Source organism: Platichthys flesus, chromosome 3 (genome assembly GCF_949316205.1).
Source record: "Platichthys flesus chromosome 3, fPlaFle2.1, whole genome shotgun sequence".
NCBI lineage: Eukaryota > Metazoa > Chordata > Actinopteri > Pleuronectiformes > Pleuronectidae > Platichthys > Platichthys flesus.
The window spans coordinates 20,866,090-20,938,178 of NC_084947.1; the positions used below are offsets into that span (position 1 = coordinate 20,866,090).

At 40.7% G+C, this 72,089-nt stretch overlaps 1 protein-coding gene across 1 annotated transcript; it reads left to right on the forward strand.

Annotated features, from left to right (window-relative positions):
• The first annotated feature begins 18,647 nt into the window (after positions 1-18,647).
• On the forward strand, positions 18,648-20,790 carry LOC133942587 (uncharacterized). Its single transcript, XM_062381812.1, has 6 exons — positions 18,648-19,005; positions 19,156-19,505; positions 19,818-19,873; positions 19,957-20,054; positions 20,156-20,274; positions 20,362-20,790. The coding sequence occupies exons 1-6, from the start codon at positions 18,687-18,689 to the stop codon at positions 20,677-20,679; spliced, it is 1,260 nt and encodes a 419-aa protein (XP_062237796.1). The 5' UTR covers positions 18,648-18,686; the 3' UTR covers positions 20,680-20,790.
• The last annotated feature ends 51,299 nt before the right edge of the window (positions 20,791-72,089 follow it).

Genomic DNA, 72,089 nt, shown 5'->3' on the forward strand with positions numbered 1-72,089 from the left:
ATAAGCCTGGCTTCTCAATGTGTTTGTATTAATGGAGCAGGAACTCTCCAGACACCTCCAAATGTTTCCTGATTTATGGCAGAAGCAATTACATCTTGCCAGTGCACTGATGCTTGATGGGCGAATCGGTGCAGGTAATTAGAAAGAATAATGAAACAGGGAGCCGAGGGAATGAATCCCCGCATCAAAAAATCTAATCAAAGATAGATGGACTATCCATATTACCTAGTCATTATGCTGGAAAGAATATTGTTTAAAATCCCTGTGAGTGCCAGCCATGGACTCCTTCTCAAACAAAAGCCATAACTCTGCTGACACCTCCGACTTGTTTGCCGACTGATTGATATTCCATGGCCTGTGAGAATTCCTCCAATTTACGTTTTCAATGTCTGGATGAGACAATGGATATGTTTTTTTCCTACTGAGAAAAACAGCTAATGATGGATATTCAAAACAATACAAAAATGTTATTAAAATGCACCCAAAAACAATACATTTCAGCTCAGACAGAGACACACACACAAACACAAACTGCAGACAATAACACAAAGCTGTGTGTGCTGGTGGAAATCTTGTGAGAATCTCAATACAGTCATCACTTCCAAGCAGAGCAAGCTCTAATTATGTTTGTCCATCCTATACTCTGTTTGCATGTCCGTTTACTCCCAGGTATTCTAAACATCCTTTACACCACTCATCCTTGAGGGTCGCAGGGAGGGCTGAAGCCAATCCCAGCTGACATCAGAGACAAACACACTTACGTCTAAAATGAACCTAAATACAGACTGCATGTCTTTGGACTGTGGGAGGGAGTCGGAGTACCCAGAGAAAACCTGCGCCCAACATCCAGGTCCACACAGTGGGCCCCGGCCAAACCAGGATTTTCAACCAGAAACCTTCTTGCTTAAGCTGTAACTCTACTGGCCACTGTACCACCGCACCGCCACATTTATATAAATCCTCAATATATTTTGAAAAATAAATCTGTAAAATGAGTCTAAGAAATGAGGGTGGCTCAAGATTGGTTGAGCTCCATCCACAGATCACTACTGCACAGACACTAACTCAATATGCAGAAGATGGCAGCGTTTGTATAAAGAGTATATTTTCATTTCTGTATATTGGGAGAGTGGAGAACTCTCATCGATATTTATTTACTGTCTATGAGACATGACACCAGAATAAATACATTGATAGCAAAAAAGTGAAATAAAAATAAATAAATAGTTTTGGATTTAACAATGGAAAGAGTCAGTTAAATTTGGTGAACACAAAGACAGGGAGACAATTAGACAATTAGCCAGGTGCTGCTGGGTGTTACACAGTGACTTTACTGTGGCTATGAGTTAACGTCTGACGTGTATGCTTAGCTAAGATAACCCTATGCAGGCTCAAGCTTACAAACAAGGGAATGGCATACCTCAAGCCAGATACTCAAATCCTGCATGAAACTTAATGGCAAAGAGCCAGGCATTTCTTCAACAATAGCCAAAATAAATAAAAATTTCAAAACTTAAGGAGTAACACTGTCACTAAACTGCAGCATGGTCTGATACATTCTGAAGTGATTCCAGGAGGACATCATAGTCCCATTTCCACAAAATGACTCACATAATAGCTCTAAATGACAGCAGAGATTGCTTCAGCTTTCATTTCTGATATTTTATTTACACAACAAAGTGTCTGCTGGGATGAGTTCAGGTCATCAGGGACAGATTGGCAGGCTGACTCGCTCACTAGGTGGTGGCAGACCTGAGAGTAACAGACTCCGTCCAGTTTCTTGTCCTTTTGTGGCCAAAAGACACAAGCAGCCAACTTCCCGGCCAATGTTTTAATCACAGAGTCACAGGAGCATCACAGACCTTAGACACTAATCAGGCAACACAAACACAAACACACAAGCAAGCCCATGTGCATACAAGCCATTGGCTGGCAACACTGTCTTATTCCCATTTCCTGTGCCAACAGCAGCACATTCCAAAGAAAAAAACTGATTATTTGTGAGTATTTAGCATGAATTTGCTAAATTTCAAAGATGCTAAATTTGATCTAAAAAAGTGTAATGTCTGTATCTAACCTGAGCATAATACAACTGTGAAGAGAGAGTATGCACATTTTAAGTGAAGAGACTCTAAATCTACAGTACAAGTGCACTGCTGCCCACACATACTAATTCCTGTTGTCCGTGTTTCCTCAAAAAGAACAAAGTCATTGTTGGCACTGGGGATCAAAGCGCGCAGATGGCCAGACTGGAGTTTACTTTCAGAGCAGAACAACACACTGGCCATTGTTAAGCTAATGCTACCGTCTGGAAACCAGCACCATGTCCAAGCTTTTTCCAATCTGCTTTTGGACAAAGACACCGTGCTTTTCATCCCATCACTGCAGAACTGACAGAATGTGATGGTGCGTTGTCAGAATAGGGTTGATATGGAAGCATCCTGCCGTTTGCCAGAAAAAAAGGAGCAAAAAGAAAAGTGGAGGGCTATGAGCAGAAAACATCAAAGCAACGTGTCTGGTCCCTCCTGTTAAGGCTCCCTTTTGCTCGATTGTAATTAACGATAGAGGCTCACGGAAGCAGTATGTCTCCCAGAGAAAGTAATGATGTGGCTGTGCCAGTGAAGAGGGCATGTGGGTGGGTGTAGAGAGGAGATGGGGGGGGGGGGGGGGGGGGGGGCTGTTAAACGGCAGTGTGGTGACTGAGGTGAGTGTGTGGAGAGAGGGGAGGCCGAGCCAGAGGGGACTCCAGCGGCTGAGGTCGAAGTGGGTGCAGAGGACTGTGGGTCATTGCTTCTCTTTGCACTGTCCTCCCCTCCTCCAAACACACAAACGCACACACACACACAGACACACACACACACACACGCAGGCACTACTCCCCGATGGCTGATTAGAGGGCAATAGGAAGAGAAAAAAGGTAGAGAGAACCTGAGAGTAGGGGGTTAGGGTATGTGTATAGGGACGTCTTTCGTCAAAGTGTATAGGATGAAATTATGGTCCACTAGAAACGAAACAAATTTTCATCGGGGGGTATTTGAATCGTTGGCATGGCAGCAGAGCCAGCTCAATAATGTAGAATCACATCACTCAATAAGGCTACTCTCATGTGATGGTAGCTTTGATTTGTCATTGACGTTTTCGCAATATCACAACACAGTGGTCCATGACGGTCCACATAATGAGAGATAGTGATCCATGGTAGTTACCAGCTAGCCAGGAGAGCAGGAGGGTGTTCCATCATCCACCCTAGAAATACGAGACACTATAAACACACATGAATAACACAACTGCAACTGTAAAGAATAAGGGCAACTCCATAGCTACAGGATATTCAATGTAATTTTGGATGGAGATATGTGAGATCGTTTATACTTTGATTGTTATACTTTCAGAAAGGTTTATGCGTTCAGTGCACCATTGTTTGACATTTCGGGAAATATGTTTTTTCTTTTTTTTCTTGCAGCTAGATGAGAAGATCAAAACCACTCTTACGTATATAGGGCTACAGCAGCAGGGTAGTTTCGTATCCAGAAACAGCTATCATGTCACTGTCTGAAGGAAATAAAATCTGTTTACCAGCACCTAGAAACTGAATAAATGTCAGAGCAATAACACATTAATTCACTCGAAGAAAGAAATTGGACGCATTTGGTTGCATCACGTTGGTGAACTTTGACCTCCAGATTTCTGCTCTATTGGCTATGATAAGGAGTGTCCTGCTCCAGACTGTAGGCATTTCTTCACTGGACATATATGACAGTGACTTCGTTATTTCAAATTAAGTATTTTTTGCATAACGTCTGGCTTGATTTTTGCCATGAAAATACAGAAAAAGAGTTCGTAGATTTATATGTGCACATCATCCAGAAATGGTTATTAAAAGAGGGCTTAAATAAAAGGAAAAGACAAAGGGAGGATAATGGATCCTCCGAAACAAAATTACAAATTATTTTCATGGGTATTGAATCATTTAATGTGCTGCCCATTGTTATGGAGAATCCTCATGAAATGTCTCTTTGAAAGCCAAATGAAAATCGAACTGCTCTGTTGTTGAGTTTTTCGACCGGCGTGACAGACCATGTTTGAACTACAGATTGCTTGCTTACTCCATTTTTCAGCCGTGGCATCTATTTTATGCGGAAAGGTAAGAAAGTCAATTGAAAGTTAATTCCAATGTGCTTGATTAATGGCCACTGGAGGATGCACTCTTATCTGAGCACTGTTCAGCTAGTCCATTTCAAGCGACACAGACAAGTAATTAATCCCTGCTCTTTCCCGGAGTAAATGTTTTTGTTGCGTCTTCACCTCCACTTACACCTGTTGTCTTGTTTTCAGGCATCCAGGGTGAGTTGCATTCTAGTGTGTTTATACTCAATCATAATGAGAAAATTGGAGCAAACTAATGTATACACATACACTCACAGTGCAGGTGTTGCTCGATCTACAGATGGTGAGTCTGGAAGGCTGACGGAATGTGTGATAGAACAGTCCAACTCAACTAACTTCTATTTTCCCTCATGAGCAATTTGGAATGAATGAATTAATAATGAGCCCAACCCACCACCAACCCGCCCAACAAACCGGAACATCCATCCATCATCCCTTTGAGGGTCAAAAAGCGGGGCTTTAACCTTGCCCTGATGATATTGGATGAGAGGCAGGGTACACATACAGAGACAAGCAACCATTCACACTCACATTTACACCTCTGGACCATTTAGAGTCTCCAATTGACCTGAGCTCAATCTGCATGTCTTTTGACTGCGGTTGGAAGCAAGAGAAACCTGCAGAATACCCTCACAGCCATGGGGAGAACATGAAAACTCCACAAAGACAAGATGCAAACACGACCGTCTTGCAAGGAGGCAACCGTGTGAAACATGGCAGCTCCAACATACTGCTCTGTAATGAATTTTATACCACAGCGTATTTTAACCTAAAATATAAGAAAAGGTTACTGTAATACCAAGATCCATTGTACCATCAGTAATTTCTCAATTACAAAATCGCTGATACACAAAAACAACACCTCAGCAAAATTTGAAGAGACCTGAGGGTGCTACTCTGTCTTGTGGTATTTGTTTCATCACTGGAGGTCATTTCAGATTGATCTTCCAAACGAGGGAAACTGCAAGAGCTCATATATTCTATTGTCTGAAATAAGTGAATCAACCAGGTTAGATGCCTTTGGTGCTTCTATATAAAAGGAATTGTAGGTCATTGGAATTTAGAGGAAAGAAAATATCAAAGTATGATATTATATAAATGAGAGACACTGAAGAAGAAAGTCTCTATATGTAGAGCTGGGGCTGTGCTTGGTGTGAAAATGTGAATCCTATGTTGTCGACGATAGAGTTCAGTTCAGTTCACATCCTCAAGGGTGTCCTGGCTCAGCTCTCCAACGACGCCATGTCTTTTTCACCAGTTTGCTAATCCTGTCTGCATCCCTGCCCTTGATGTTTCCACCCCAGCACTCCACTGAAAACCACAGAGCGCTGGCCAACACAGATTGCTTGAGCACGTTGAGCTATGCATTCGCGAGGAGCTGATGTGGACGACTGCAGCAGCCTGTGGGTCGTACGAGTGAGTGACCTGAATGCTGTTTCATTCAATTCGTCATTTGTCCAAATCTAGTTATAAAATGTGATTTTAAATAATAAAACACATTAGGGGGACTGATCTTTTTTTTATTCATCCATGCCAACTGAACTAATTGAAGTGACTCAATGAAACGATTCCTTGATTTATGCCTCTGAAGTTCAATATGCCCCTGGGGGGGAGGATCAGGTCTGTCTCTCAGAAAATATCTGCCAGTATCTGCTTCATACCACTAACCTTCCTGGCTCTTCCCATTACAGCCTGCCCTTATTGCACAAGGCCTGAGTGGCAGAACAGGGCTTGAACAGAGAACACGAGTATGAATTATTTAATAAACCAGATATAATAAGGTTGACATTTTGCTATGGACATTGTGAGAATTTGGGAGCTTTCCACTAACTCAACCCTGGTAGCCTAAACATCCTCATACTCATATGTCTCCTTTCCTTGATTATTCAACTGTTTATTGTCAAAATCACCTTTATGGTCAAGTGGGAACAGAGAAAATGTAAATGTAACTACAATTTTAAACTTTTCTACAATTATGGCTAAAATATGCTATTTATGATCGTTTTTAATTGCATTTCATTTCAGAGTGTCATTGTGTGACACATTCCCATGCAGGGGTTTCTGACCCCTGGTTTGGGACCCACAGGTCTAAATCATAACGTGACGTCACCTGGTGATTATCTTGCATTATTTCAAACCACTGTATTATCTTAACAAGCGAGTTAGAATAAGTAATTCTGCTTTAAAGTTTTGGTTTTTAACATAGGAAGGAATTGGAATTGCCTCAAGTGGCCACTTATTAAACTGCAAGCTATTTGCAATTCCGCACAGGCTTCATCGCTCAGTCCGGGTTGTTGCCACTCTAAATGTGTTGCCTAAATTTATGTGTTGACAACACACACTCTTTAGTTCAGGACAGAGGACATTTCAAATAAGGTTACTCTTCCACGAATACTGAGATGCAGGCCTGGTACATTAAAGAAGGCAGATTCATCAGTAGTGGGGCATGTATTTCATGGATGTGCAGCATCTTTCCTGTTTTTATTCTACTCTGCACTCACTGAAACAATGTGGAAAACCTCAGATGACCCCCCCTAACATCAAGGAGGAATCGCTGTAACAGGGCTGTTTCCTCTCTGTGGAATAGTGTATGGAGTTTAGAGGGGAGTTCTTTGTAGCAGCACTGTGGGCAAACAGAATATGTTAAAAGCAGCAGCGGTAAATAATGTGGCCTTTCAAAGCCAAAAGTAATGCTTCCTATACTGTGATATTTCCCCCCCTTTTAGCAAATGTAGCATTTATCTCAGTATGTTTGAATTTGATTAGCTTAAAATGTTTCTGTAGAATGAAAGCTGTGCAGCACTCTGGATAAGAGCTTCATGTATCATAGGGACAGAACCACTATTTGGAAATAATTCCATGTTCTCTGGGAACGATTGCTCAAATGAAGAAAAGAAGCAAGAAGAAAATGCACAGCCACTTAATGAACCCAATCTAAAACCAAGAAACACAACATGACCACAAAGAGATGCAAACAACCACATAGAGAATCCAAACGGTGGAAGCTACAAAGTCAAGACAAATTACAATGGATGCGCTTGTAATATTGAGAGCCATACTTCAGTGCAAATTAAAGATGTCAGGACTCACCAGGAGTTGTGCGTTTGCCCCCTGCTCAGACAAGGTCAAACGTGAAATACAAATAACCTATTATATTATCTTTTCCACCTTTAAATAGTATTTTACAATCTTCCATATTTTTGTTTTTTCATACCATGTGATGTAGTATGAACAAAGGGATTTTGATATAAACCCCTCAATTTCTCATTCAATCTATATACAGCTAAATGAGAGCAAGGAAAATTGTAGGGATTGTTTAAAAATTACCCACATGAGGGATGTTCCCTTGTTCTATCAGAACTCTGCAGCCAGTTGGCTCATCACCTAATATTAAACCTCTCCCTTCATTGGACAGTTCATCCTGTCGTCCTTGGGCCTGGAAAATAAAGTGAAACTGTGCAATATCTATCCCCATTTAATTTAAGGTGCTGTATACTATATCTGCTTGTGTTGATGCTGCACCTCCCAGACACACACACACACACACACAGCAGATCTGTCACAAGAGCTTCTCCAAAGAAGAGACACATCTGTCTTTTCTTTGGAGAAGCTCTTGTGACAGATCTGCTCTGAACTGTCGTCTCAATAAGGAAACTGTCAGGATCCTGTAGTGCTGGAATATTTTGATAGGTATTGTAATTGCTGCTAATCCAGTGCACCCACACGGTTCACTGCTGACTGAGATTTACACCAAGCATCAAAGTGAGCCTTGTTAATGCTGGTATTAACTGTATGATATTTCAATAGAAGACGATTATATAAATAATTTGCCACAAGACCACAAATGAACAGATTTTTCTGTACCCATGAAAATGTAACAATATTTTCGCACATAAAATGTGGCACAGTCCAATGTTGAAAATATATCTTTCCATGAACATATTTAGCTTTGCAAACTGCTAGAACACACTCAGGACAAAAATAGTGGTGAATGCAGAACTAAAACAAATTACCCTGCAGCACAAATGTGTTGCAAAATTAGAATAAGCAATAGTGAACCGAGTATCGCTGAAGCAACTGTTTTGAAATCCTTTGTAACAGCACATTTTATGTACATTGAGTTTCCTAAAAAATTACAATGTTAACATTTATATTTCTGGGTTTTGCTGCTTATGTGTTTGACAGTGCAAAATCTCATTATGCATTGCTCTAACACACACAAACTTAAAATAGTGAGAGATGGGGCAAAGGTGAAAATGTTCCTAAAGTGACAATAATCCTGTGATCATAGATTGGTCAGAAAGACAAATGGATATTAGGTATGTTTCAAAGGCAAAGGAAATGCTTGTTTGAAACTATTATACGGAAGACAGAAAGAAAATGACTTGAGCATTTTATCACATTTTATCACATTCCTGGTTAGGGTTAGGGTTTAGGATATAGTGAATGATGAGTCAGCTACCGAACAATGGATATTTACATATCTGGCAGACATGAAGCAACATTAACCTTGATTTGAAGTTGTGTCGGTCCAGACAAGGAGTTCCTAAAATATCTGTTCAACCATCAGCCTGATGCTAGAAACCAGACTGACGGGTGGTGAGTGTGAGCCCAAACAGCACATTCGTGGGCTGGCTGATATCGCTGATCTTTAGCTCTCTGTTATGGATCTCTGCTAGATTTTACACTACAAGCAACCCCCTTCACACAAAGTCCTCCATGCATTGCCATTAATAAAAACAATGACCTGTGTAACGTCAATTAGCTACAATAGCCCCACTAGAAAGTGTGAACACATAAAAGTTACTCAATTACAGTATAATATGGGGAACATGAGATACGAGGGGCTTAGCAGTGAGCCGGGCTTCATAGGGAGAAGTGATTCACTGCACTGAGGCAGGTCTCTCCACAGACCACAGCTGGACAACAGCGCTCTGCCTGTCTGGGCTGCGTCTCCCACAATAGACTCCGAACACCACCAAGGTAGCAATTGAAACAGCAGTTGGTTGCCCTCTCAAGCTGATTGAGTAAAGCTCATTATCTTCAGCCGTCACAATGAATCCATTTCATCAGGCCCAAAGCGCTCTGTATAAACCGTCGCAACTCATCTCATCCAATTGAATTTCACCCAGGCCCTATTATTGCTGACAACCTCAGTGTCGCCATAGTCTCTTTTAAGCAGATTAATTTAACATTCTCATGAAACCCGTTATGTCATCTCTGCTGTGGCCAGAGTTGACTGGGTGACTATAAAAAGTAAATAACACCAGCAAGCAAAGGGAAATGACCTTTGTGCGAACAGTTTACAGTATTCAATATGATAGAATAAAAACATTAATAAAATAAAGTGACATTATGAAACCCAGACAAATTACATGACCTTTAATATATTGCATGGATATTGCGTGTTGGAAATACATATTCATCCTCTATGTATTTGTTTTTTCCACAGGTCTGGGTAAAAGTGGGAACCAACCAAGCAAAGCACTGCTGACATTTGTTTTTCTCCATCTCTTTCTGGTGGTTTCCACCGTGTCTCCATATACTGGAGACAGATTTTGTCTCCAGCATGTTCTGTGTCTTCCCTGGAGGTCTCTACCCAATTGGCTGTGGCGAGCGTATCTCAAGACTGAGGCATGAGGGGGACATCGTAATCAGATTCCCAATGGAATCTCAACTGGTTCTTTTCAGTAAGGTTGCAGCCCCCCTTCTCCCAGACACTGCTCATGACGTCCAGGCAGAAACACATTTTAGCTGATTGTATCCTTGTAGCCATATGGTTGAGAGTAAGACTAGACACTTGTTCACTCCAAGTTCCAGCTTCTGTGTCACTACCATATTGCACACCAACTACACACCTAAAGTGACTGTGCCTGTACCCATCTGCCAAGCTGTTGGCACTCCATTCCAATCCAAGATAGAACATGACAATATGTGTTCATCAAACTAAACTCCAAAAACTGGGGAAGCTACTTGCTCTCAACATCATTTCTGGGGAATGGAGTTCTGGCTTGACCTACAATCAAACTCCAATTTATGTTAAGTGCATTTTAAACACTGCATAACTACAGTACATAGACAGCATACAGCAAATGTACATTTCAGAGACCACTGGTCTTGACGCTGTTCATATGAAAGACACAACCATAGCATGGCTTTTGGACCAACGAGGACATGTTTTCCTCATTGCAGAGAGTGCAAACACGGCCTAGTCCCTGCAAGGTAGGGACAGTATAAATCAGCCAGTATCAGAGTAAGAGTCCAGTGGTATATCGATGTGTTCTCACAAAATATTCGATAGTAGGGTCTTTTGGAACATAAGGAATATGAGTAAATGATGAATTACCATAGCTAATTACCTAACATCTACCTGTTGGTAATCCTGGCACATCTCAATCAAAATGACTCATCATAATGTGATTCAATTACAAAGATTTCTGAAGATAGAAAAGAAGCCGTCAGATATCAATACCTCCCATTAGCTTAGTCGCTAACAAAAACAATGGCGTCTCTTTATCTGCACACCTGTCTTGTCAATGACTTAATACTCTGACAGAGGTCACCGTCAGCTGCGTCGGGATCCCTGATTTTGATGAAGGACAAGAATGTCTCAGTTGTCACTACTGCATATACCGCTACGCCTCAAATATTTTTTTCCCATTTCTTTTCTGTGCCTCAGGCAACGATAAAGTGTCTTCTGATGAGGAATGAACCTGTATTGCATGTGGTCACTGTCCAAAGCTGAATATGGTGTCATGGTGCTTCAGCAAGCAGGATGTTGATGTTCAAGTTTGATGTCGGCTGCAGTTTAAAATGTTCCAAAAGTGTGGCCATTGAAATGAATACAACAACCATGGCTGTTGCCTAGCATTTAACATGACGTCATCTTTTCAGGTCCCCAAATCCGACTGACTTCCAGCGTCCTTGTCCAAAAGCATTACTTTCTTTCTCACTATAGAGACCTCTATATAGTGAGTAGGGGGTAGTGAATGAGTGGGTGATTCTGGAGACAGCCACTCTGACTTGCCATTGTAGGAAAGGCCCTGGTGCCCAATGGCCCAGTGGCTTGGTTCCAGTGGAGAGTCCCAGTTATGCATAAGATTATTAAACCAGTGTCTTGTGTGAAAGAAGGCCTGTTAGAGTCCTAACAGTTAAAATGTGTGGGTTCAGATCTGTAAAGACTTTAAATCTGTAAAAAAATCCCATTTATATATGATGTACTATAGTTAGTGAACTTTCAGGAGACACCACGCATTGTAATGTGATTTGTATTAGTGGACATAACCCTTTAAAAGGATGAACTGTGTCCTTGGCCAGAGGAACCACTAAGTTGAAATGCTCTTTTCACAGCATCATAAACGGATAAATATTGATCTCAGGAGAAGAGTGGCCGCCAAAACCAAACACAGGCAGTGTTGCCCTTGATCGATCCCCCGAGTATCACAGTCTGCAAAGAGGTGGTTGTCTTTCCCTATCACTTTGCCTTTTCACACGGGGACATTGTCCTTACGGGAACGTGGTGGGAACATGTGGCTGCTGCCTGCCAAGACATTTGTCAAACTGAATCCAAAATCCATTCACACTTTTATAAGGACAAACAGAAGTGCTGCAATGCAGTGACACTGAGAAATCCACGTGTCATCATTATAAGCTGGAAGACAAACAACAGCACTAAGACATCATTTCATATTTTCCTTACTTGTGTTTAAAAGCGACGATCTACTCAAATTGCGAGCTCAGAGAGAGCAGCCTGATGGATGTCATTGAGGTTATGACAATTTCTGTGTATGATACAGTGTATGATAATTTATTGGTCTGACATTAACAGCATTCAAAATCATTTCCTGATGGAAAGGCAGGAAGCAGAATAAATACATCTTTGATTTCTGAAATGTCACGAATGGACCGTACTTTTATTGCAGCAATTACTGATCCTGCGCTTGGCCCGTAATGTTTAAATAACCAAAACAGTAACATAATTGTGCTCAGGACTTTCCCGCAATTTACAATTTAATCCAATGGATTAATTTGTCTTTTCCTGAAAACAAATAACGGCTTTTTTAAGTACAACAAATCTCTAACAGTATGTTGCTTGAAGGCAGTGTCATTTATTTACCCCATCCATCTCTAGTAGTTAAATGGTCTTTATCCAACCAAATAGAAACTGGCGGCATAAGGAGACTATGTATAATGAAAAGCAGCCAGGATTCATTGATAGCTGTGGAACAAATGTCCCTTCTGGGCTTGCTAATGAGTTAAACTTGAGCGCTCAGCCACCCCCCCCCCCCCCCCCCCCCATCCATATATTAATAACATACAAATGTATATTCACAATAGAGGCCCCTGTGAATAACAACACAACATGCTTCCTGCATTTACAATTTCTTGTTGTCACATTCAGAGAATGGGTATTGGCTGTCCACACACCATTATTTCATGCGACAAATAAGATATAAATGGACAGCCATTTGGTTTTTCATATGTTTACAGCTGCTTGACTTGAATCTTCAGAGGGGAAAACCTGACTTTTTCTTAGCCCTAAAAGAATCTCAAAATGGTACATTTCAGATTCCAACGTCTGCATGACCCTTGATGATCTGCTAATAACTGATGCTTCGCAAAGAGAAAAGCAGTTCTATCCAAATCAATGTCTTTTTTGACTGAAAGTGTAGATGTGTCTCTTGTAAAGCCTCTGAGCTATAGAAAGGCCTTGGCTCTTGATGGCAAGATCGATAGCCCAGGAAAGCCTATGGATTTCTGTAAGCCTCAGTGTTGTGCTGGCTTTTTGATTGGTTTGTTTTATGGGTTTAGCTGGATGAGGGGTTGTAAACTAATAGCTCCAAGCTTCTAAATATTAGAGGGGAAGGCAGAGATAAAGACTTTAAGCTCCAGAGTGCAGATTCAGCTGTGGATGTCAGGTGTCCACTCAGCACACAAGGGGGGGGGGGGGAAACGGGGACGGATGCCTTCTGCAACTATCCAGAGGAAATCATATCCGTATAAACTGGTGCAATTGATGTCAATGGTTTACAACACACACGAGCCCTCCCAAAGTCGCTTTAGGCATAAAAACACCAAACCCCTTGTGGTATGTTGTTTCCTTCAGAGCCAGAAAAAGAAAACGTTCTCCTAAATTTCTCTGAAAAATAAGCACCAAATCCAGAAACTACACAGTTTTTGGTGCACAGGGATGCAGGGAATCTCTAATGCATGAATATGTATTATGTATACACGTAATACATTAACTGCTGGCAATGGTAGGTACAGTTGCAATCAGAAATATTCAACCCTTCAAACTTTTTCAAAGAGCAAGATTCTGCTTCAGATGACTTCTTTATGAGTTGACATAAAATCCACACAGAAAATGCATGATGTAGTAATTGTGTGTAACAGTATATTTTGATAAGATAGCCATTTCACAATTATTCAACCCCTTTATAATATTGTTGTTTTTAAATCTGTCTGACAGTTTTTATGGCCTAAAGTTGAGTTGAAACATAATTAAGCCTTTGGGATCTCTATTATGATCCTTAATTTGCTTCAGCTGTGAAACATATATAAACCCCACCCATGAGGTATTCAAGGTGAGTTGCAACCATGGGAAAGAAAAAGGAGCTTCCACAAAAGCTGAGAGAGGAGATTATTTCATCAAACCTGAAGGGCCTTCCTTGGGTATAAGAAGATTTCCCAAAAATGTAAATTCCAAGACACACCATTGGGAGCATTATAAGGAAGTTTAAAACTTATGGAGCAGCTTCAAACCTGCCTGGCTGTTGAAGAAAGCCCAACACTTCATCAAGGGCCCTCAGCAACTTAGTCAGAACAACTAAGAGAATACCCTGTATGACTGCAAGACACCCCCAGGATGACCTGATGAAGGCTGATACAAGTGCTGCAGTGGCAACTATAAAACGTGCACTGAATAAACAAGGACTTCATGGCCGGACTCCAAGACACACTCAGCTCTTGACCACCATCAAAAGTCAACTAGAATATGCCAGGAGGAATTTGGATAAGACGCCTGAGTTTTGGGCGACAGTTCTATGGACTGATGAAACCAAACCAGGAATTATTTGGACATATGGACCAGCGGTATGTCTTGCATGTGAAAGGCCAGGCTTATGACCAGAAGAATACCATCCCCAAGGTCAAGCCTGATGGTGGGTCATTGATGAAGTTGGGCTGTTTTGCGGCAGGAACTGGCAATCTTGATCGCATACCTGGCATCATGGATTCTCAGAAATACCAGGCCATTTTAAAGAGGAATGTGATGCCTTCTGTTGACAAATTAAACCTTGGTGATCATTGGACTCTCCATAAAGACAATGATCCAAAGCTCACCTCCAAGTCAAGCAAAGCTTGGTTGAGAAAAAGATCCTGGAATGTCCTGGAGTGGCTTTCACAGTCACCAGATTTAAATCTGATTGAAATTCTTTGGTAGGATTTAAATAAGGCAGTTGCAGCATTGAAGCCATCAAACATCACTGATCTAGAGGCTTTTTCACGTGAAAAATGGGAAAAGATTCTGATCGAAAGGGTGTAAGAAGCTTTTTTTTTTGTCATTTATTGTCTTTATCTGTCATCCACATCACTATAATGTCTTTTGAGGTGAGCGGGTTGAATATTTCTGATTGCAACTGTATACTCCCCTCTGATATTATTACATCTTATTTACAAAGGCATGCCTTGACAAGTCCTCACAGACAGAAAGCAATATGAGGTATTTTACCTTCACCAAGTGACTGCTGGAGCTGCTGTGCTCCAACTACAAAGAGAAGAGCACCATCATTTATTCAACTTCTCTTGGGCTGCTATCACAGCCAGTTCACAGCTGGCAGCAGGAGCTGAGCGCAGCGCTCTGCTCTTAAAGACATGTCAGGAGTTTGCTCTGACTCCCAGAGTTTAGTCTGTTTTGCATGCAGGGTCAGAGGAGGGAGAAACTAAGTCAAAAGTGATGAAGTTATATAATTATTCAACATCAAACCCATACGTTTACATAGAAAGCTTGTAAGGTTTTATTAGGACTGAGAGTAATAGAACGATAAAATACATTTTCTGCGAGTGGTTTTCACTTAAGGAGAATTATGAAACCCTCCTCGTGTCAGTGTCTTAAATGATAAGCTACAGAGTCAGCAGGTGATTGACTTAGCTTAATAAAAACACCACCATGTTCAGAGCAGGGCTGATTCTTGCCTGTTAGTCGGCAAAAAGAAAAGATAAAAGGTATTATTCAATATTGCGCTTGGTATGACTAAGTCCTTGTGTAAAGATATTTAATAACAGTTCCAAGAGTATGCTTTAGCTCCTGTGGTTTTCTCCAGGTCCTGATACAGCGAGTTATTAATTCTTGCTGACTTCCTCAGGAAGTATATTTTAATAGTCTTTATAAATGCTCACTTTGCCTGAGTTTCTTCAATTCCTTGTAAAACTGGTATTAATTATATAAGATTTCAGCACAAGTCTGTCTATTTCTCAGATTAATAAACTGCCTCTTACAGACAGCTTCAACAAACTGTCCCTCTTGGACCATCGGCTTTCTCTGTGAGAGACGATTTCAACAAGATGTCATGACACAAACTTGTACTGAATCACATATTCAACTCTACAAATTATTATAGCAATCTTAAGACAATATTTAATGGACGCTGGTTCTTTTAAAAAATTTTGGTTGAACTTAAGTTATTATTTTTCAAATATTGCTTACCTTTGTTGCCACTGTTTTTTTGTGATTTAATCTTTCTAAAACTAAAAGGACTAGTCACCAGAATGTATCATTGACTAGTCCTTAATCTGTGGGTTTGGCACAGTGAAGTAATAAAGCTGTGGCAGATACAGCAGATATGCAGCAGGGACTCACAGTTGTCATGCGTGACTTAAACACTGCAGCGTGGGCGCTAAAGCAGCCGACATGCAGCAAGAGCAAGAGCTGGTTAGAAACATGGCCATGCAAGTTGTCCCTGCATATATTACATATATGTAAGGCTGCCTTAAATTAGAAAATAATACCAGTGCTATGCATGACCATGGCTACACCTGTATACACTAACAATACAACTATATCACCTTAACATTTCAACATTTAACATGTTATAATAAACGATGGACACCAGGATAATAGTTCAGCTCATAACCTCTCTGAAAAATAAGAACAATTTGGGGGAACAGCTTAAAGACAAGAAAGATATAAAATAACAAGTGTGGACAGGCTGTTTTTTTTAACTGAACAGTGCCAGGCCAGCTTTCTCTCCTGTTTCTTATCTTTATGCTGAACTAAGCTCAACCATGGATTACAATTTGAGAGCCACTTTTCTAATCCCTCTGTATTTTTACTGAAACGTCTACACTTCTCACCCACACCCCTCAGTTTCCAGTATCTTATGATACCGTTCTACTTTGTGCACTTTCATCCTCCTCTCCTACTTTCGGTGACACTACTCCTTTTATGCTTACACAGCTCTGGGCACAAATGCACACACAGACACACACATTATCATGCCCCCTGGAATATAGAGCATACCTTATGTTCTAGATTTCCCTATTTTGGTTGGAGCTTGATGTCGACGCTACTGTTCAAACAACAAATAACACAACATAAAAAAACATCACTAAAACTTCTTGTCTTCGTGATAGCAGTCCAAAGACACATTGGGAGCGCTCTCTCTCACTCACATGCACAAACAGCTTTCACAGCCAAACCAAACTTACGACACAACATGTTATATTGTAAACTTGTTACATTTTAAACGATGAGCAAAATGCCATACATTTTTGTAATAGCCTTTAGTGATTTATGCCAAGCATATACTGTATGTTCATCTTGAAAGATTGATATGAACCTGACTATATGATGGAATTCAGTTTAGCTTTGCGCTCCTCCAATACATCTCTGCAGATGATGGACAGAACACCATCCATATCCCTCTCTACAAATATACCCCCACAGGATAAATGGGCAGCCATGGACTTGCTGCTGAACTTTGTTCAGTGGTGTGAGAATTCATTTTTGCAGCTTAGCATCAGGACGTGTTGATCGATTTCAGATGCCAATGTTGTCAAAGGCCAAGCTGTGGAGCAGTTTGACTTATACAAATACATGACTATTGATGGCACAAGCTTTGACCGCAGCAGAGATTTGTAGGGAGCGATAACACACATTGTTTGTATTACATGAACTCAGCCAATCACTGGTCGATGACAATTTTGTGGCAGATTTTTCCAAGTTTTTCTTTTATTGAATCTTCATAAGAATTATTAACTAGGAGTCTTAACTATCTGTTAAAAAATGGTGACAGCAGTTGTTCATATAAACATGTCACTTAGATTTGTTTAGGGTCAATTAGCTTTTAGTTTAGTTATAATTTTAAAGGGTAGAGGGGATTTATTTTAGAAATTACCTATGACCCCATATGTCACATAGAACAACATGACAATGGACAGGTAGAGTTTACTGCTTAGGAGCAGGTACAGATATATAATGAGGTCATTATATATATATATATATATATATATATAACTATAACTTATTCCACAAATGTATATTTGTATATAAAATGCCTATATTGGAAACCATTCATCTTAACGGCTTCACACTATCAAGTGTATACTTAGTGGTTCTGTAAATCTAATGCTGAGCTAAGGACATTTGGTCAAAGAATGAGTTCAATGACTTTAAACAGTGACCAGCATTCTGTAGCAGGAGTGGGGCAGTGTGCCAACAGTCAGACTGTGGACCGATGGCTTATTGTTTGGGAAGGTAGTTAGGGAATCAGTTCAGAGAACTGTTCCCATTATCCACATTAACTGTTTGATGCACAGAAGAAGGGATTTTATGGCATTGTCAGAAATCTTGAAGGTTGCCTGCCATGACAAAATCGTTTGCATGTTGGGATAGACTTCACTATGATCCTCTGCCTGACGTCCCCCCCTCTTCGTCCTCTTAAATCATGCAGTCAACCTGTACAGATTTAAAGTGCTTAAAAATGGCTCAAAACAGGTAATTAGCTATAGCAAATGGGTAGTTTCACTCTAAACGGGATATCATATGTGCATTTGCACTTGGAAAAGACCACACCCAGCACATGTATATGCCCCTTTGTGAGTGAAAAGGCCATTAAGTGTCCAGCCTCACTCTGAAATGACCACACCCAACACGTTAATAAGCCTATTTGGAAGTGAAAACATCCAATGCGCAACTCAACAGCATATAATCGATTTGCTTCATAGTTACCCAAACAAAATTGTGTATACTTTTTTTTAATTTCAAATATCATAAGGTTTTCGTCATCATCTTGCATGAATCTCAATCGCTGGAGTCAAGGTACAGAGTTGATACCAGAGCAATATTGCCGGAAATATAAGTCGGGAATGCATGTATGTGTAAGGGTTTCAATACTCTTGTCTCGCGAGGTATTCCACGTGACCATGTGCTCGCATGTGATTAGACGATCCATCTGATGACGTAGACGACTGACCAGGAAGCACATAAAGATGCGAGGGATCACCGTTCTATTTACATTTCCATGATGGAAGACCTCAGACTGAGAGTGAGGCGTGTTTGTGGACATTGTAACAATGATCTCTCTCATTCGCAGTATTATGAGCATAAAAGACAATATTTCCTTAATGGAGTTTGGGTTAGAAAATCCGAAATAGATCCAACCGATGCTGTACAGGATTCAGTGGCATCCAGTCAAGACCATACCGGAGAGATTAACGTAGCCTTGAAGTTAGAGGATCTCGAAGAAACTGAGGAAATGCATCTACTGCCCGACCACCCTGAAAACAACTCGGTACGAGAGATTCCATCAATGTACCCACCAACTGATACTTCAGACAACGGTAAGCAGCACTATGTAATGTCATAGTAATGCAATGTATCGGCTAGATACTTTTTTTGTTGATGAACAATAATGTGTCCAAAGCGTTCACATGTAAACGCATCCTGTATGTGCGGACTGGTTGTGATTAAAACATTTATATTGATTTTAGCCCACAGTGAGATTATTATCTCCAACGTAATATCCACAACGAACGATCGTCGCCTGGACTTCACCTCGCCAGTAACACCACTGAACAGCGGAGAGCATCGCGACCAGAGCGTCTCAGACAGTCCTGCACCCACATACGGGATACTCCTGGATGCGATTAATGGCTTGGCTCGCCAGATGACTGTTTTTCAAGGTGAAATGAATCAGAAGCTGGACGATTTAAGTCAAGCCGCCGCCGTGAGCCAAGCTATGATGGCTTCCCTGGACGAGCGGCTGACTCTCCTGGAGAGCAACCGTGTCAGTGTGCTGGAGCCGAAGAGGAAGAGACGGGCGCAGTGTCCAAGGCTTGCGGTAAGAGTTCAGCTAAAAGAAACAACTAAACCACGTAACTGGCAAATCTTTTATATATATATATATATGATTTATTTGTAGAAACGTCGAAACAAGACTAAATGTACAATAGTCCTCACAGATAAGAAATGAGAGGATAACATATCAGACAGCCAAATGGTGAGGATACACATTACAGTTGGATTGTGTATCACTGAAAGTTGGAATAACAAAGCAATGAATGCAGAAGTAGTGTACGTCTAAATGTTTATGTATTGTTAGAACCGGGTTGTTCATAAATGTGACATTTATATGTTCTTTTGTATTTCATAGGAAACTGTGCGACGTCTCCATAAGACGAGTGGCAAGCGCTATGACCCAGAGCAACTGTAAGACTAAAAGAAGATACGCTTTGTTTCTGTATGAAATGCGTTCACTCTCTGAACTCTTTTCTATCATATTGTTTTCACAGCGTGAGCTCCCGACACAACGAGTCCGTGACTTCACATTTGGTTGATGCTCTCGCTAAAAGTCCGGATTGGCGCACTGTACGAACCGACCTCATTGCATGTAAGTAACTGTTGTTTTAATGTGGATCTACTACAGTGATTCTGTGACTGCTTTACTTGCTTTAATAGTATTGAACTCATCCTACTCATGTTGTTTTCCAGCTGCATGTAAGACCTACTATGGGACCGTACGGAGGAACTTCTGCTACAGTCTACCAGAACATGAACATATGGGATCTGCACGGAAAAGTTCAGCTCGGTCTCGACAGAGAAGGAAGAGGGTAAGATAACTACTATCACATCAAATAATTCCTAGTTGTAAGTGTGTTGTGTCATTGAACTGTGCTGATTGTACTGATTTGCTTCAGTTGCTTGTAGCGAGGCAGAGAGTCCTGCTGCCAGATGAGTTGGAGTTCTGGAGGGGCACCACCATCGAAATGATGTCGGATGAGGAGGATGGCTCATCTGAGGGGTTGTCTGGGTGGATTGTGCGGCCTCCATCCTTCCGCAGCCAGGAGCTCAGCGACCTGTGTGCCAAACTGCAGACTAGGCTGGAAGCTGATCAGAAGTACACATTAACTCGCCACAGGCGGCTGCACACTGGGGCAGATTCGGAGAGATCTCCACCCAGAGTCTACAATCCAGAGGATGCAAAGAAACATTTCAAGCCTGAAATGAGACCCTAGATCTGGGTGTAGGCCGACTTTGGCTGACACTGCTTGGGCTTGTTTTGTTTACGCTGTAAATAAATTTTTTAATTCTACATTTACAGCATTAATGTTTTTCTCTTTGCCCAAGAAATGTATATTGACTTCATTGGTATAGTGTAGCCAATATTATTACAATGACATGGATAAATATAGCATCAAGCATCTGCAGTGCTTTTGGTATAGGATTACTAAAAATTCAAATTAATAAATATAAGCATCAATATTAATAATGATAATTTATTATTATAATTATCATTGTTAATTTGTGGGAGGGGTTTTCCCCACGTGTGTAATGCAATGACCCAGGGTGACCAATAGCAACATTTCTATCAGCCACATACGAGTGGCTCTTCGTTTCAAGGGTCCGTGGTTTCATCCAATGGCGAATCGAGAGAAGCTCTCGCCAGCGGCTTCACTTCGATTCATATACCAATTAGATCGTACCTTGGCTCCACGACGGCCCGGCGGCTCTCCCCCTTCCCCAGCCTTACATACCACAAGGAATATTTCTGAAGTAACTCACAGCATTTACACAGGATAATCAAACAGGCAGCTGTAGAATCGTTACTGCACTAGTTTATTTAAAGAAAAAGTAAAACACTTTATTTCACCTGGCTACGGACTCGAGGACCATGGACATCTCCACAACCTGAGGCAGAGGGAACGCAGCCTGGCTACAGCTACACCAAGTCCTGGACAGACACCCAGGGAGCCATGCACAGCTCCACTAAGTCCAATTACAGTGTCAATTTGAGGTCTTCTTATACATGTTTGGACCGTGAAGTGTTATGTTTTAGGGCTTTTACCAGCTCTCTCAGTAATTAAGTGCTCCTCACTGTGACTATCATTCATTCCACTGTGTCAAGCCAAACAGAGCGCGCTCAGACATCTCCCCTGCTCTCCATACATGACAGATACTGTTGTTTTTACCCAGTCTGTTTTCACATGTGTCCGATCGAGCCCCGATCTTTAGAGAGAGAGAGATTCACAATTATTTTATATAATCAACCACTCATATAACCACCAAGCTACTAAGTCAGAAAAAAATATTTTGTGTTTTGTACTATATTAGCCAATGTGGTCTGTCTCATAAACAAATAAATAAAATAGAATTAATAGATCTGCAGTCCTTAACAGAAGTAATATTATTCATCTGGAAATCTCAAGTTTTTTGTGAACATATAGTTTTTGTTTTCTCTCACATTCTAAGATTTTCAAACCTCCGCGAGCATCTCTATGCCCCAGATCCTACAATCCAGAGGATGCAAAGAAACATTTTAAGCCTGAAATGAGACCCTAGATCTGGGTGTAGGCCGACTTTGGATGACACTGCTTGGGCCAGTTTTGTTAACGCTGTAAATAAAAAAATGTAATCTACATTTACAGCATTAATGTTTTTTTCTTTGCCCCAGAAATGTAAATTGGCTTAATTGATATAGTGTAGCCAATATGATTACAATGACATGAAAAAAGATTTTGTGTTTTCTACTATGTTAGCAAATGTGGTCTGTCTCATAAACAAACAAATAAAATAGAATCAATAGATTTGCAGTCCTTAACAGAACTAATATTATTCAACTTGAAAGCTCAAGTCGTTTGTGAACATATGGTTTGTATTTTCAAACCTCATACACAATTTATTGTTTGCTCCCCCCCATAAGACTGTATTTATCACGAAAAAAATTGTTTGCCAACTTTCTCGAAGGCTTAAGTATCAACAATACATAAAATAATACAGTGAACAAAACAACAACAAATTATTAAGGGGAATAATATTAAATTAAAAGAATTATAAGTGTCTCAGATAATTTGAGGTAATGGTGACATGTAGAAATTTAGGGCTGAAGTGAATATCATTTGGGCCAGCATCTCCAAATGAATAAAATTGGAGCTACCTTGATTGTCAAGTGGTTTGAACTAAAATTAACTTTAGATCCTGTAATTTAGTTAACAGCATCAAGTATAGGATGTTCACCTGCTCACACAATCCAGAAGTACCTCAAGGGGGATGGGTGATGGCTGAGAGAGGATGGCTGAGAGAGGTTGGCAAAATTGGTAGGTTGGGGATGAATCTTTGGTAATTTTGGTTCAAGGGAATTGCACCCCTCTAAAAATCCCCCACAGTGTGTAACTGTTTGTGTAACAATGACTGTAAAACTGCACTGCCCATATCCCCTACATGGGATATTGGGTGGTCACTGAGTAAGTTTTTGTGGACCTGGACCAACATCAGTCAATGGTTGATGTTGACCCCCCCCCCCCCCCCCCCCCTCACTGTCTTTTTCTCAATCTCTAATTCTTTTTCAAGGTGTTCCAGTCAATCAAGTAAAATATACAGACAAGCTAGGACACTATAAATCACTGGGGTAAACATAGACCATGATGAAATGAGAAAAACCCAGGCACATTTAATCGATACCAAATCCAAAGCATGGAATTCTTGCTTTTGCTTTTGGGGAAAAACAAATCATTTTGGTTCATGGAATCCATTACAAGTGTGACATGAAAAATAGATATTATTTATCCCCTCTGGGCTCTGGGGGAGAATTATAAATGACAGTGCACAATTCAGTGTGTGTATGTATTTCAATGTGAATATACAGTATCTGTGAAGGGACGCAAGATCCAAAACCATGGAGCTGACGGCATCGCCCATTATCGATTATTTAAATCAATCGATGTGTGCACCATGAACTACGGCAGCAGGATATAAGGAAAATGTGTGAGATGTGATAATGTTGTTGAATGGTTCGATGAGGATATGACTTGCAATAAATATTATAAAAACTATTCTTCTCCTGTCATGGAGTGAAAAATGCAACATTCAGCCGCTTCAAAAATGCAGTAATGGCGAAGCTTCTAGAATGGCACCTTTTTAATAAAATTTGAATATCAATGAATACCTTCAGGAGCTCTCTGCTATTTTTCACGCTCCTGCAGCGACCTTTCTCCTCTTGATCGAAATTCTCATCATGGAAAATGACACATATTTCACACATTATTCTCTGAGTGCCACAGTAGCCAGGGAATATCAGCAGCTACACATAAGAGCGAGGAGGGGTGTGATTCTTCGTCTCCCAGGCTGCGATGTCAGGGAGATGGAGGAGTCTTAAATGCAGGACACAATTCTTTCAGACAGCATGTGGGATTGACAGATGCCTGCTCCAGGGAACACATGACTGTGTGTGTGCAGGCACATACACAGAAAATCCATACCACTCGGGTACGTGTGCAGCCACAGATCACACCCTCATATCGGTGCACATGCACATACAGACCTGTTGCTGGGACCTACAAATGAAAGACAACATGTCTGACAAGTTTGGACAGCTGGTGACAAACACAATGGACCCTTCACGGCGACCTGGCAGTGTGAGACAGGATGTCTGGCCTCTGGGCCACTGCCCTGCAAAGAAAAGGAAACTGAAGTTGACATTTCAGCCAGACTCACTCTCACTACCTCCTTAATTCACCTGCTTTTCTGAAAGTGGCAGAAATGTCATTTCGCTAAAGTTATTTAACGATCCCAGTTTAAAGGTTACATGAAAAAGTGTGTGTTTGTAAAGAAATTATCTTCAAATGTGACAAATCCACAGTGCCTGAAAAACAGTTGCATCCTGCATCCTCCATTTAAATGACATGAATAACATTCCAGAAGTATGATGCTAAGATCCTAAGAAGAACGGTACCTTCTGAATGTGGATGCAGATTAGAATATCGAATACTTTACTATTATTATTAAGGTGTTGAAATGAGAGCAGTATTTCAGTGTAGCTGTGTATCTTATTTGAGCAGAATTATAAAGTATAAATATCCTCTGCATCAGTGGTGCAGCCCCACAACTGATCAGTTATGTTTAGAGCTCTGTTCATGATTGCGTCTGCACACTCCGACAACACCTGGTTGACATGCTTCTCTTTCTATATGCACCTGTTAGTGTCGTGCAAGCTACACTTATATATTCCGAGTGGCATCTGCACTTGAGCGACCGGGTGCAGAAATTCAGAAATCTTTTTCAATCTGCCATCTGAGCAGGTCTGATCTAATCTTTAAAATGTCATATACTTTGTTGACCATGTTTTGAATGTAAGATTAAAGTCTACAAGTACCCATTCATATTTTTAGAGTAAAAATATAATATTTCTCACGTACTTAAGAAATATTAATGTTAGGTACTTGAGCTTCATGAACTTTGTTGCCCCAGGCATCTCTACTGCAATATTCCGCATTCACAGCTTCCTCAACTGTCCCACACACCCTCTTATTTGCTGATGTTGTTAATCTTGCCGAAACAGTAGTTCAGGAGGGGGCAACCTTCTTTCCGTCAAGTAGGAGCACTTAATTTTATATAACATCCTTTGCAGGTTGTATTTTGAATTATTAAACACGTATCTCACTAACCTCTCTGTTGACACGGAAAGAACTTCTTCTCTCTGGCGATGTGTCTGATGTCAGATGGTAGTGAGGAGCTTGATGATGATGATGGTCTCACATGGCTTTCAGTCACAACATCTTGGAGAGTCAGCAAACCCGCCCTCTTTTAAAACGCAATATTAATCCTACGGACAAAAATGTGAATTCAGCTTCAAGCCAGAGACAACAACTGGAAAGGTCTTGCTGTGTCCTTCATACATTTTGTATCTTACAACATATCAGTGCTCCACTCTACCTGGAAAATGTAACAATAAGACACTCCTTCACAAGTTATCACATTATCGGGTTTATAACTGTTTGCACTTTTCTCTTCTTTTTCTTCTTCTTCTTCTCTCGGTATACTGTCGCATACAACTTAAGGTGCATACCGCCACCTACTGTACAGGATTGTGTGACCGGCCGCACATAACGACCATCTTGCCACAGGCGGCTCGCCCACCAATAACATTGTGTTTATAGTGGTACATGTACTTTTGAAATAAAATAAAATAAAAATAATTCTTGATGTATATTTGTAAAGGGAAATCTTGTACCTATTTAGAACATTATTATTTTTTTTTTTAGAAAATAACATAATAATTAATAAGTATGGAGTGTCATAAGTACATCTCTGACGTTTATAAAAAACCAAACCGTTAAAAAATCTGTTAAAAATTGAGCAAGTTATGGTTATTTAAAAAGTAAGTACCACTACAACACAATGTTATGTAAGCTGCTGCTACTTTATGCTAACATGCAAAGTGTTTGAATGTCTCCCCTCTGCCTGGCTGTTGTTGTGATAAAATAACGGGTGCAGGTGTTTACTGGAGCAGGACTCACTATTTGGGGGCTGTCATTGGTTATTGGTTTAAAACTTTTCTGGGACAGTGACATTTTTAGCCAGTGGTGAAATATGAAAAGTCTTAATTTGAGTGTGAGTTTCTTAATTGTTTGTGTGTGTGTATTCTTGCCTCCATATTGTCCAGAGATAGTTGGCATTACATTGAGGTGTTTTCTGTTGGCTCAATAAGAAAAGATAAAACTGAATTGACCCCGGGGGGAATTTACTTGATACAGCAGCAGATAGTGAGAATGAAGTAGAAAAGACAATAAAGAGGCTATATAATGAAAATAAGTCGAATAAAAATACTTAAAATAAACACATAATATACATTCCCCTTTTACTAAAGACAGGGACATTGTTATAATGAAATGTACTGCACCAGGATGTAAACTGAGTTTGTGCATCAGTGCTACAAAAATGAGTTCATAATAGAAAACTGCACATGTTTCCAGGCATATGAAGTTGAGTGTGTTAAAGCATGCACTAGTTGTTTACACATGAGTCTAAGCTATTGGTAGTGTTATGTAACAGAATAATTATTCCCATCATGCTGCTTTATAAGTAAATCTGGTTCCCATTAGAGCCAGTGCCTTCCCAGCTGTCGACTGCTTGGGGACATCCAGGTCATATTATTATTCATATCTGTTGAATGTTAAAGGTATCATTAACAAGGATAACTCCAAATGGTGTCGAACTAAAACATGGAAATAAACATATTTGCATACAATAAATAAATATGTTTTTATTTACTCAGCACATGATCATTAGTGGCCGTGTGTAGTGTACAAATGTTAGCAGACAACATGCAGATTGTCTTGCATTGCCTGCCTTTTTTTTTGTATAAACTGAGAATAATAACCTAATTTGGACACAAAGAATGAATAATAAATGTAATTTCAACAGAGGAAGCGCAGTCTCTGTCCTGATTGTCCTTTGGTTGCTGCTTTTCTCCTTGAGACTCAATGTGTAAACGCTTCAAAACCATATTAAGATAAAAATAATCTAATATACTGGACCATCAGCGGGTTCACCCTGACAAAATGTTGCTTCAGGTGCTAAAAGCAAATATAATATAGTGCTGACTTTTACAGAGCAGTCTGCTCAGCCAAGTGAAATAGTGATTAAGTATGCCATTAAGAAACGCCACAACCTCGATCCCTCGCTATGCTGTAATATGAGTAGTCACTTTGTCGCCTTCTCATGCAGAGTTTTATTTTATTTTATCGTGTGCATTGACATCGTGGACAGGATTGTTTGTTCCATTTCAAAAATCCTTAAATATACTGTAGGTCAGGAGTTTTGTCGGTTTTATGATGTCTGTCGTTGTGTCTGATTTTCCTGGCACCGAGGGATCAGGAACAAGGCCAGGTATCCAGGGAGATGCAGTTTTGGGAACAAGTGAGGAAGGTAGTAACACTGTCTCACATGACATCTGTAAAATTTGATTGAAATGTTTTAATTATCAGTGACACATCAGCGTATTATTATCATCTAATTAGTGTATTATTTCTTTCCTCAAATCTGTTGTGTCCAAAGTGTGAATATTCATTTTATTATTCAGTAATAGTAAGCTAAATATTCAGTTTACAATTACATTAAATGGTGAAAGCAGATATTCCTCACAAGTAGCAGATAGTATTTACGGTGTTTGCTTGAAAACTCACTGAAATATGGATCTCAAACGTATTGTTTTCCTCTGTGGCTGTGTGCAGTACCCTTTGCCGCTTTGCTCCCTCCCTCCCTCTCTCTCCCTTTCTCCACCTCTCCCTCTCTGTTGCGTATAATCGGTAGTTTCCAATGAATCTGGGTTTGTTCCTGCAACAGCCATGCTGTTCTCAGCAGGCCAGCAGACCTTATCTTAATGCCTGCCCTTTCTGGGTACCTGCATGCATGCGTGTTGGATGGGCAATCACAACAATTAACGGCCCCAGGCAGACAAGCCTAAATAATGCTTTATAAAAGCCTTAATAAAACCCCCAAAATATGTAAGGAAATAAAGATATTGTCATTGTGACTTATATCTGAAAAGTCATGGTCTGAGTTTGCCCTGTATGGTTAACAATACATTTCATAATTTTGGCTGTTTAATTTTGGATAAACAATATATAGAACAAATTGTTGGATATGAAATCCATTATGTTGGGATATGAGATCTTCCTGTCTCAGTGCACTTCACCACCATCCCTTCTCACTAATAAATCTCATAGCCAGGGCAGACAGCCAGTCCGCACAGACCACTGCGCTGCCGAATAAACCCCCACTTATTGATGTGGAAAGGAAATCAAGTTTTTCTAAGCCCATTGAGGGTACAGTCTGTGGACACCACCAATGGATGGCAGGTGGCAGAGGGTTGTGTTAGTGAGAAATGAAAAGTTATTTCCTGAACTGTTTGGGGGCTAACAATCTAAACAATTTATCTATTCAGTGTGCTGGGAGAAGGAGCATCCCGCCAGATTATTTTTCAAGATGAGAACAAGGTGCTCTCTCATGATTGGCTGCCTATGAATGGCATAATTCAAATTTCAAGCTGTGCTGGCTGAGGGGGCAAAGGATTAATTTGTGCAAGGGTTTAGATGCTGCAGGATTCTCAAGGGCAAGCCACAGGACTAGTTCCATCTCCTCTGAATGAATCAGTTTGTCGTCAGGAAAAGGAGAAGAGAACAGAAGAGACAAAGAAAGAGGGGGGAAATAGAGATGGGAGAGGGAGTGCAGAGTCTGCAATAGGCTTCAGTAATGGGGACAGGGTTGCAATTGTAAATCAATTTGCACTGGAGTCCAATCACCTCAAAACTCTGGGCTCATAGAGCAGCAGAGAAGAGGATAGGCTAAATGTTTTTCATCTGTTTCACTGTCTGTGCACCATTAAAATACAGCATCTGGTTTTACCCTTGCTGACTTGGTGTCAGGTGTCCTGAGATGAAGGGTTGGGTGGTAAGAGAAGGAGTACGGCAGGGGAGATGGGTGGGAGGTATGTGGATGGTGGTGTTGGTGACCCAGGGTAGGGGTGAAGGCACGAGTCTAGAGAAGGTTGAGCAGGTTGCAGAGTTACAACTGACTGCATCAGCAGCTCTGCATCCACTCCACCCAGCTGTCTCCTTCATAGAATTGCGCATGGCAGAGAATTTCAGCATGTGAGGGCTGGTGTTGAAGCAGGTGGCAGGCTCAGGAGAGACATTTCCTATACATATATACATAGTGTCAAGCCCATAGATGCCTCAGAAATGGTCAAAGTCAATACATAAGTTATACATTATTTAGTTAGGGTAAGCAAAGTTGTTTTTTTTCCCTTTATAAACTATGTTATCCTATTAATCAATACAGTCCCCTCAGTCTGGTGAACACACATTTATTTTTGGGCCATCCTTTATTTGGCTCAGCCCAACGTGTCGCTGATCATTTGCCACAGAATGCTTAGGCTTTCACAATATGTGAGTCCAAACAAGTGTGTTTACAAATGTGAGAAATGAACTGAGATCATTGAGTGAAAAATGGGAGCAAAGAGAGGCCAGCATATGCACCTGGTTGACCCACCCTGCCAAAATTAGCTTGCCAAATATCAAATCGATTTGTGAGTTATTTAAACAATTATACAAACCACACATAGGAAATGAGAAATAAAAATCATTATAATTCTTCCCTGAATAATGCCCTTTTTTTACCCTCTGCAGTTGAAGTAAATAACCAACAGCCGGTATTTGTGGAAAGCACTGAATGCAAGACTATATCATTTATATCCTATATAGTGTTGCAACCTTTTAAAATTTAAGGCCACATAATGTTTTTATAATTGGGAATTCAAATAAGAAAATAGCCTTTTTCTAATAATAATTCCCTTACTCTATACATTCGGTTACGTATTGTGTTGATGCGCTCTTGGTTTTCATACCACCCTCAACTTTATCTATTCTAGTTTGGTGCAAATGGCAGAATTTTAACTTAATTCAAGAGGTTAAATTGTTTTTAATTATATTTTTTCTGGATGAGGAATTTTCAAGTTAAATGAAAAAATATAATTAGACATGCCGGCATCTCCTTTTAATTATTGTCTGTGACCCTCTGTAAAGACAGATAGTTCTCATAATAAAACAAAATTGAGTGTTATAGTAATTAAAGTTATGTTACAGTAATTGACCTTGATTCATGGCTAAGTCTATGTCATGCTGGTCTTTGAATTAAAGGGGATTGGGAAAATTCTTGAAAATACCTTTATTTGATTGTTTAGGAAGGTATGGGAATTTATTATTTAACAAACACTGAAAAAAACACAGATATCTAGTAAATTGGCAAGTGATGACATTTTCAAAACAGACATAAAACCACACTCACATCGAGTAACTGGGTCATTATTAAGATGTGGTGATGGATAAACATTTTTGGAAGGAGATGCTGTGTTTATTTTCTGACAGCCTGGAGCATGAAGTGTGATACTTTAAGATTTATTCCAGCTCAGCCTTCAGTCAATGGGGCTGGACATCTTATCATATCTCAGAGTGCAGTTTGAAGGATGTCTCTGAGTTGCATCAGTACTGTCTGTTGCTACCAAAGCTTGAAGTGATGATGAGGAATTTCTTAGATCAGCCAAGAAGTCAGCACAGCTAAATCAAGAATGTAATTATAATAATATAAATAGTATTTTTCTCAAAACATAGTTACAATACAATGTGATTTGCAACAGAGTGAAATTAAATCCACAGCGAAAAGCAGAAAAAACATGGTAAGAGATATAAAAGCAATGCCAGAAACATAAAAGCCAAGCATCAAAGCAAGGCTGGAAAATATTTTTACATGAAAGGAATTCTGCTAAAGGATGTGTAGGCCTGTAGCTGCAGGGCTGTGACAGTAAATCCACCAAAATCCATTTACTCGTTGTTTTTATAAAAAATGAAGCACCTCCTTCATTTGAATCCTAATTGCTTGAGTGCATAGTTATTAAAACAAACCTGATTTGGAGTCAAATTGCGAGTTGTATGTATTATGACTTCACCCTTCTTTGAAATTACCACCATCCATGCCTGTAGTGGAGGGTAAAACAGTTCACCTACCTTTTTTTAAATACAAAATCGTGTTTCTGCACCTTTTATAAGGTGGCTTAGAAACATGTTACCTGCGTTTAAATTCGAGTCAGATTAAATACCATTGTTATCTGATCATTATATGACAGTTGAGATAATGTGTTGCCACCTTTCTGTTGCCAACGTCTACTTAGCTGACAGCGCTAGCTACTTGCACTCTCAAAGACGGGACACAGATATACGGTGGACTTTTCCCTTTAAACAGCCATTTACAGATCACCTGTTCCCCTGATGGGAGATGCTTTAGCCTAGGTCAACAGGGGGCTGAGCGCGTAGCCATGTTGGTTTGTGATGTGAGGCAAACACAGGGGACATCTTCGTGTTTCTTCACAAAATGTTTTGTTTGTTTTCACTCCAGTGAATTAATGGTTTTAGAGCAGTGGCATTTAATCACATATCCAAAGGGTTGGACATCCATCATTATTTAAACATCCAGCAAACAAAACAGGGCTTTCATTACAGGTTGCAAATTGTAATTGTTGTTTACTTGTTTATCAGTTAGTAAGATTAATAACACATATGTGTAGTTTGATGAGCTCAATTTGGCTCAATTCACAAGACTTTGTTATTAGCCACGTTGATCTAGACTAGCTATCTGAATAACTCCATTTCAAACTCAATTTCCAATGATGCTGGCTGGTTTAGTGGCCAGTAAGAGGAGAACTACATTTTCTTTGATTGTCGTCATTTCTTTCATTTGTTTACCCCAGACACATTTAGTGTTTGTGGGAAGTTTGAACTTTTGTAAAGAGTTTTGACTCATAGTCTATATCTAGTCTCGTATATGGGTGACTTAAGTTTATCCACTTTTTTAAAACAGCATGCGAGAGCTGGCCAAAAATGATAGTTTACCCACCTTTTTTTTACCACTATAGCCCTACCATTAACTATTTTAATCAACACAAATGTAGAATTTTATTCCCTGAACAATTTTACTATAGTATTTGTTAGATTGTGTTGTTACAGCAAGGTCAGTATGTTCAAGTGTCCATGTAGTTTTGAAAGTCATCGGATGCATGAAAGTTGTCCTTGAATGTCTCTCATTTGGACTGAAAGGGACTTTCAGCATGCACAAAGGAAAAGCTACTAAAGCCTGTTGTTTCCAAGGTGCTGACATGAACCATCAAAATCAATCCTGTTTTATTCCCCAAAGAGAGATGGGCACTTTTGTTGCTGCTAAGTATCCATCTCACCTGAAGAGCAAAATGACAGCAATGCTTTTCAATTTGCTATTTGCCATTGTGTTGTACTCCACTGCTGTCAAACTAGTCTGGAGAAGAATGTTCATGCTTTCTAAATGGAATGTCAACTAGAGTGTGTTTAAACTTTCACTTTTAACCCCCTCCACTTTTAATTCTATGATTTGAAAAGACTCTCGACACATCTAGAGCTAATATTCAATACTAAGTGTGGCACTTTAGATAATATTGTGCCTCTATATTGTCACCGCTGATCAATAATGGGAAGAAATAGCATTTACCTTGTCATTAAATACCTTTACAGATTAGCACCATCTTCCTGTCCTCATGTTAATGGCCACTCATCCTTAATCTCATTGAATGTAACGATTTTGTTACCCATGTGTCACCTTGAGCTTGAGTTGGAAACCATCGCTTAATATCAGCACAAAAAATCTGTTATATTGCTAAAATTAAGCACAAAGAACTAAAAATAGAACATCACATCAGCCATTACAATTCCTGCTAAAGATCTTTAAATGCTAGTTCATAACACATTTTACCATTATACACCTGAACCAAATTTGGAGAAAACAAAATGATACTCCATTTGTTGTAAATTTAGAGAAGAAGGGCACATATAATGTTGGTGAAGTGCACAGTGAGGAGGAACAACACTTTTTTTTCATTGTCCATCCATAAATTAGAGTTTAATACCACAGCCTTGAATGGGCACATACCTGTAACTGGTCAACGCACTGTTTCCACGCTGTCTTCCAAACAGCTTGTTTGGCAGCAACACTCACTTTCCACAAACATCCCCAAATCTTGCCAAAATCACCTCATCTCTGTCAGAAGGTGGAAACGGTTTCTGTTCTCAAGTTCCTCCTCTTTCACATTGGCTCTCGTGAAAAAGATCAATAAAGACTTTACAGGCCTGTGATTCCTGAGGCGATTGATGTGAGCATTACTCCTGCAAAAAGCTCTTTCAGAACTTTTACCAGTAGCCCATCAAATATATGGTGATGTGCTACACAGCAGTCACTTTAAGCTGAACCAGTGTGGATGAAAAAACACTCCTCAGTGTTATCAGAACCACCCAAGAAAGTGTTCAATCAGGACTCCCAGCATTAGAGTATATTTACAGCCCTCCCTGCCCATGGAAAGTCGTCAGCAGTTCTAGGGATATAACCCTCGACAGCAAATACATGTCTCCAGCATTACGTTACAGATTCCTATACAGCTGCATATAAAAAAGACAGTTTTTTCCTCAGAGCTGTCACCTTCTTTGACACTCCTATAGTGTTTGTTCAGTGAAGCCAAGTCCCTTCAGTTTTCACACAGGCCCCTCATCTCCACTGCACCATACCTCCCATCCCCATACACTCACTGTATCATCATGGATTACTGTGCTCCCGACAGCACTGCTAAATTGCTCTTCCTCTCATAATGGTTGTTATTGCTGCTGTGGGCTTTCTCTGCACATTGCTGCATTTATGTTCATACTGCTGGTACAGATTCATTCCAGTTAGGTCATGTGGTGGACAGTGCTGCTAGAGTGTGAGCTTAATGTCACCCTGCTTAGTTCAATTGCACATTAGATCGCTGGTTGCATCATCTCATTGTGTCTTTTTTGTTTTGCTGTGTTTTTACATGCTAGTTCGGATCAGCACTGTTAAGACAAAGACATTGAATCTGTGCAATCTTTCTGTGTCTGTGACAGTCCTTGTACATACAGTACGTACTCTGGTATCTTTTTTTTTTTTATGTACATTGAGATTTTTTTCTCTTATTCTATTTTGCAACCTTACACAGATTGCAAAAAACGTATGTCACTTTCAGAGCGACATTGTTTTGGTCCAGATCTTTTGACTTTTCAGTTAAGTCCACACCAAAACATCAGGTGTGATAGGTGCTTCCAACGGACCAACAATTTAGTCAGAACAAAAGAGATGTCTTGGTCAGATCACTGAATCACCTGGTTCAGGTTGTTTGCAGTGTAAAAACACTTTTTTTGGATTGTTTGGCCTTTGGGACAATTTGCAGGAGGGTGAGCCAGCACTAAACAATTGAAAAAGAAAAAGAAAGCAGACGCAGCGCACAGGATTGCTTGCAATCTTTGTCTCCGAAGATATAATGTAGTTATAATGGTTCTAGTGTCGATTACTGTGCCGGAAGTTATTTCAGTAGCAATCAAAATTAAGGACATGAACCAGTTCATTAGCTTTCTCCATCAACGCAAAAGCAACTATCCGCTGAATCGACAAAAGGCAGACGCACGCCTTTCTACAAACCAACAATGTCAACCACAGGTGTATGCAGGCAACTGGCTGGTGTTGATAACACGAGTTAAGGTTGCTCCCTTAATGACATAGGTACAACATATGAAACCAAAAGTAGCTGGATCAGATGGAAACAATGCAACGAAGACAAACCGTGGGTCAGACCCTGGTCCAGACTTTTAGGTATGAAAGCCTCCTTAATCTCTTCAAAGATACTAAGTGAATATGTGTATGCATGGCTGCATCAGGCTGGATTATGTTGCGTCTGTCCTTACTTTCCTCCTTCATGATTCCTCTCTTCCTGCACTTCATCTCTCATCACAGCTGGCAAAACTATGACAGCCTTTTCTTTCTATCTCTGGACTCTGCTCAGAGTGCAGCCTCAGAGGTTGAGACTCTTTCCTGCAGGTTTTCCTACAAGTTACTTTGTGTGCTTTGTGCATCACAGTGGGAGCCACAGGCTTTCTTTGGTCGGATGTCACTATGGTCTCTCTAGAGACATAAAGGTAAAAAGAAACAGTGACAGACGTAGACAAGATGACGTGGCATGTCAGAGTCTGACCATCCACACACAGACACACACACCCACAGAGGTTCATTTTTAGCCCGGCTGCTGCGGTACTTTGTGGATTGCCTAGAATAAACAGCTTTTAGATTGATTACCATGACATTTTCTACATTCATCCATAATCTTCAGAGGATGTTGCCTAACGAAATTGATGATCCTCACATCTAGTACTACCTTGATATTGACTTCAGCCTGCAGCAATTGAGCCATTGTATTTAAAGACTGGATGCTGGACTCAGTCCACAGAACCCTATAGCTGTACCTCCACTGCAGCGCAAATAGCTGTTCCCCTGTTTATTCAAATGTCAGTGAAGCTGGGCTCAAAATGCAGAACCCTAAACTGGAGAATCAGTTGTTTTGAATGCACGGGAATGACACATCTCATCTCTACCATTTTCTCTGTGTCATCTTCCCACTACTTGTCAAGACTGCTCTCCAGATTGTTGACGTTGCTCATGCCATTGCTTTCCAGAGACCTGATCCTGTTACTTCCTGTATGCGACCCCAATCCAGTATACCTCTTATCAGTGTGTGACCTGCCTTTCTGCCTTGACAATTGGATTTGTTTATCTGGATTGTGTGATCTCCTTCACCGTCTGAAGAGTGTCTGCTTTTAAGATCTTCATCTTGAGCTCAATACTCCAGTCCGTGACATTGTCCCCATAACCATCATCCCGGTAATGAAACAAAGGTCTGTCAAGGATCAGTCCTCACAGCTGACACCAAATACACCACACATGCTGTTTTTTTCCCACCTCTCCCTTTCTCCTCAAACCCATCAGCTCAGTGTAAGCCCTTCTCTAGGTTGGAGCCAAAGAGTTCAGTGATGCCAAGCTGAGTCCCTTAATAACCCCACAGCTCTCTGGCCTGTTCCCAGTGCCAACCCTGCTGCGAATGACAACTAATGTGATGGTGGGCCCCACTGAGACATGTTGTCCACCACTTTCTGTATGCCTGAAGGAGGTAGGGCTGGCCAGATGTTGCAGTCCTCCCTGTGGCGAGGAGATTCTCATGGATAAAACACTGGAAGCCTCTGTTTATAGGAACAGGGGAAATAATTGCTTCTATCCCCATCACATAATAGTGCTAGTATACCTCTGTATATTTGAAACCATACAAGAATACAGAGGATAGTTCTTTGGGTGAGTCACCAGCGAGATAACACATTTTATTTTCATGTCAAAAAAATCTAAAAGCATAGGGCTGCAATTTTCCAGTTTTTTGCTCTGTGAAATGTCATTTCTGCACTTGCTGTTTCTGTCACACCCCTGCTATAATTAACTGGCCTCTTCATTCAAATATTGACATGTGAGCTTGCAGTACTGTTGCAACTACACATTGCAGATCATAGTTAGCCAACAATTACTGAAGGAGTTTAAGTTACGGTATGTATTTTGGGATATTCCTACAATAAGACAATATTACCTGCACCACAGCTTTCTGGGAAACCAGGGTGTGGTTATATGACTTCAAATGAATATCACGATTATTTGTGATAAATACAAATACTTGGTTGCATGAATCTGGTCAACTTTCATCACCGTCAGTCTTTTTGATTGTTTATTTTGCTAAGTAGAAAACTGTGGTGCTCCCATTAAGCGTCAGAGATATACAGATTCATTCTGTTGGCAGTATGAATTCGTTCTGTACCTTTCTGTTATATTTTGTTATTTACACTGTAGGAAAAGTAAGTATGTTGTCAAAATGTCACAATTCAATTTAGGGACTTGTGTTGTTTGCAGAAAGTTTGATGGAAATCAAATGTTGAGGTAACCTCGGACTAAAGCATTTGACAGTAATGTTATGGGAGACAATAAGCTGTTCATCACAGAGTTGAGGATTTGAGCAATATCATGAATGCAATGAATAGTTTCTTGACATTATTTGTGGATCACCTTGAGTGTGAATGGGAAGCAAAGTGTTAAAATAAAAATGCTACATGAATCGATTTATTAGATAAAATAGTCAAATAGTTACCCAAAATCCAAAATAATATTAATAATGTCCACATCACTCGGGATCAAAGATTGCACACAAATTGGAATTTGTGCGTATGAATTAATCTCTTTATAAATCCTATTGATTCTGCATGTTCAATACGACCGTTTATTGAGTGTATGACAGTAGTGCAGCAGAATTGTACTCATCATCTTCAGGGTCAGGTTCATTCTGTAAAACCTGGGATATAACCTGCCTCATCCTGCCTCAGGGGCTTCAACACACTTGAAAGACAGTATCAGTATTTCTTTCCACAGAGTCTGACTGTCTCAAGATTTTCCAAACATGAAACTGATCTATTCTTACAAGAACATCAATTTACAGTAGCATTTAACAGTTCAAAATTAAGGATATTGACTTCGGTTAAATCCCAGCTATTGGCGTCTACATTAGGTAGAATATGTTTTTTTGAAGTTCATAGAAAAATCGAAAATCCAATTATCTGAACTTTAGGCTGTGAAATGTGTCCACATTTCATAAATTTGAATTTGACAGGTCTGTAAATAGTTTGAATGATCTATGTTAATGTTAATTTGAATAAAAACATTTTTAGGGTTAAAAATAATATTGTTCATAGTGTAACAAACTACTAGAGTCCACTAATTGAAACTTTTCAGCCTGGTCAGATTTTTTAGAGCACATTCAGATAGTGTGTTAAAATATTGCATGCGAGTGATCTCCTCTAATAAATAACCCCAGCTAGAGGTAATACGTTCAAATTGTTTCTGTTCATGTTGCTTTCATCTGATATATAAAAGTCCTGTGAGATCTGGCTCCAGGAAAGTGCATTCAGCGCAAGGTTTCTAATCTTCCCCCATAACTTTCGTATTGTGTGGACATGAAATAGATCTTACATCACCAAAAGGTGTTTTTAGAGTGTTAAATGTAACTTAAAAAAAAAAAAAGCTGAAGCAACCCGGTAAAAACACAAACCTTTGGCTCTACAGTGTAGGAGTGAGGCTGTGACTGTGTCCTCTATGTCCTCCTCCCCCCTCATCTCCCAGTAAAGCCAGCAGGGCTGCGTGGTGATGGATAAGGCCAGTGTGCCTCACAGCCTCTACGTGGGCTGATGAATTCACCTCTCCCACTCTGAGTCTGATCTGACCTCAGGCTCAGTGTGAACTACTGCATCTCGGCAGCTCACGGCGCAGCAGCCGTCCACACAGCAACATGTAGCCCCGTGGTCAGTACACAGACACCTCGTGAAGGATGCGCAAACTTAGTTGTTTCGAAAGAACAGTTTTTTAACCTTTGCTTAACCCAAAAGTTCTGAGATCAAAATTCTGCATTTCAAGCCATGCAAACCTTATGCACACAGTGTTTGTAGAAGATAAGATATGATAGTTGTTTTCAACTTTTGTGTTGTTGTCGATTCTCATCGCTGAGATAAATGGAAACTTGTGGCCTTACACCATTAATATTCAAACTGAGATTCTTCAGAAAACAAACTTGTTATCTCATAACCTGCGTTTGACTTTAAAACAGCTTTAAACTTCAATGTTTAGTGTCAATGTTGCCAACATTATTTGATCAGAGGAGAGACAAATAGATTTTGGTTAATTGTACGCCACAGTGCCAATGGCCAGAGGCGTTATGTGTACGCCCATACATCTGTCCTTCCAACCTACTCTTGTGATCTTAACAACTCAATGGAATTTCTTCAAATTGTTCAAATGTTTAGTTTGACTCCAGTGGGAGCAACTTAGATTTGGGTGGTCAAAGATCAAAAGTCAAGGTCATTGGTCGTTGAGACCTGGTAAAGCAAACGTTTTGCCTTGTGAAAGCAATATCAGACTAACGGAGTAACTGATTAGAATTGGATGGTCAAAGGTCAAGGTCAAGGTCACAGTCACGGCAGCCTCACAAGACATGCTTTTGGCATCTTGAAAATAATATTTAAAGTCTGTAGAGTTGGCTTACAAATAATATTTGAAAGCCAAATCGGCACTGACTGGTGGAGACATACAGGCCACCAATTATGCTTTGTTTTTTTAATATAATACCTAAAATAACTTTATAAACAACAGTTATACACCAGCAATTATAGTATGATATTAAAATATCCTGGTATGCCCACCCCCATGTCCTCTAAGCAGTCAGTTAATGGCTCCTTTCTTTAGGGGCCACAGAATAGGTGTCTTTTAATTAGCCGTTACTGAGGACGGAGCAGAAATGGTTCCACTGATCAGTTGTGCTCATAATGAGATCAGGGATTTTACAGCGGGAGGCAGAGGTGAGGTGGAGTGGAGAGAGAGGACAACTACATGCAAACAGACAGCTGTTGGGAGCCCATTAGCTGTCAAAAGGTGCGTATACGTGCTTCTCTTCAGCTCTGACCGCCAGGTTCAACAAGCCGGTTTTCATTGGGGAAGAAGAACTAAATGGATCCCATCTCATAACAGTGCTGTTTGTCTATCCATTTTTTTCCCCTTCCTGGCCTTGCCTCCACGCTCACTACCATCTCCCTTTAATGTCTCAGCAAATCAGTTATCACATGGTCTCCAGATGTTCCCATTCACACTGTGTTAGCTCATTCATGTGGAGGCCCAGCTATAACACAATATTTCAAACCATGCCTGAAGGCAGCCGTGCTCAACAGTAGTCTGCCCATTGTTGCACGATGATAGGAGAGCTCATTCAGCAGAAGAGAGGGTGGTCAGGTGGTTAATGTAAGAAAGGCTGATACACAGGATGGATAGATGCTGCCCCCTGCTGACCCTAGCTGACAGTTTTCTGTTTTTGTTGTAAGATTGGTCAGATTCCTTTATATAATTGATAATACTGGGAAACACCATAAGTATAGATTTTACTGAAATTTTGAATTATGGTTGTCACCTTCACATATACCATGTTCTTCCCATTTACCCTTAATTCCCACAGCATTTATGTCCCCTTAACATACTAGATATGAAGCCATACTGGGACGTGAAGCTTGGTCTTCTACAGCAGTATTTTCTGTTTAAATTGTAAAACTAAAATACATTTAAAAAAGAAAATATACTAATCTTAATTCATTTAGACATATGGTATTTTTCAAAGTTTTGGTTGTCATGATCTTTAATGTAACACAGATCAATTAACATTTAGTGTACAGTGTTATTAGATTATATTTACATTCATGTTGACTGGAGAATCGTGTGTGACTTTTCATATACCAAACCAGATGGAGTTAAGATATTAGGCAGCATCAGTCATTACTTACTGAAGCAATTTTTGTCTTTTTTTTTCTGTTGGGAGCAGACACAACGTTTTACATTGTAGCTGCAGTATATATTGTCAGTGTCACTTGATCAGATGAGGAGGCTGCAATATGCTGCTCATATCTGTGATTGCAGGGATCACTTTATCTTGTTGAACAGAGCAGCAACAGATGCTCCTCACAGGATCTGCAGTGGTGCAGTCAGACTGCTGTGTAACCAAACAAACACTTGAGGTCAGCGTTTCCTCAAAAACTGCAGACGTGTTAAGAGGTCAACCTGACTGCTAATAGAACCCAGTCAGACACATTCAGGGGATATTATAATATATTAATAGCTTAAAAACATCTTTGCTGGTTCCATCACACCGGTTCTCTTTAGCAAGGCATTAATCATGTGTTGACCGTAGTTTGACTTATAGTTCGAGTCATTTTCAGGCAGAAGCTTGAAACTTGGAGTTCAATGATCTTATTTTCTTTGTTCTATCTGATGGACTCACTAAGCAATAAGTTTTGTGACTATTTGAAACAGTTCTCAGCATCTTTTATCTGTTGCTGTACAGACAAAATGACTCAGCAAGAAAGTAGGATAATAAATCTAGTATTTTCAATAAAACATCTAAACAAGATTAAGGCTGTTCACATGATAAATTGATGCTCTACATAATTTATATGTTTCTTAATTTGAATGTAACAGCATCCTCACTGGAAACATCTTCTTTCAAAATGTGTGTCACTATTTGCTCATATGTCCTGTTTCATGAAACATATGCAATCTGCTCAGGAGGAAGATCTCGTGTGGAGTTAACCGATGAGATGTGGAGGGGGGGGGATGGAGGGGATCCATTTGGGCTCCTTTAAAGCCAGGTTGCAGTTGATTCACTTTAAAGTCACACATAGGTTACATTATTGTAAAGAACACATTTGTGAAATGTATCGTAATGTATCTGGTATTTGTGATAACAAAATATTTTAAAGGCACTCAACATCTTTGGCTTTGTCCTAAGATTGTCCCCTTTGGCAGGATATTTTTTTAATGGTATTCTAAAATATGTGATCTTCAGATTGAACCTGACCACTGGTTTCCCTGTTTGGCTGCTCTGGGGCCCAATTATTAGGCAACTAAACCTTCCCGAATGACACCCTGAATTTTGCTCGATATCCAACCTGACTATTCCTCACATATGCTTTATTATCACTGAATGATTGACTGACGTGGGCAGCTGTGGCTCAGGGGTAAGAGCGGTTGTCCTCTAACCAGAAGGTTGGCTGTTCGACCCCAACTTGTGCCTTCTCTTGGAGAAAGTGCTACGCATAGATGCACTGTATGAATGGGTGTGTGAATGGGTGAATGTAAAACTGTACTGTAAATCAATACTAGACAAACGCTGTATAAATACAGGACATTTTACCAATTTTACTGATGTAGGCTGTGACGTTGCAGTTATCTCTGTCTGGTCCAGCTTTTTTCTTTTGTGGTCTTTTATGAATATTGTCTTTTATGCTTTTCTATTTTCCGACTGTACTGTATGTTTGGTTAGTGTTTCAATGTTTTATTTTTTCCTGTGTGGTGAAAGTTAAATATAATAAAGACATACAATATAAGATATTCCAGTCACATGATCCAACCCACTCAGTATGCACATTAAATTGTCTTTTTAATATGGGTAGCCCTCGACAAAGAAAAACAACCCTGCTGTGCTCAGCGAGGACACGCGCAGCAACATAAATCCCACATAAATTCAAATTCTAACAGATGGACCTGAGTTATAACGGAATCACCAAATGTCACTCTTGTTTAGAACAAAGCAAACAACACATATGAGGTGAGTAAATGATCTCTCCTGTCGTACAAGGTGTCGGCTTGAGAGTCGTGCAGATGACGGACAGCAGGGCTGCGGATGAATTGTTTTCATTTCCAGCCTCATTAAAGTTCTCTGGAAGAATCTGCTGCACCCCGACAACACACCTCCACCAGTGCACGCCAACCCCCCTCCACCCTCTGTTCCATCCACCGTAGGGCCAAGCATGCAGCCGCAGAAATGTTTTATTCAGTGTCATGTACCACGGTGGAAAGATCTGCCTGTGTCTCTGATGTTGAATTTGAATACATTTGACACTGCAATCTAAATGACTTAGGTTTAAATGAGATTAGCTTTGTGATGGCGTGCATTTCTCTCGGTGTTATATTTAATAGCTATTTGTTTAACTCACCGGGGGAAAAAAAGTGTTATTTCACAACTGATTTACGGGCCAGAGTGTTTTCATTTCGCTTTCCATGGCTAGTTATGGCTTGCTTACCATGCAAATAGAGCTCGGCTTCATGTGCTTTTGCTGTTGTTGTGCATGTGCCAGCATGGGCGCAGATACACATTTTGGGATGGTGGAAATTCCCTTTTGTGCATTTTTCCGGTCTGGCTTTACGAAAAACGTGCAGCAGAGACCGAGCTGCAGAGGGACCATCTGGTGTTCAGTGGCTTCCTCTTGATATTTTATATTAGAGAGGTTTAGTTACATTACCATGATGCCTCAGTGTGCAGCTGTGGCCTGCGACTGCGGCATGTCCTCACATTCACGCCTCATGTTCGACTGGCCTGTGCAACACACTGAGAAACATATAGTGCAAAGCATGGACAATCACATGCTCACACACGTACAGAGGCTCACCCACAGCCACAGGATGTTGTCCATCTCAGTCGGTGGTGATTTCCTGGTTTCTTACGTGCCCGTGCAGCATCTCTGCAGTGTAAGAGGACTTTTGGGAGAGGGAGAGAGCGAGCGAGACATGCTCGAATTGTTCTTCCTGACGCCGCTTTTGCCGCGGTTCAAATGTAATCACGACCACGGGGAGATGGCACGGAAACACAAACAAGCAGCCACCCATGATTGGCTGGCATGATGAGGTCTGCCGCACAAAACAGCCAGCAGCTGCACTCCTGCCTGTGTTGTACAGCGTGCTGTTTGGATAGTGTTCTGCAGCCAGGGCGTCAGTGGGCGCAGCAAAATAAGTGTTGGGTGTGCTGAAAGGAGAAGTGAAGCAGAAACCAGAAACTGTTCTTCCTCTCCAGCTGACACATGAATTGAATTTGCATGTTAAGTGCTTGAACAAGGCTTTTACTCAGAGCATTTAATTCCCCAAAATAACCTGATCAGCCACACAACAAGCAGAGACCATAAGAAGTGCAGAGGCCACAGAACACAGATCTTGTCCTCACATACTTTCCATATTCTTACATAGGTCTGCAACGGTTACTTGAATAACTTGAATTACTCGATTACGAAAATCACTTGATTGAAATTATTTATCCAAACCTGACTACAGTTCAGTGGTCACCGTGTTTTCCATGGAACAGTATTACTGTGTCCCAACGCTCTTACACTTTGTGGATACTCTTGCCTTGATAAGACCTCAGTAGATGGCGCGAAGGAGAATCTACCTGTTTGTCATTGGCAACAACACAACACGATTTGACGACGACAGTGACTCAGCAGATAAACCTTCTCGCAGAACCCTGGTTTAGGTGAATATGTTGTTTAGCAGAGCTTCTGACCTTCACTTGAGTTTGCAGCAGGACTATGTTGCTTCAGATTTAAGCTTACTCTTATGATACGTGAGTTTCAGGCTCAGGCTTAAGTGGTTTAAAGAGACAATATTATTTTTTAAACAATTATTCGAAATATTAATGGAATGATCTGTGGAATACTGGAGAAATAAAATAGCAGCCCTTTTCCTACAATAATCACAGTCTATGCTTTTTTAAAAACTATAGGTAGTTATATTTTGTTTGCTATACTGCGTTTATATTGTGCACACTTATGTTTCAGTTTCTTTCTACACTGTATCATCAACAGTCATATTACCTTTGTGTCAATGTCACACCGGAAACCACATTCATCATAGAATCAGGAAGTGGAAAGCAGCTTTCAGCATCCTTCTGTCTCAGAGAGGAAGTGGTTCAGACGATACGACCAGAGTTTGTGCCTGCTGCTGGTGCATGTAGTAGTCTCGGTTAAGTTGGACAGTTTTATGTTTAGATTTAACATTTATTTGGGTTGATTTGGTTCAAATATACCACCTAGTTTAAAGTTAATGTCACTTCCGTTCCCATGATAAACATTTTTTATATTGTCTTTCATTTGAACTTAAAATATGAGAGAAAATATGACTCGTATTTCAATTTTTCCATTCAAAATAACTTTCCTTAAGACTTCAGGAATGATACGTGTCTTTAGTTTCAAGTCTTCACACCTTTTTATTATCTTACTGATAAATCTAGTTTCAGCCAGAGGGAACGTTTCAAAGCACGTCCTAGAGAGAGTCAATCAGCCCTATTGATATCATTTATGATGTTTTTTTCTTTCAGTGCTCAAGTCAGTGTTTTTCAAAATGTCCTCCAGTCTTCATATGCTATGGGCCACATGTGTGTTGGATCAGACTGTAGGTACGACAGAAAACCGGTTTAATTGAACTCAGGAGGACTTTGTGCCTCCAGAGTTCTGCTTTTTGGAAATGGCATAAAACCTTAACCTGAAAATTAACTCATTCCTCGAAAGGAGTTGAGAACAAAAAAAAATTATATTCAAGTCTGTTGAATTTTATCCCGACGTATTTTTCCTCATTTAATTCTGGTCTCCGGTCGTGAACATTTGCCTTTGCACGACGTCGCTTTTTTCCTCCTCTCCCCATCTCTGTCACGGAGCAAAGAGAAGTGAACAGCAGCAATTTGAGTTTCAAGGGACCGCAGCAAAGCAGAGCACATAGAGTCATCACAGCTCCAATGAATCTCTGTGCTCCAGTGGCCCTCACAGAAGAGGAGCGGCAGAGTGGAAAGGACAGCTCTTTTCTCGGCGACTGGAATACACCACGGTGCAGTGAGATGCATGACCTCCCACAATCCACTACAGCTCCATTACTTAGCCAAGAGTTTGCGGGGACACGATGTCTCCACACAGCAAGTAGACACTCTCATTCCAACCCTATAAACCAGCGGACAGGAGTCATCAGCACACCCAGAGATTTACAATGGCCCAGCCCAGGGGCCCAGACAGTTATAGATCCCTTTACCTTTCAAGAGCAATTTCACCGCAAATAGGATTAAAGCTAATGGCGTTTGACACCACCAGGTCCAGCACATTGAATCCATCGGGTTTTATCACACTGACATTTCAAAAGGTTGGCCTGTGTCTGCAGCAGCGAGGATGCGGAGCCGGGTGACATATCGAAGACCCTGGGGAACCGGGATTTTACTGCCAGCTCTGGAGATGCGCCATCCACCTCATCCTTGCACACAACCACCACCCTGCGTACCAGCCAACTTGTTCCATTGCTGCAACTTTTATAAACATCAGAACTAAAATACTGGAAATTATAACTAGTAATTTAGTCTACTAGTTTGGTGAATAGAGATGTTGTTGTTCTTCTTTGTTTTCACGGGATGGGGCCCTTCGGCGTGATCATGCAGGGAATATGCAAGCAGTCCTGTCAGCGGAATGAAGCTCATTATCTCAGTTGTGGGCAAAGTAATATTCTCAATGTGTGATCTGTTTACTTCATGACGGTAAATTAAAGGTGGGAATGATTTTCTTCATCTTTGCTGTTTAATTTCAATTTGTATAAACAAGACTCCTCAAGGTCAGTAAATGAAGCCGCCGTGTTTGGAATGTGAATGGAGTTTGTTGCCTCGGGGATCCTGCGCTATTAAAATGTGCTCATTCAGTTCCATAGTGCACAACTTGACCTGAATACAAATTTTAGCATTGCCTCACTTCATGCTACGACTGTCCTCTTCTAAGATCGTCTCTTTGTACTATCAAGACTATTTGCTTTTTTAACCTCAGGAAAACGATCCTTACTCATACTGGAGTGTTGCGTCAGCCATTCAAATACAGTTTATGCTATTGACCACTGTACTCTGAAAGAAAATTCAGATTAATCTACTTTTTGCTTCATCGAAATTGTTCTCTCTTCGATGTCTTATGTGAAGTATTTATGCCTTTACAGATTCCAAGCGGCTGGAAAGGAGCATTAGTTACAGTATATTGAACTCTGCTCAACAGGGTTCATGCTTTAAGAAGGATATTGCTAATTTGGGACATTGTCTGCTGTAAAAAATATCAATTGCATGGCATTCATCTCTATTATGATGCCCAGGCAGAAAGAGGGGCAAAAATCACCAGTAGAGATTGAAAAGCGAATTAAATTTACATACAGCTTTGAGGCCTCCCCCGCTCTGCTCTCACTGCTCCCGTTCAAGCCGGTAAACACCACTTTTCAGAAATCATTACTTTGGCACACTAAACGCTTTCCAGCCTGAGAACAAAGCGAGTCGAGAGAAGAAAAAACAACAGAAATACATTAGCAATTAAAATGAGATCATAAGCAGCATTTTCAAGGTGGCTGTGAAATCACAACACAGATGAAATATCCCTGTCTGCTGCCGAGTGTCGGGAGCTGGCGGAGCTGGCAGTTAGTCGCTGTGAATGATTGAGCTAACATTTGGGGGGGTTATTAGTTCAGCTACGTTTTCTTTGAGAATGAGCGGTGTGGCAGGTCCAGGATGACATGGTTTATGCTGCTGCTGGGATCTCTCAACCAGCGAGTGTTTCAAATCACAAAATCACTCAAAAACCACTCGAGTATTCGAGAGACAATTTTGCTTTTACATTTCAGACAGGAAGCGGTGCAGGGTTGTGAACTCAATGAATATAAAATGGTATTGGCCTAAGTATTGCTGCAGGTTCAGCTCCCCAAATAAAATAAAAACAATTGCATATTATCAATTCAAGTACCTCAACACTGCTCTCTAATACTCGTTTCCTCTCATAACGACACTTACTAAAAGGTGACTTGATATGAATCTGGTGCTGATGATAAGCATTGAATGGTTGGTACACTCAGAGTTACCATAACCATGCTTCTGAAAAGACTATTTATTTATTATAGGTGTATTTTTCTGTGCTTTTTATCAAGCTCCACTGTTGAAGTGGCTCCTTCAGTATCAGAGATGAATATTTCCAAATCTGTTAGAATAAAACCCAAAATATCTGCAGGAATCACAACCAACATGTGGAACTTTTTAATATACCTTTAAAAAGCTCACCACATTGGAGAGAAGTGAGCTAACAGCTACAGACGAGTATGAAAATGCATCACTGTGTCCCAAAAGACAAGCTAAGCTAAACATTAAACTGACTATAAAACGTCAAGCCACCAGAGGGTTGACAAGAGTTTCCCAGCATTGTTTTTTTCAGTTTATTCCCGGTCGTCTTGGATTTTCACATCACTAATGTTCTTTGAGCTATACCAACTATACCACAGGTACCAACAGATGAGTATCGAGCCAAGAAGCAGGCCTCCAGCTGCTATGGCAGAGTGCCTCTCCCAGACCCTGAGGTAGCAGCAGAGGCTTTTAAGCCATTTTGCTATTAGTTTGGAAGTGCCATTAAGAGGTTCTTCTGAGATTTGCTCCCAATTTGGCTGCGAACAAACACAAACACGCTCGCCGCGCTGGAAATATGTCAGAACATGTTGCTGCCTCATCACCAGAAAAGAGCCCGATGGCTCCCTCATGGCTGCACGCTGTGGGCTCCACTGAGATGTGTTGACATGAAAGAGGAGTCCTAATCCCGGAGTAATGACAAGCACTAAACACAGCCCTGTGCGTCATTGTGCTGCAGCTCTGCAAATACAGCGCAGCTGTCTGATGGCATCTCGACAATGGCAACACTTCAGCCAGAGTCAGGATGTATGGGGGCCGGGCAAGCACCATTTACAATGCTCTCATAGGGAAAACTATGGCTGCCACAGTTTCTCCCGGTGTACGGGCACCTTCCTGTCTCATCTAGCATGGAGGAGCGGTGCTGCTGGTAATGCACAGGGAGCTTTGTTTTAACACTGGCTGTTTCACATCAGAGGAGGGTGTAGTTGATGAGATGAACACCAGGTGGCAGTCCAGGTCTACTCTCTCCAGCACCCCCCTCCTCAAACGATGATGTAATCCTTTTCATACAGTTATATCATAAGGCACCAGCAGGCTCTGCGCTCCTCTCCATGTGGCTACACTTTGATTTCCACTGATTGCTGATTCTATTGTTGCCGTTATCTCCCGCTCATACGCGGCTAGCTCATATTCACAAGAGGCCTCGGTGCCTCTTTAATGAAATCAAAGTCACAGTGGATTCTGCCGCGCAGCGCTGAGACGAGCTCTCCCAGTTGACCGCATATCCACTGACGCAGCTCTCATGGATTTTAAATATGGCTGTGACCTTAGCAGTAATAAAAAGCACTAATCCTCCCCTCCAGTCTCACTGGCTCTTAACCTTTTCTGCCAGCGAGTAAGCGAACAGCGCTGTGAAGACGGGAATATGCACCCCCACTGTAAAAACCAGCGCTTAATAATATTGTCTCAGCGGCAGACAGATTATGGCAGGAGGTGAGCATCTGCTGTAGGGAGAAACAATACGACAGCTCCCTCCCCAGGGAGCAGTGACTGTAAAAGACAATCAGGAGGGATGGAAACATCCAGGCTTTCTTGAAGAAACGTGTAAGCATCATAACCACAAGTCCCAGGGGAGAGGGGAGAGGGAGCTTTCTTTTTTCACTGGACTGTCAGCCTCTGTACTTATTTAATATGTAGGCCTCTTATTTACTGCTGCTACTTCACAGCCTCCATGCTAATATTGCATGAGAAAGATGACAAAAGGAAAAGGAAAAAGGAAAAATAACAAAGCGGCTCCAAACGTAGGTCCCAGTACTTTACTTCACACATTTACCAATCTAACCTCTTCTAGCCCGACCAGGATGAAAGTAGGAACACTGCCTAATGAAAACATTCTTCCCTTCGGCATGAATACTGCAGTGGACTCTTTGATAAAACGAGGTAAGAGCGCTTTATGTTCAGCTGCTTCATTTGAGGTCGAAGGTCAGAAGTCTTCTTGGCCTGGTGTTAGTGGGAGGATTGTATGAGGCTCCAAACCAGGGCATAATGCCAGCTGGAAATAGAGCATGTGATGTCAGAGCCACAACTCATGCTTTTACTACTGTGTGTGCCTAGTGATAATGTCTGTGTGCTTAAGGTTCAGTCTTTAAGATTTAGGTGAAAGGGATCTATTTGCAGAAAGTGAACATAAAATAATCCTAGTGATGTTTTCACTCGTGAACAGAATGAGCTTTTAAGACAGGGCAACAGTAATTGAAGAATATCCGGACTAATCGAAACGTTCAATTGCGTTACTAACAATTTTTCATTAGAGGATATTTATCCGTTCAATAATCATATTTTATTTGGCCGTACAATTTCAAGATAATTCGACTATAAAAGTGCTCATAAAGGAAAATGTAGCTACAATTGTAAGATATTAACTTAAAATTCTAGGTTCCTAAGTGTTTTGAATTCATTTAACATGTATTCAATATTAAGCCCTCATATTCTTAAGCTGTCAACTATTATTAACTGTATACTTTGTGGAATGTTAAGTTTAAATCGGTATATACTTTAAGTAAAAAAAAAAATCCCTCTGCTTCTGTGTATCAATGGCTTTCCCTCTCAGTGAGACTCGCCACCCACAAAGGTTAATGAGCTTAAACATGGCTCAGAGTGAGCTCATTAAACAGCCCACAGAGACTGGAGAGGAGAGGGAGGACGGCTGAGGAGGGAATAGGAGCAAGTGTGAAGGTGGATTGTTGCTGCCACTGTGGGACCTGGGGAAATGTTAATCTGTTGCTGTAAGTGATCTACAACACAGTGTTTTTTTAATGGTGCCGTGAATTGATTTCTTTGTCATAAAGACTAAATTAAATGGCATTTCTCTGTCCGGACAAAACACACTCTGTGGTAGGGATTCATCCGAGTAGCCAGGGAGAGACTGTCATCAGCTGAAACAGAGGCCTCTTTGATATCAGCATCCTTCAAGATGCAAATGTGTGTGTCCACAGGTCATGTGTAAGAAAAGAGGCGGTGGGTTTAGCCTCACCTCCTGTATCTCCATCTCCATAAACACAATCTGACCCAAGTACATGAGATGTTTGATGAAGAGTGGATTTTTAGGGAAGTTCAGAAGCAGAGTTTGACCTCTGTGTTTGATAATATCAGGCAGATTTAGCCAACACTCAATCCTGGAGCCAATCTGCTATCATACGAAATTAGCCTCTCAGACAGTATTTTGGGGCTTCTGGTGTAGACAGAGGAGAACTGGATATATCTCCATCTTCTGTTGGCTGCACACTATTTACTTTATCACACAAGTCGAACGTTGCTCCACACAGAACACAAACTGTGTTACTTTTGCTAGGGGCTTTAGAACCAGACTATATTCTGGCTAATGTCTAGTAATGACTATCTGTCTATACATGCAAACAAATTACAAAGCCAATAGACAATGCGTTTCAGTCATCACACAGGCTGTTTACCTACTGACAACCCAAGGCTGGTCAAACGTGAGTGTTCATGAAATCCTGTCCCTCGCCTACAGATTCTGCATCTTCACATTTAGAATCTGAAATAGAGATCAGACAACAAATTATCAGAAGATACTAGGGTGTAGTGTTGGGTGGGATAGACATGTCATGGGGTCACAGGCCATCTTTCTTTACTTCCAGAGCACTCTGCTACCACTATCTGTATCTATGTTTTAGTCTGTAGTGTGATGTTGAAACATAAATATTAGTTTGTAAGTTTAATTTGAATAATTGAATCAATACATCATCAAGATATCATGTCCTGCCTCCTCTCAGATATTAGTCTTACTTAAACATTTAAAAGTTTGCAATGAAAGGAATAACTCAGGATTCTTTTATTGGTGGATTATCCAGCTTTACATTAGATGACTCAGTTATGTAATATAGTACTAATAGGTTTTATCTTACATTTTTACATAATGGCTAATCACTACTCTTGGTTGGTGTGATCCCATCAATGATAGTCTTAAGATGAGTCAATTGTTGAGGCAGTGTCATAGTGCACATGTTTCATTATTTAAATACATTCATGTGTTGGCTTGTTTAATGTTTGAAATGCAGATGTAATACATGAATTTGAATGACATTAACTGTACACATGAGGAGACTAGACACAAATCATACATTGCAGAGGACATGAAAAATAATATAGAGGAAACATAATTCATGTAGTTAGAAGATGTGAAATACAGACCCTCCCTCCCCCTTTGCCTCACTTCACTGCAGATGAAAACCCACCACATCTGGGGGGGGATGTGCAGTGGTGAAAGTCAGGATTTGTAGGATTCATCCTGGCGTCTGAGGCATTCCAGGGGGAGTTTATCAGTCAAAGGTCTACTCATTGATTCATCTGTGCTTGACTTGGATGAATGCTGTACGCTCTTCTGGAATAAAGCTTATGTCCTAAACTATAGTTTGTTCACATTGACGGTAGGTTTTTCCAAATCCTAAATGAGCTGAGTGGTTTTTCTGAAAAAATTAATAATTCTCTATTTATGGGGCTTGATTGATTTGAGCATGTTTTTTAAAGTCTTCTCGACAAAAGAGTGTGGCTGTACACGTTATAAAAACAACATGGCATTTGTCATCACTTTGGCCCTAACTGTTTGCAAGAGGCTGCTTAAATACCACAGGGAGCTGAGAAATGTCACATTGAGTGCCACACACTCACACAACAAGTTACACACATGCTGTGGCTGCATCTATTTGGTACACATGCGTGCCAAAACCTAAAGGTCCCTGCTGGAAATGTTCAGTACAAATATGTGTACTGTTACAACCCTACTTAACAACTTGATTAATCTTTATCTATGTTTTCAATAGAAAGTTTATGTTTTGTCAATAAAATCTATAAATATGTCTGAAATTTGTAAAGCAGTTACAGGATTTAAATGAAATCAGTTTAGTTAAAAATAAGAAGTAATAAAAAACAGTATACATTGCGTACAGTGTACCATTTAATCTGTAGGCTACATGTTTCTGTAGAAGGCTGTGTGGATTGGAGCCAACACTAAACTGATAAGATGACACATTATCAGCTGATCCACATTTGGAAGATTCTTTTCAAGGTTTTGCTGAGCTGTTAATGAGATATTCTCTGTCTGATACGATGACAGGCTGAATATAATTAGTAGGATCACGTCCTTCTGTTTGGATCATGTCATCAAATTTTAAAAGTATGCAAGTCTAAAAGGATTGGAAAAGAGGAAATCTATTTACAGACATATAAATCTGAACTCAGAAGAGATGATTAAATATTAACTTTGTAAGGTGGTTTGTTGTGGGTAGGGTTGGGTATCATTAAATAATTTTATCGATTCAGATTATGCTTATCTATCCCTGTTCTTATCGATTCCCCATTTCGATTCCAAAATAGTTGTTTTTGTGGAAAATTTGTAGAAAAGAATGTTCTTATTGTCCCTGTAAACATATGTGACATCAATAATTGTCCACCTTAAGATATGAAATGAATATTAATCTCTCACATATTTCATAACAACACAGTGGAAATCATTACAGTTAAATTAGTTAACTTTTGCTTGAATGCCAGCGAGAACGTTGTGTCGATGCCATTTCAGCTCACTTTCCCCTGAGGCTCTATTGGAGGGGCTAGCAAGGTGCTACTGGTGCTAGCAGAAGAGGACCAATCGGGACAGCAGCAGGTGAAAAATTCTGTAGCTGGCGGGTGGCTGTCCGCCAGGGGTCACAAGGTCATGGTGTATACTGTTGTGTCACAGATAACCTGTGATGTGATGGCAGCTGAAGGCACCTCGCTGACACAACAATAACAAAAGAAAACACTAATGGCATGTGTCAAGCACTTTCCACTCCTGACTGTTTACTGTCGTAAAGAGCTTCCTCACTCTCAGCTCTCTAAAGACAAAGAAACTTATTCATTGACCATAAGATATTTCAAAAGCTGCATGATTTTAATTTTAAAAATCTGATTTTACCCCAGTGAAATAAAATAGTCTGCCCCTGAAGCTGATGTTTGAGATCATAAGCTGGAGACTATACAGTTGGCTAAGTCAAGCCTTTCTTCTTTTTGTTACGGTTGGCTTTACTGCTTGGGGCATCTTGGTCCCCAGAAGTAGCTGCAGAGTGAGCGCTCCTTTCTTTTAATGCTGCTCTCGAGGGTAAATCTTTCCACTATGTCAAGTTGTGATGTCCACTTGGTGAAGATGTGTTACGGGTACAGGCAGCTGTGGACCTGAACCTAGGGTGATTCTTATTAAGACGGAGATAGCTGCCTGATCAGACTCTGAGATAATGTTATCTTATGCTTATACTAGTTCTGATTAGAACTAGTATATTTACAGCTCACAACAACATAGTACAAGGAAGTCTATTTGATATCCATTGTTGATCAAATAAAATACATTTTGGATATGCCGTTTACTTTGAAGGAAATAATATATAAATAATATATCAATTCAACACACACACACACACACACACACATATATATATATATATATACCTACACATTAAATAATAGCATAAACACATATGCCCATGACACAATGGCTGCGGAATATCGGCGCTACAAATGGTTGCATGACATATCAGTAGGACCTTGAATCTCTACAAGAGCTACTAGAATGCGCTCCATTGAGCACATGCCAAGAAGGGTGTATTGATAAAAGAACAGTTGATTAAGATTCTTATATTGTAGTTGTAAATATAAAGTTTAAATAACTATCAAAGAAATCACAAACTCTAGTCGGCTACAGGGGGCATAAGATTATGGTGTATTAAAAGCTTCAATAACCCGTTATTTTATTCAAGTTAAAAATGTATGACCTAGAGTAACAATAATTCAAATTATATATGGTCTAATCCTATAGAGTAAGGCTACTTATCCATTGTCAAAAACCCACCTACATGCATGAAAACAAAAAAACGGATAAATTGCAATTCTATTGATGACATTAATTAATGACGTTGTATGTCTAGCATTTCATGGTGATGAAGCTCAATCTCAGCATTAGCCTACACACTACTGGTAGCCTCTCAAAATAGTTAGACCCTCTGCTATAAGAAATGTATTTCCCTAATTTGTATAACCCATTGTATTTAATACAAAAGTCTAGTGCTACTGGCTCAGATAGGGGGAAAAGTATCGAAAAAGTGCCGGTATCAAACCAACAGTTTCCCTCCATAGGGGTGATAGCTACATGCTAATATATCACATAAACCTAAAAAACTAAAAATCAAAATTGGAATCCTTTGTCTGGTATACAGCCATGATAAACAACGTAGATAATTTGAATTTCAGAGAAACCAAGGTTGATGAAAGATAGATAAGCGCTGCCTAGAAGTTTCCGGCTCATTCTGATTGGTCAGAACATTTCTAGGCATTTTCGCTAAAATGTTAAGTGCCTACAAGTGTCCCACATATGGGACTTCCCTAACACCAAGAGTGGGACATTTCCAGGCATTTTGCCTCAATCATAAGTGCGTAGAAGTGTCCGGCTTATTCTGATTGGTCAGGACATTTCTAGGCATTTTTGTCACAATGATTAGTTCCTACAAGTGTCCCAAGTATTGAAGATCCGGCTCATTCTGATTAGTCGGGACATTTCTATGCATTTTGCCATTCCGGGTTTCGATCTTCCGGCTACAAGCTTACTCCTCTAACCTTTGCATTCTTTCACTGGCATATTTAACCACCATTAAATTCACACTTCTTTTTCCAAATTGTTGTATCCTATTGTCTATGATCCAGGTACGACATCAGAGTGGGTGGCGGATGGAAAACCTTTACGTTGAGCGAAACTTTTGAGGAAAAAAAACAACCTCACACATGTATTAGTGATCAGTCCGACATGAGCACAAAGGGCTTTTCATGACTTCATATTCCAGGCATGCTCCAGTGGGTGGAAAACAAGGAGGAATCCAACCAGGGTGCAATCAATACTGGAGCCTTTATATTTTGCCAGGGTTTTGTAGGGTAGTAATCTCTTCATGGATTCATCAGCTGTTGCTGCAAAAACAGGTCTTCCGTTGGTGTGGTGTCCACACTGTGGACACAGTGTTGAAAAGACAAAAAGAGGCATATGGAGAAGAGGCAGATGATGATGAGGAACAAGAGGGTACTGCTATGATTGAACTAAATGCTGCAGCACTCCCCAGCTGCAACACAAACATCAGCACTTATTCTGGGTTCAAGTCTTAGGTGGTCCAATGAGAGCCATAACTCAAGTCTCCTCCGACAGACTTACGATGTCGACAGCGAAGGTATTTCACTCACAGACTGAAGCTGCATGTTGACTTTGCAATAGAGGGAGCCGTTAACAACCATCGACATAAGGACCACAGACTCAAAGAATCAGTCCCTGGAAAGCCGCACTTAGCTCCACTTGCCCATTTTTCAAGCGCAGACGGAATTCTGTCATCTATAAATTTCCTCATAAAGGAGCGGGTGTGTCTGTGCGTGTGCACGCTCTGGCATTTCTATCTAAAATGCAAAGTGTGGCTTTAACATATAGGATAATATATTCATAGTTGCATTTTACTCTCATGAATAACACAATACAGATCCTCAGGGCTTTGATTAATTAAAAGCTGCTGAACACAGGTTTTACACACACATGGTAGCATGTTCTGTAAACTGCCAGGAGAGCTCGACCAGCATTCATGTGTAGTCTAAAGAAGCCGTATGCTTTTGTTGAAGCTGCGGGGAGAGGGGAGTTCAAAGTTCTGTGGTCTTTGTGGGGATCAAGAGGCTGTCATGAAAGCACAGAGAGTACCTCATCCATAATGAATGCACAGAGGACGTGAATCACCAATGCAAGAAAGGTTTCATCTGCAACTCGCAACAAATTTCAACCTTGGCCCCATTTCACTATCAATTTCCATAAAACAGGGATTTAGTCTAGTCAGAATCTCCCCTGTTGCATTGCTGTAGACCTGCATGCCAGACTGTGCTGCTACCAGTACATATGGGATGAGGCCTGTATTGTTAATGTGTTTACAGATGTCAACTTATTTATGACCATGCCATTGTAAAGAAAGCAGCACATAATCTACTGTTCACGGCCATTAAGACTTAAATAACTACAAGGATGGTTCTGTTCTTATCAGGTGTCCCACTTAGACAGTGGTTGGGTTTTCATGTCATTTTGAGCTTCCAGCAAATCATCAAAAAATAATTAAAACACAACTTAGTGCACACAGGTGGGCTCATCCTAATTAAAAGCTGGCTGCATTATTCCCTAGTTTGGTGGCATGAAACCTTTGCAGAAAAAGAGCTGTGATATATGATGTTGTATTTCAAAGAGAGCCAACCAAACATGAAAGGGAGAACAAATATTTATATGTGTTTAATTGATGTGAAGAAGGTTATAGTCAACTAATTGGTCTTTTCTGATGTTTCGTCTGCATCATGATATATTCATACGTCTGTTTTCATTTCACTTTGTTGTGTTTGGGTTCCATTGATGAATCAGTTACCTATCAACCAACATTAACTTTTTTTTCTGCAAAACAGTGATTTTTGTCTGCAAATGCACATAAAAACAGGTGGATGGAAATCCACTTAGTGGTCCAGCATGCAAAATGTTAGGATATGGTATCCAAACAACTACATGAAAAACTATAACACGTAGGAGCAAAAGAACATTCACACAACACACAATAAAACCTATGTTGTCTTTAGTGTAGACTGGCATGCAATTACAAGAATGTGGCTTCCTGAAAACAATACCTAATTGCAATTTCCCCGCCTCTCACAGTGAATCTACTTTGTAAGTTAGACGAGGACGGTGTGCAAGTAATCTTGAACGAACCCTCGTCTTTGACAAAGTATCATAAGCAGGGTTTGGATGAATAAAATGTAACGGTGAATATGTTTGAACATTTCATAAATGAGAGCTCTGCCTGCAGCCTGGAGCTTGTTTTATAATCCTCCCTTTCCACATACAACTCCAAGGCCTCTGTCAAGCTCACTCTCCAAACATAGGTGCGGAGGTGTATTTTTTAACCTTATTATTTAGCCACAATTCCCCCAAAAGGTTATTATTAGCCGCAAGAAGGATGATTATGAAAATATGTTATTGTAGGGCAGGAAAGCCCTTAGGTCCTGTCAGTCAGTGGCAGGCCTGATGCTGTGCTTGCTGGAGTGCTGCTCTGGGCCCTCAGCTGTGTCATGCGTGTGTCGTGTGTGTGTTGTGTGTGTGTGTGTGTGTGTTTGTGTGTATTCTTAGCACATGTGAGTGTCTCATCAGTTTCCTTGATCATGCTTGTCTTCAGCCTCAGTTTGTTCATTGCTATATGCATTGGGTGGATTGTACATGCTTCACTCATATATGTGACTGTTGTATCGGAGGAATGTTTATGGGTTTTTATTTGGGTTGGTATTATTTCAGAGAGCGAGCTCAACTGATTGGCTGGTTCGGTGCTGACATCATCACAGGCACTGCGGAGCAACAAGCGTGCCAGGATTTGTCTGTGACTCATCCGCAGACAACAATCTGTAATGTGCCAGTTTACAGCACACAGTCAACAAACACAGGGCGGAGGTATAAAGGTGTGTGTGCCCATCTGCATGTTGAGCTTTCAGTCATTTCAGCATTTTGGGTGGATAGCTTCTCTTAAAGCAGACGGTTTTTCATTGGTTAGGATGAACTTGATTTGACTGCTATAAGGCCATTGAATACATAAACATACATCTGTGCCTACTAAACTTTGTTGAAGGTTAAGGAGGCTGTTATCACCCATATATTGAGAAGAAGGTTTGTCGACATGTGCAATGCAGCTTTTTGGGGGATGGATGGATGGATGGATGGATGGATTGTTGGATGGATGGACAGACAGACAGACAGACAGAAAGAAGAGCATTGTGATGTATGAGGACTTGTTTTACTCCTGTAGGTGGGCTTGATTCATCTCAAACTGCGGCCTCAGTCCTCAAATTATACCAGATTTTTTTCAGAATCAAGATCCATGATGTATGAAGCTGAATTATTTCCTTGAAAATCAATTAACATTTCAAAAACACACCCTGTCTTGCAATACATAAAACTTAAAAAAATATATATATATGTGGCTGGATCCACACTGCATCCCTGATCTACACCACATCCTTCCACCAAGTCTCGTGATAATCTGTTAATACATTTTTGCTGTAATGTTGCTAACTAACATACTAGCCAACCAACAGACAAATGGTCAGGGGTTAAAACATAACCTCCTTGGTAGAATTAATAAAGCCCCTAGTTCCCATATAAAGTCATAGAAACTAATTCCAGAAGTAGTTGGTTGATTTCCTTCATCTCTGACTTCCTTTGTAACATTTGGTGGTTATCTGGGTGGTAGATAGACCGAAGATGATACATTCAAATCATCAGGGCTAAATAGCTGGGAGCCCCATTGCGTCTCAGCTTGTCAAAGCTGTATTGAAGCATGAAGACCTCTAATCAGAGGAATAATTAAATATCATATTCAGTATATTCATATCTAGCTTGGTTGTGGCTCCACTTGTTTGTTCAATAAAACATATTTTCAGCTTTATTCTCTAAAAGAAGAAGCCAGTGAGCTGGTTTAAGGGTCTGTGTTAAGCAAAGTTAGTCGATTGTTGGATGTATCTTGAAGACTTTCACTTTCTCAGTATTTATACATATTAATAATTAGGTGTCATTTAGTAACTTTTATAGTTTGACAGTTTCTGTGTTACAGAAAAACATTCATTAAATCTTCATTCTTTGTCGTGCTTTCAGAAAGTAAATTAGTTTGCCCTGCACTAAAGACGGCAGATGCATCATGTCTGTTTTAAACATTTATTCTTTGAATATAAATCATAAATGAATTATCTACTATACAGCTGATTTTCAGAAATTCCAACACTGTGATTCTTTCTTTCTGGAAATCAAAGTTTAATGCAACCGTTGAGATTATTTCTCAAAAACAGCTTTGTGCCTGAAAACAACTCGGCTCCGAGAAACGTTTTGCGGTATGAAATTATTTTTAGCTTTTCATGCTGTTCACTGGAGCTCAGTATGTTTCTGTTTGTACTCCCTGCTGTACGTACTGCACCATCTGTTTGCATTGTATCAGACAACCTGTCATCTCTTGGAAACTTGGGAAGTTGCTTGGATGTCTCTGTAACTAGACAGATTCCAACACATTGGTTTTGTGCACTGAAAGCAGCAGTCTGGAGGAAACCAAATCGTGTGAAATAAATCTGTGATGCACATTATCATCGTCTTCCTCCTCCGTATGATAAATCATTTGTATATTTCCTGTCGAGAGAAACAACTTGCAACAAAACACATTTATTAAGATGTACTTCACCACCAGTTATACAAAAAAATCCATTTCACAAGACCGTGCGGAAAGTGGCTTTGCTTATATTTCATCATAATAAGATGTAAACACTAAGAACCAAGATGACATAAAAACCCTCAGATGCTTGAAAATCATTTATGCAGATGGCTTGCAAATGTTTTAACTGAATATCAAGCTTCACAGCGTCCTCTACCAACTCTAATGTGCCTCATAAGTAATCTGCCTCTGTGCCTTGGTGCCAAGTGAGATGATTGAGTGGCTGCAATAATTTGTTCGCATTCCACACTTAGACGGCTTGTTAAGTAACGGCAGTAAGAAAAACAGCCAACGGTGCAAAGAATAAGATGCGTGCTACTTCACAACGATAATTTAATTTCCCTCTTTATGGCTGTTATTTCAGGTATGTGTCACGAGATGTGGATTCTGCTTGTGAAGGCTCTAGTGTCAGTGTCAAGTGCGCTAGGAAATATTGTTGATGTTGTCACACTAATTCTCGGCATTTTATTTCTCTAGCACACAAATTGACCTATGGATGAATGCATCCTCTTGAATTTCCATTTACTTCTCAAAGAGAGTTCATCTTCATTCATGGTCTGGTGGATCTTTTCAGTCGTATGCCTCAAAGCAGCAGACTCCTATAAAAAATGCCCCTTTTGCCACTTACTAGAAGCATCGAGTGGTAACAGGTGGGTTGTGTTTTTGTGCTTTGTCAGTGTTGTCATGCACGCAGAGGGTGCATGGCTGTTGTTGTCGTCCCTGTTGCTGTGGCTGCTGCTTGAAAACAAGCCTCTGGCACCAAGCTGCTGTCAGTCTAGCAGACGGACAGGCCTCCTCCCTGGTCACTGCTGCCGCATGCACTGAGGGGAAGGACAGGGATGTGCCAATGGGAGGATGTGGGCTAAGATCATTCACATCCTGTGTCACTGACTGACTCACTGTTCAAACTGTTTTACTGATAGCATCTTGGTTTTCTGCAAGTCTGGATTTGATGATGGTCTGTACATAAAGATAAATGACATGTCTTGACTACCTCCCACTTTCCAGAAATGAAGCTAAAATAAGAAGAAGCGAGGTTCCAATGACACATGGGTGCAAAAACTGTCCATCTCAGCTGTCATCATGATGCTTCAGCCCATGTTAAAGCATTAAATAACTAATTAAAACTTATCTTCCCAGGGAAAATACAAATCTGCGTGATATGAATTATCAGAAACTATAATGGCACGCCGTAGAGCCTTTCCTTTCATCAAGGTTCCTCCCTGACTGATCCTACATCCCTCCACTGTATTTGATGGTTATCGGTGGTTTTTGTGTAATCTTGCACGCAAACAAACCGATCACCAAAAATGTACATGTCTAATATGTACTGTCTATTTAGGCCTGTGTCCCATCCACAAACATGGAGAAGGCATGGTTTAAGACCTAAAATGCTGCCAGTACCAGGGGTGAATGCAACACTAACTGCAAAGCTAACATATTAAGCTGCAGACTGTGAGCAGTAGGCACAGATATAGTAAGCCCTGTCCTATTGACTAATAAGGCTTAAAACAACTCCATCTGTGATAATCTACAGAGTTCCACTAATGCGAACCATATGGAGCCATAAATCCTGGCTGAGATACTCTTATTTGGGACTGCATATTAGCTGACAGGGTTCTACGGCATTGACAAGACACTCCGCATCCACACGTCTCAGATCATTATGCAGCTGTGTAAACAGGCTCGTCCATGTACAAATATTCCACAACTCGCTGACCTCAGATCTGTCATTAAACAGGGCTCTCCCTCCAAAGCAGAACCCCCCCACCTCTGCTTAATTATGCATGTGGGCTGAGCAATCATTCTCCTGGTGTAGGACTGTACACTTTATCGTGCTGCTTCCTTGAGCTCGCAAGCTGATTATGAAGCTTTGGCAATCCAAGCACTTTGAATTATTTAAATCTCTTTTAAGCCTGCTGAACATATATCAATGGAAAAAATGGATTAGGGGTTGACATGTTTTTCCTCTGGCTTGGCCCCCCACTTGCCTCTTCCTCTGAACCTGACAAACACTCTATGCGAATCATAACACAGTGCCTTTCAAGGAAATGGCAATTTTTCTAATTCCCTATTGAAGCCATGTTTCACAGTGGATGTTGCTTTTAGCCGTATTGAGGTTGAGATTACGCTGCTGGATTAAGGATTGTTTTTGGTGCAGTGTTCTGGCTCTTTAAAAAGGTCCAGTGAGGGGCATGGAGAGGGCCTTTGTGCACCCTGAAGGGCCCACCCTGGAGAACCCGGGATTGGTCTTTCTCTTGGGTGGGCTGCGGAGAGGTGATGGATCCCCTATTCACACAAAACCCTGGAATAAAGCGTACAATCAATATCCTGCTGTCTGCCTCCAGTGCCAATAAACGAAAACACAGCGGCGTAGAGAGATGAATAAATAAAGTAAGGCGCTCTTTTTTTAACATATGGGGCGGGCTTGTACACAAAGGCAAGCAGAAATGCAAAACACCTGTCTGTCTGTCTCTCAGCAGGATGCTTGCTGCAAATTTATGTTTGCATCCAACACATTTGTTCACAGGGCAGAAAACAAGCAGTATTTATTCAGTGAAGCGCAAGCTGGCTTGGATATGTATAAATGTTTCAATTAAACCGCGTGAAAATCGATGTCGCAACATTTCCTCGCCATTCTTCCAGTCTGCAGGTTTGCGGCAGCTGACAGCTGAAGCTTAGGTGTCAAGATTTGGTGTTAAATTTGTAAACAGGTCTTTTTCCTGTCAACTGACAGGAAATTACAGCGAAGGGGGAGTAATAGAACAGAGGAGCTGTCTGTCAGGTGGGGAAGAGAAGAAGAAAGCGAGGCCAGAGGATAGCGACGTGCCCATCAGGGAGGATGAGTGACAGGGGATGAAAGAAGCTCTTCAATCCACTCTCAGGCTGCCACAGAAATGAATTCACATCTTCTCAATTGCACCATTACTGGAGAGAGAGCGATGGAAAGGCTTTCTGTGCATTTTATGCAGTCAAGGGAAAAAGCATGTTGTGTTTTTACTAAACCTTAAGTGGTACAAAATCATGATAATGTTGTGCGTGAACTCAAGCTGTAGGACTAAGCCTTTAAATGAGATATGCCTCGTGGCACAGAAAGTTTGGCAATCACTGAATTCACATAGTCAGACCTGAATGTGGACTGACTACAGTTTTAACTCTGCAGGTTTCTCCACTTGTATGGCTGCTGCTGCCAAATGCTAATTAAGAGAGAGTTAGCAGTTGATTGGATTTCTTAATACGTTGATGTGCTGTCATTTTGCAAAAGAAACACACGATTTGTTTTTACCGGGAGTCTGCCAGACACCCACCCTCTGACATTCAGAGGCAAACACAGTGTGAACAAGTAGAAGTCATTTGGTTTCTGTCGCCTCCGTTTTAGGTCCAATTCCAGCACATAAAATGAAGTCATTTTTCTGCCATCGTTGGCAGACTGCCCAAAAGCCACTGATGGTTTTCTGTCCTTTTCTGCCACGGAGCTCTGACAAGTGACAGGTGATCTATGGCTGCTTGAAGTCTGGAATCTAAATCTGAAATGAGCTTAGCCGCGGCTCGTGAAATGAGAATTGATAATCGAATGATGCTGAATGAGGGGGCCTGTCAGTACATTGTAAGAGAGCTGACGGATTTAGTTAAGGGAGAAGGAAGGCATGGCGGATGAATTTTGGCAGGATAAAGAATTGCTCAGCAGGGAGAGAGACGCTGATCCCTCCACAGCTATTTCAGATTTTCATTAAGTGTTTACATATTGGCAGTATTCTACATTGGTAACCGAAGGGCTGCTGAACAGAATATGATCAGGTCTGCACAAGCACAACAGGATAGGATTCTTTGTTAATCTTACCTCAAGGGCCATCTGATGAATAACTTTACATCATAACTTGAGTGTAGAGCAACAGCGATGAGAGCCGAGAGACACATGAAACAGAGATTTTATGTGATCAAGGTCATGATCCAAGGCCAACCCATCCTTTATACATAAATGGTTGTTTTAAAACACAGCTTTTGTGTCATTGAAGCAAATGCTGCGGACGATCTCCTCCAGTGTTCTCACAGCGGCTCCTCTGGAGTTTCTGCTGACTTTATACTGGGAGGCTGGTGGAGAAAGTCCGCGGAAACTCCGGGAGCTCCCTTCCGGACGTTTGCCCTCACACATAGACATCTGTGGAGTTCAGTGCATGTGTGACATCAATATAAGAAATGAACAGTTTATATAGCTCTCTATTATTTAGATGAGTTGCGGATTCAGCTGTGGCTTTTCTTCTAAAATCCGTGTTTGTAACCAGTAGATCAGTAGGAGTGAGCTTTACTCTTTGAGAATTATTTTTATATTGAAGTGAAAACAGCTTTGAGAACTGGATGACACTGATATATTGTACTGAATAACAATAGAATTATTGTTTAATTTATCCTTATTGGTGGATGTTGGTCTTATGATGTCATCCATTCTCTTTTTTCTTACTGGTGGTTCCAGTGCTTATGAGCATGGTTGAGGACACTCTGAACTGGCTCGTGTTGCATTACAACATTTAGAAGACACTCATGACTCATGACATACTGTGGATATTACGACTTCCAAGGTGATATGATATGACAGCTCTTGGTGCTACAGATACTCTTTGCTTTTCTTGGACGGCGCCTCTCAGAGTCTATTGGTGCCATAGAGCTTCGCTGTAGAAAGTTCTGCAGCAACCAGGGAATTAACTGGAAGCTGTGTGTGCAGCTTTGTGAAATCACATTTGAACCTCGTAAAAATCGCTCGATGGAGAATGGAAACTCTCTTGAAATGTTGTTCGTGACAGTTGTGGGAAGATTTCCCCCCCTCAAGTCTGTTGGAGTTTTGACCTCTCAATAAAGTATACAGGTTTCCAAATGTTCTTTTTGGCAGTGAACCCCTCGTTGAGGTCAGAAAATTCCCCACGAAAACAGTGTTTATACTGTGTTTGAAAGTTTTCAATGGTTTATGGGACATTAATATAAGACTTAGGTTTTCAGTAATGCAGAAAGCATGGTCTATCATTTCACTATTTTGAAGAGGTTTTGCTGTAGGGGCAGCCTGTGTATTGTTGTAGTTTATGAAGTTAAAATGCTGCTAGAATCAGATATCCATTTCACTGTATCAGTCGAATATGATTATTTTTATTTTATTGGGTTAGTTATATCTATTTACTTTAGTTCATTACATCGATAGAAGCCAAACTGAAATTGGAGTCACCCTCATTTTTGGCCGGCAAATGCAGCCAATATTAAACTCCTTTCAGACATGACCTGAAGACCATTATCCTGAAATGTCCAGGGGCTATGTTTGAGGACGTAAATATTGAAGTTAGTTACTCCCAACATTTTCCATAACTTTGTCCCGCCAGCCCCTTCGAACAAGGACGCAAAATGGGAAGACTTCAAATATCTGAGGATTGAAGAGGAGTTACAACTACTCTTTACTTTCTATATTCCAAAAAAAGAGAGGAAGCAGTTTAAATGTACAGCTTCTGGGAGAAAGTTAGCATTGATTCCAACAAAACACTACTCCTGAGTTATTAGTCTAGTGTGTTAATACCTGGTTATGAAGTCTCTGGCCAATACTAACTGCCTCTCCTTAATTGGTCGAGTTGTGGCGACGGCGATAACCAGACAATCAGAAGTAGTTTTAGTGCCACCTGGAGAAACCTAAGTGTTGAGCATTATCACAACTGAAATATAAGTCAAATATATTGTATACCCGGAGTTATTGAAAGTGTAGTTCTTTAGTGCCTCAGGGCCATCTTTCTGGAGTATCATCACTTGCTTTATTACTACTGGAAGTGCTCCGAGTATGCAGTCATTCAGATTACTTTTACAACCTTTACAGCTATTTGAAACCAAAGACTTCTATAGCTCCCAAGTGTTGTAGCTATTTCAAGTGGAGCTGTGCTTTGTGCACCCTTTCCTGAACAGTTAAGGGTGAAATGATAAAAGAAAATCCTTATTAATGCCACTAAAGCGAGGCCATAGATTTATATTATTGATATAATCTTCATATGAAGTGTTACCCGAGATAGTTGTAATGTTCACTGCCGAGATATTGAGTTCAGCTCGCTATCATTATCTCCCCCGTCCTCCCGCCTCGCCTGAAGTACCTGCCGTTATCAGACGGCAGGATACGGTGCTGTCCTCCTCGGCAGTGTCGCTTACAGCACCCCTGCGAACGCCCGATCAATCCGCCAGGGCTACGAGGCTATCCCTGCTAATGGCTAATGAAAGGTGTAATTACAGCAGGTCAGAGGAGGCATTCAGACACGGAGGAGAAGGACGGCGACGAGTTCATTTAGATCATTAGAGCTGAAATGCGTCTGCCTCATTAGACTGCAAGCCGGCCGCATTATCCCGGTGATCTTCCTTTGTTTCTATTAGACTGAGTGGGTGGCATTCGATGGCGCGGTAGATTGTGGAATTATGTGTGTGGAAAGGTGTGTTGATTCAATTATAGGAAGTAAGGAGTCCAATAGCATTGAATAGAGAAGAATTAGAATGAATGTAAGAGTCAAGGAGTATTTTTTCAACATTACTCATTTTTTCCTTTTTCTCCAGCTTGAAAAAAGAAAGCATTTATCTCCACTGCATGTTTTTTCTGCTGGTGTTGTGATCCACATGTCAGGACATTAGAGCGTTCACATAATTGTACACATTTGTCACTTCGCGCTTTGTTTCCAACGAGGGTTGCAGCGATCTCAAACGTCGCTAATAGCAGGAACACCTTGCCTCTGAGGGCCCCTGGAAATAGACCCGCAGCCGTATTTTTAGATGGCTATTAATACCTCCAGCTAATTCATTTCTGCTCTCCAGGCACCTAGGGTGGCCTCTCAATTATGGATGAGGGGAAAGTCATTGGATTCTTGGCGCTGAGAGGAAGCCGACAGTAGTGACAGGATGCTCTCTGCAGACGCACGACAAACAAGCAGACAGCTGAAGGATGGGCGAGCGGGCGAGGGGAGATCTGTGGCACAGATAAAAAAGCCTCGCTTATATATTGATAATAATCAATACTGACCAAAACTGAAAATGTTGAAGTGCCATAACATTAAAATAATACTAAAATCAAGGTTAGATTTGTTAGAATACAAAGATTTTTCTTTGTACTTTTCACTAAACAGGTTGATGAGGGACATTCAGTTTGTCCTCCTGCTCTGTCCGCCTGCCTGCTGAGAACCGCATGCCTGCCGGGAACGTGCACAGCTTAATTGGAAAGAACCAATGTTATTCCAGCTTCTGCCTGCCTGTTGAGAACAGTAACTCTATCCTCATTCACACTTGTTATTTTGAGTTTCTTGGAGTCAAATCAAATCCAGATGAGATTTAGGACAATTAAATCCACACTTTGCCACGTATAGAGTAGTCTTGGTTAGCTGTCCAAGGAACAACCCTCCTCCAGTACAGAGGTTGGTGGTAAAGGCATCTACATCGGTTTGGTAATTGCCAAATAAACTGAGAAAGAATGTCTCCACTTCAGTTAGAGTACTTAATTAAAGCAGTACATTTAAAGATCTACCAGTTTAGTGAGCATTAGATCAAAAGTATCCTTAGCTTAAAGCAAAATCCTATTTAAGAACTATGAGCGAGACTCACTCCTGCCGTTCCCTTACCCGTGCATATCGGTGCTCTCTCATCCGCACAGACCATTCAGTGGTTAAAGTTAAATGCCACAGCGGATATAGCTCCTTTTTATGTGATCATATGTGTAGGAATCACTGAAACCGTTTTGCATGAAACGCAGGAAAACACCATGTTAAATTGGGGCTTGCACTGGTCTTTGTGAACAGCAAAAACACACATAATCCTCTCTAAGATATTAAATATTGAAACGCTTCATAAATAATTCATTGTGTAGAGAGTATGCATTGAATACACACATTTTGGTTTGAGATTCACTTTTCTCAGACAAAAACCAAAAGACTCATTATTTAAGTTTAGCTAAATCTAAAATAAATGGGAATACAGTTTATTAGATCTAAAAATGAATTTCTACTAAAACCATAGATTTTTCCGTTGATTTAATGTCAGTTGGGTGCAGGAAGGTTATAGTGACAGGCCAGGGATACAATTGTGCATATGACTTGCTCAACCCCTCACAGTAGGCCATATACAATAACTGTAACCATGGTTAAATCCGTACTATGATACTAAAATGCCATTTGCCTGAAGTAGCATGAATCTATACGAATTGTAAGTGTATGTAGCACAATCACATAGACTGTGCAATAACACATCATATTTCCCATGCCAATTTATTTTTGCTGATATCATGTAACAACAAAGCGTGAAGCTTGTTTCACTCTTTCTGCTTTTGATAAATATTTAAGCCTCCAAACTTCACAGAGGAGCTTTATTTTTCTGTGACTACAAATCCAAAACAGAGAGCGGGGGGGGGGGGGGGGGGGGGGGGTATATTTTCCCCTTATTCACTTTCATCCGCTCTGCTTTATGAGTAACACAAAGGCAAAGGAGAGGAGTATGGGAAGCTAATAGCAGAACAACGCTGCCTCTCTTTCCCACCTGCAAAGAATCGGCTGCAGATGAACCGCCCAACATTTCTCCTGCGAGACCAAATCCCTCTGAACAGTTTCTCAGCTGGGCTCCTCCTGGTTTGCCACCGATGTATTCATTACTCTTGTGAGTGACAAGGAGAGCGTATGGGTAAATTGGGTTTAGCTCCTGACCTTTGGGGTTTGATTAATGGGCACTCTGCTCTGCAGCTCCAGCAGAGGTCCAGGGTGCGGCTGGGTGTTGTAGGGTTGAAGTGACAGGCTAAGAAACCCAGCACAGACCAATACGTCCTCCTTCCAGATATTCATCTTGGAACTGAAAGCGCCGAACCTAGTCAAGGACCACTGAACTGATCTGAGGAATTGCGTCTGCCTTTAGAATCCATCACACCGGCCAACAAGGCTTTGGTAGTATTTTTATACACCTATATCCGCTTGTAATCTATGACATGTGTCAGGATGCTTATTTGTCTGTGTGATCCAGGTTTTTCTGAGTGACAAATGGAGCGGTGGAGCTCAAAGGCATCCTGCTCAACCATTTCCATCAACAAACAGATTATTTTTTACATTACATGTTGTCGATTTAATCTGTATTCAAAATATGTTCAGGGTGTTTATTTTTCACTCTGTGTGTTCACAAACATCAGAGGTTGACTGTTGCAAAAATGTGATTATCAATTGTTCAGTTTCCAAATCACATCCACCTGGCTGCATAAAATAGAAAAAGGCAGCGGGCCTCCATAAATAATCCTCTTTATCTTGAAATTGTATCTGCAACACATGAGGAGTCAGAGACAGAGAGCCAGATAATCAGGTTTGCTTCCTCTGCCCTTCTATTATGACAAATTAAACCGGTCTGGAAGCCGTATTTTTCCAAGCTGCAGCTTCTTGGCTTGTTATTAGCTAACAGACTGACAAATTGATTAGTATCGATCTCAGCTAAAGCCTTGCAGCAGCCTGCCTTGTCTGTGGTACGCTGCAACGACCTGCAGGAAAGGTCACAGTGTTTCAGACGATAGAGACTAAAGGATTTCATGTGGACTTAGAGACAAGGGCAAGGATCTGAGCGAGGATGCCATTGAATATTGGCTGAAGCAGTAAGGGACAAAAAGAAGCAGTTGAAGTCCAATTAATGGAGTTGGATTTTCCGTTAAGCATCATTTTTAATCAAACGTACTATTGATTTTGTGTTCCGGTGATATTGGCTGCTCAAACGACTCAACTAGAGTTTACAGCGGTGATTAGCTTGATTGCACCATGATCATAGCATATATCTGTCCGTGCTTTCTCTTATTTTGAAATCATACACGTGAAATGAAACTTTGGGTTATAGGGTGGATGATGGTCCACTGGAAAGATTCATTACAGGACTTTACTATGTGGATGAGATGAAACTGGCAACAATGTGTGAGACGGTATCACAGGAAGCACATCAGCAGGCACCAGAAAACAAGAACTCATAATGAGAAGCAGCAGTGTAGGCGAGTGTACGCGTCTAATTTGAACATTTGTCTTGTAACTGCAAATGAACAATATCATTAACTCTGCTTTCAGAGCCATGGTTGTCATCACTGCATTGTGGTTCCATTGTGTTACGTTGCCTGCATTGTAACAGCTATTTTCTGTCCTAAGTATATGTAACTGTGATTGTTGTCTAGTTCACGCTCACAATCAAGCGTTAACACAATGAACCTATCTTAGGAAACAAGTTGTGATGAAAGCTAAACTTCCAGTTCTCTAGCAACAAAGCAGAGATAGCGACTCTCAGGTCAGAGAACAGTCATTTCCTCTCAGGCTGTTTCTTTAAACAATATATAATGTAACCTGATGATGTGTTGTCGAGCCCGTGTGCAGTGTAATGTTATGTCCATCTACAGATGCTTGTTGCACAGTTTGTTTCTTGTTGACAATGTTAATTATGCAATTTGATGGCATTGCTTCATATTTGCAGTTGTTGATACCCAATCAGCTTTTGCCGCTTCTCGTGTTCGAGCTAAACTCCATTACACTCACAGGTTATGGACAAACATCAAGAGGAACAGGTGTTTGTTTCCTGAGTTTGCCCTGAAGGCAGCACTATTTCTCAGCTTGGTGCTGTTTTATGGTGTACTTACATTTCCTGTGAGGTACTGCACTCCACAACATTTGTTTATGTGTTTTAATTTTCAGCCTTTTCAGCAAATGGAGTCGTGCGGCAGTGGATATTACATAGATATCACAGCTACACACGTCTGCTTGTTGGAGACATCAGTGTGCAATGTGGCGTGACAACACAACAGATAATTTGAATATTTGCATGCAGCCAGCGTTGTGGTGATAGTGGTGCGTGAGCTATTCTGGGAAAGGCCTACTCAGATTAAATTGTTGTTAGGTTTGTGTGATATAAACGCCCCTAACACATTTGAGAGTAACAACCATCCCTCTGAGAACATACAAAAACTCCAGCTCATTTATTTTCCTGTTGGAGATTCACCGGCACATTCAGACGACACGTTCTGCAGCAAAAACAGCCGTGCTTCTGCAGGGGCAGCTTTCATCGAGCTGATGATGAGGTCCACTGAACAGGTGAAAAAAAAAAGACGAAAAATACGGGGACGCATTTTAGACGAGGTTTGGCTTCTTTTTTTTCCTTTTTAGTTCCCCCCCCCCCCCCCCCCCCCCCCGCCCAGGTTGTCATGGTAACAGCATCGCAGGGCATTTTAGGATTCCGTCTCTGGACAGAACAGCGTCTCCGGGGCTCGCTTTTAATACAAGAGCCCAGAAGGAGGAAATATTGAGACGCATAAACACACAGAGGGAAGCAGAGGGCCAACAGAGAGAGGCTAAACTACATGCAAATGGCCATTTAGGGTTAGGGTTATTACTCACAACATCATTACAGACGTTGTGAGTTTTATGAGCGAGCAATTATGTCTCGTGCTGCAGTGAATGTGTGTTTGTTTGCTTATATGTGTCAGAGAGAATCACAGAGAGACAGAGGCATCAGAGGAAATGTTGATGATAATAATAAAAAGAAGAAAGATGGACAGACAGACCACAGCTTATACTCTACATTTGTAGAAAACTAAAGGAAATCTTCTGCTTTCTTTAAAGTCTCCTTATTTATTCATTCAATTAAGATTTCACTTGTCTTGAGAGTACACAGCCGGCCAAGTTCTCCAGACTTGGATTATGCCAGATGGTGATTCTGGGCCAGGAAGTGAGACAGTAAGAGATCAGAGAATGAAAAAAAATACAACACAAAGGCAAAATTCTTGTTCTTCCTTCCTCAGATGAATTTTCTGTCTCTCAGCTAAAGCACGGCAGCTTTTTTCTCCTCATCTAATTCAGAACATTTCACATGTGTTCTAGTATTTCCTTGTTGAGCACTTTGGGGACTAATTAGCATCGCATCAAGATTCAACAATTTAATGTTTCCTTGAACTTACAAATTTCATTCATTTTAATTTGTCCAACAGCAGCACATTAAGCTGCTGGCAGAGCAACAGTACAGATCAAAAGCAACAGCACAGATCAAATGCAATAAATTGAAACTGAGTTGTTAAAATACAGGTTAGGGCCGGTTGGGTCAAAACAACATTACAATCAATCTCAGCTGCACTTTCTATTCGGTAAATAGTACCATACCAACATGCTACCGTGATTATGAACATGGCATTAGTTTGATAATTTTAGTATTTGGCATTACTGTGCTGCAGCCTTACAAAGCCACAAGCATCACCATAGCCATTATTTTCAGTTGAGCATAAAAGAGTATCAATTAGTCAGATTTATGATTCCTGCAAAAAACATTTAAGAAACATTCAGTATTAGCTTGGTGTTAAATATAAAGGTAAAACAAAATTTGACATCAAACTTTGACATTTTTAGGCTCTTGCCTGTATCCAACATTTGCTGAAACAGTGAAGTGTGACTGTGAACCCATGTTAACATGCTTGTCTCAAGATAACCATAAATATGGCTCGGCTGAAGTCAGGTGCCATTGAAGGCCCTGGCTCCCAGTGACTGTCTGTGGTGTTCAAGCGGTTGAAGTGGAACTC

Bases quoted from the DNA above. Each gene is read 5' to 3' on its own strand.
- LOC133942587 (XM_062381812.1), top strand. From the start codon at position 18,687: ATGATGGAAGACCTCAGACTGAGAGTGAGGCGTGTTTGTGGACATTGT. The intron at 19,506-19,817 runs GTAAGAGTTCAG...TGTATTTCATAG, and splicing joins CGCAGTGTCCAAGGCTTGCG to GAAACTGTGCGACGTCTCCA. The intron at 20,055-20,155 runs GTAAGTAACTGT...GTTGTTTTCCAG, and splicing joins ACGAACCGACCTCATTGCAT to CTGCATGTAAGACCTACTAT.